General features: G+C 44.1%; 1 protein-coding gene across 9 annotated transcripts; it reads left to right on the top strand.

Annotated features, from left to right (window-relative positions):
- The first annotated feature begins 9,216 nt into the window (after window positions 1–9,216).
- brip1 (BRCA1 interacting DNA helicase 1) lies at window positions 9,217–53,910 on the top strand. Of its 9 annotated transcripts, none has more exons than XR_016492558.1 (22): window positions 9,217–9,291; window positions 9,809–9,931; window positions 10,197–10,308; window positions 10,526–10,723; window positions 12,366–12,514; window positions 12,783–12,932; window positions 16,002–16,304; window positions 21,490–21,711; window positions 21,993–22,192; window positions 23,056–23,188; window positions 23,381–23,535; window positions 23,723–23,891; window positions 24,030–24,170; window positions 24,472–24,633; window positions 33,131–33,302; window positions 33,492–33,613; window positions 44,335–44,447; window positions 44,632–44,714; window positions 46,407–46,790; window positions 48,262–49,143; window positions 52,440–53,354; window positions 53,482–53,621. XR_016492558.1 is itself a non-coding variant. In XM_090224116.1 (22 exons), the coding sequence occupies exons 2-22, from the start codon at window positions 9,839–9,841 to the stop codon at window positions 53,581–53,583; spliced, it is 4,086 nt and encodes a 1,361-aa protein (XP_090080242.1). In that variant the 5' UTR covers window positions 9,233–9,344; window positions 9,809–9,838; the 3' UTR covers window positions 53,584–53,910. The 9 variants fall into 9 exon arrangements, 5 of the variants coding, with proteins under 5 accessions (XP_090080245.1, XP_090080242.1, XP_090080244.1 ...); XR_016492560.1 differs by having other exon boundaries at window positions 12,375–12,514; XR_016492559.1 differs by having other exon boundaries at window positions 9,233–9,344; window positions 12,375–12,514.
- The last annotated feature ends 18,179 nt before the right edge of the window (window positions 53,911–72,089 follow it).

Below are 72,089 nucleotides of genomic sequence, written 5' to 3' on the forward strand. Positions count from 1 at the left end.
GGGAGTTGGGGTTGGTTGAGGCCTGTGTGATGGAGGGAGTTGGGGTTGGATTGGGCCTGTGTGATGGAGGGAGTTGGGGTTGGTTGGATCCTGTGTGATGGAGGGAGTTGGGGTTGGTTGGATCCTGTGTGATGGAGGGCATTGGGGTTGGTTGGATCCTGTGTGATGGCGGGAGTTGGGGATGGTTGGATCCTGTGTGATGGCGGGCGTTGGTTGGGGCCTGTGTGATGGAGGGCGTTGGGGTTGGTTGGATCCTGTGTGATGGAGGGAGTTGGGGTTGGTTGGATCCTGTGTGATGGAGGGTGTTGGGGTTTGTTGGATCCTGTGTGATGGAGGGAGTTGGGATTGGTTGGATCCTGTGTGATGGAGGGCGTTGGGGTTGGTTGGATCCTGTGTGATGGAGGGTGTTGGGGTTGGTTGGATCCTGTGTGATGGAGGGCGATGGGGTTGGTTGGATCCTGTGTGATGGAGGGCATTGGGTTTGGTTGGATCCTGTGTGATGGAGGGCGTTGGGGTTGGTTGGATCCTGTGTGATGGAGGGAGATGGGGTTGGTTGGATCCTGTGTGATGGAGGGCATTGGGGTTGGTTGGATCCTGTGTGATGGAGGGCGTTGGTTGGGGTCTGTGTGATGGAAGGAGTTGGGGTTAGTTGGATCCTGTGTGATGGAGGGCGTTGGGGTTGGTTGGATCCTGTGTGATGGAGGGCGTTGAGGTTGGATGGGACCTGTGTGATGGAGGGCGTTGAGGTTGGATGGGACCTGTGTGATGGAGGGAGTTGGTTGGCTGGGGCCTGTGTGATGGATAGAGTTGGGGCTGGTTGAGGCCTGTGTGATGGAGGGAGTTGGGGTTGGTTGAGGCCTGTGTGATGGAGGGAGTTGGGGTTGGTTGGATCCTGCGTGATGGAGGGAGTTGGGGTTGGTTGGATCCTGTGTGATGGAGAGAGTTGGGGTTGGTTGGATCCTGCGTGATGGAGGGAGTTGGGGTTGGTTGGATCCTGTGTGATGGAGGGTGTTGGGGTTGGTTGGATCCTGTGTGATGGCGGGAGTTGGGGATGGTTGGATCCTGTGTGATGGCGGGCGTTGGGGTTGGTTGGGGCCTGTGTCATGGAGGGCGTTGGTTGGGGCCTGTGTGATGGAGGGAGTTGGGGTTGGTTGGATCCTGTGTGATGGAGGGAGTTGGGATTGGTTGGATCCTGTGTGATGGAGGGAGTTGGGGTTGGTTGGATCCTGTGTGATGGAGGGCATTGGGGTTGGTTGGATCCTGTGTGATGGAAGGAGTTGGGGTTAGTTGGATCCTGTGTGATGGAGGGCGTTGGGGTTGGTTGGATCCTGTGTGATGGAGGGAGATGGGGTTGGTTGGATCCTGTGTGATGGAGGGCATTGGGGTTGGTTGGATCCTGTGTGATGGAGGGCGTTGGTTGGGGTCTGTGTGATGGAAGGAGTTGGGGTTAGTTGGATCCTGTGTGATGGAGGGCGTTGGGGTTGGTTGGATCCTGTGTGATGGAGGGAGATGGGGTTGGTTGGATCCTGTGTGATGGAGGGCATTGGGGTTGGTTGGATCCTGTGTGATGGAGGGCGTTGGTTGGGGTCTGTGTGATGGAATAAGGAGTTGGGGTGTGTTTGTGGCTGTAGTGTGCTGTGTTTTTACAACTTGTGTTTTACAGCTGCTGTTAAACAGCATTGGGTCCACGGTTCCTGCAGTTGGAGTTATTAGATAAGAAACCTAATATAAATCAGAGCCGAGGGGTCTGGCAGGCTGGGGAAAGCAGGGGAAAGGAGAGCCGTGACGCTGGGCGACAGGACTAATTCTTTCAGTGTGTCAGGGTTGCCGAGAGGTTGCTGAGGGGTTGCCGGGAGGATAAGGTGATATCAGGTGTCCAGCCTCTGGTTCTGTCGCCTAAACTCAAGTTTCCTATGTTTCCCCCTCTCTCCTCTTCTTCCACATTCACTCAGTTTCCCTCTCTCCTATCCTCCTCCACATTCACTCCGTTTCCCTCTCTCCTATCCTCCTCCACATTCACTCCGTTTCCCTCTCTCCTATCCTCCTCCACATTCCCCGTTCAACTTTTCTCCTTCTCTGTTTTCTCCTCTCCTTTTCTGCTCCATGTTCAGTCTGTTTCTCCCTCTGATCTCTTCTACTCCTCTAACTTCAGTCCATTTCTCCCTTCTCCTCTTTCACTCACACTTAACCCTCACAGACAGGCTAGAAAGAGGAACAGCACTTGCTGGACAAACCATACAGCAACACTATGCAAGTGCACTCACAATATAACGCAACCACCAAGCTGAGGTTATGCTGTCCTGTCAATTGTGTTTATTATAGACAACACTGACCTCTGCTGGACATTCAATTGGATTTTAACTGATAGGGTTTATAAGTGGAGTGTATCCACAAAACAGCTGACTTAATGAGCATATGCATTTTCTGTTTTTCAAATCAACACACTTCAGAATGCAAAAGGAATACTCTGTAAAACATCCAAATCATTCGGCCAACCAGAGAAATGGTAGGTTGAATGTCCATTTTGTTTTCGGCTGAAGTTCAACTTTGCCCTAATTTGGCAAAAATGTTGTCTGAAGTAGTAGGAACTTGGTTGAAGGAATAAGTGAGCCAAACCAACTGGTCTTAGACTTCTGTTTTTTAGACTGCTGCTTTAAATATAATGTCAAACCACAGATATTTTCCATTGACCTCAGCAACGAGACATGCTGATTCCAAAGACAAGGGATGTGTCCCAAATGGCACCCTATATATTGCACTACTTTTGGGTGCTATTGTAGTGCACTATATAGGGAATAGGGTGCCATTTGCCATGCACGAAGAGCTTCTAAAATGTCTTGTGTGGTTTTGTGGCTTTGCATCCTGTCGCTAGGAATAAGGACTTCTGGTACTAATCTGCATTTTAGTCACTACGGGAAAAATATGGGCAACGGTTAGGAACAAATATGGTTCTGTGGTGAGACAGCTATCTATCTCAGAAAAGCAATAATGTGTGCTATATGCAATGCAGGCAGTAAAGACAGAGCTAAGGAGCATGTCTGTTGAAACAGCTAGCTCAAATCAAATCGTACTGATCGGGTACACATATTTTGCAGAAGTTATCGCAGGTGCCGCGAAAGGCGCATGTTTCAAGCTCCAACAGTGCAGTATACCTAACAATACAAAAAATACCACCACTCAAAAAATAAATAAATAAATAAATAATAATAATATCAAGACTAGCAATGTCAGAGTCCAGAACACACACATACCGTACCAGTCAAAAGTTTGGACCCACCTACTCATTCAAGGGTTTTTCTTTATTTTTACTATTTTCTACATTGTTTAATAATAGTGAAGACATCAACACTTTGAAATAGCAAATATGGAATCATGTAGTAACCAAAAAAGTGTTAAGCAAATTTGAGAATCTAAGTAGCCACCCTTTGCCTTGATGACAGCTTTGCACACTCTTGGCATTCTCTCAACCAGCTTCACCTGGAATGCTTTCCAAAAGTCTTGAAGGAGTTCCCACATATGCTGAGCACTTGTTGGCTGATTTTCCTTCTCTCTGTGGTCCAACTCATCCAAAACCATCTCAATTGGGTTGAGGTCGGGTGATTGTGGAGGCCAGGTCATCTGATGCAGCGCTCCATCACTTCCTGGTCACTTCCTGGTCAAATAGCTCTTACACAGCCTGGAGGTGTGTTGGGTCATTGTCCTGTTGAAAAACAAATGATAGTCCCACTAAGCGCAAACCAGATGGGATGGCGTATCGCTGCAGAATGTTGTGGTAGCCATGCTGGTTAAGTGTGCCTTGAATTCTAAATAAATCACAGACAGTGTCACCATCAAAGCATCCCCACACAATCACAACTCCTCCTCCAAGCTCACGGTGGGAACCGCACATGCAGAGATCATCCGTTCACTTACTCTGCGTCTCACAAAGCCACAGCGGTTGGAACCAAAAATCTCAAATTTGGACTCATCAGACCAAAGGACACATTCCCCGGTCTAATGTCCATTGCTCGTGTTTCTTATCCAAAGCAAGTCTCTTCTTCTTATTGGTGTCCTTTAGTAGTGGTTTATTTGCAGCAATTCGACCATAAAAATACATATTTTTAAATTAAAACATTTAAACAGTTGACGTTAAGATGTGTCTGTTACTTAAGCATTTATTTGGGCTGCAATTTCTGAGGCTGGTAACTCTAATGAACTTATCCTCTGCAGCAGAGGTAACTCTGGGTATTCCTTTCCTGTGGTAGTCCTCATGAGAGACAGTTTTATTATAGCACTTGATGGTTTTTGCAACTGCATTTGAAGAAACTTTCAAAGTTCTTGAAATTTTCCGCATTGACTGAGCTTCATGTTTTAAAGAAATGATGGTAATTTCTCTTTGCTTATTTGAGCTGTTCTTGCCATAATATGGACTTGGTCTTACCAAATAGGGCTATCTTCTGTATCCACAACTGATTGGCTGAAACACAATAAGGAAAGAAATTCCACAAATTAACTTTTAACAAGGCACACCAGTTAATTTAAATACTTCCAGGTGACTACCTCATTAAGCTGGTTGAAAGAATGCCAAGAGTGTGCAAAGCTGTCATCAAGACAAAGGGTGGCTACTTTGAAGAATCTCAAATATAAAATATATTTTGATTTGTTTAACACATTTTTTGCTTACTACATGATTCCATATGTGTTATTTCATAGTTTTGAAGTCTTCACTATTATTCTATAATGTAGAGAATAGTAAAAATAAATCCTTGAATGAGTAGGTGGGTCCAAACTGTTGACTGGTACTGTGTATACACACATACAGTATATTATATATTTATTATACACACATACACAGCTAAAACATATGTGGACACCCCTTTAAATTAGTGCATTCAGCTTTTTCAGCACACAGCCATGCAATCTCCATAGACAAGCATTGGCAGTAGTATGGCCCGTACTGAAGAGCTCAGTGACTTTCAGTCATAGGATGCCACCTTTCCAACAAGTCAGTTCGTCAAATTTCTGCCCTGCTAGAGCCACCCCGGTCAACTGTAAGTTCTGTTATTGTGAAGTGGAAACGTCTAGGAGCAACAACGGCTCAGCCGCGAAGTGGTAGGCCACATAAGCTCACAGAACGGGACCGCCCAGTGCTGAAGCGCGTAAAACTTGTCTGTCCTCGGTTGCAACATTCACTACCGAGTTCTAAACTGCCTCTGGAAGCAACATCAGCACAATAACTGTTCGTCGGGAGCTTCATGAAATGGGTTTCCATGGCCGAGCAGCCGCACACAAGCCTAAGATCCCCATGCACAATGCCAAGCGTCGGCTGGAGTGATGTAAATCTTGCCTCCATTGGACTTTGGAGCAGCGGAAACACATTCTCTGGAGTGATGAATCATGCTTCGTCATCTGGCAGTCCGAGGTTTAGGAACGTTACCTGCCCCAATGCATAGTGCCAACTGTAAAGTTTGGTGGTGGAGGAGGAAAAATGGTCTGGGGCTGTTTTTCACGGTTTGGGCTTAGTTCCAGTGAAGAGAAATCTTAATGCTACAGCATACAATGACATTCTAGATGATTCTGTGCTTCCAACATTGTGGCGAAAGTTTGGGGGAGGCCTTCCTGTTTCAGCATGACAATGGCCCAGTGCACAAAGCAAGGTCCATACAGAAATGGTTTGTCGAGATCGGTGTGTAAGAACTTGACAGGCCTGCACAGAGCCTTGACCTCAACTCCATTGAACACCTTTGGGATTAATTGGAACGCAGTCTGTGAGCCAGGCCTAATCGCCCAACATCAGTGCCCGACCTCACTAATGCTCATGGCTGAACGGAAGCAAATCACCGCAGCAATGTTCCAACATCTAGTGGAACTTCCTTCCCAGAAGAGTGGAGGCTGTTATAGCAGCAAAGGGGGGACCAACTCCATATTAATGTCCATGATTTGGCCACACCCGTTGGGGCCCATGTGTTGAGAATCAGCGTGGTAGAGATGTTGTTGCCTAACTTCACCACCAAGGGTCAGCCCGCCAGGAAGTACAGGACCCAGTTGCACAGGCCGGGGTTCAGGCCCAGGGCCCCGAGCTTAGTGATGAACAGCATTCTTACATTGGTATTGCTCTTTTCCAGATGGGATAGGCCAGTGTGATGACATCATCCGTGGATCTGTTGGGGCGGTATGCAAATTGCAGTGCATCAAGGGTGTTGGATAAGGTGGAGGTGATACTGTATGAACCTTAACAACCCTCTCAAAGCACTTCATGATGACAGAAGTGAGTGCTATGGGTCGATAGTCATTTAGTTCAGTTATCTTCGCTTTCTTGAGTACAGGAACAAGGGTGGACATCTTAAAGCAAGTGGGGACAACAGACTGGGATAGGGAGAGATTTCCCATGTTCATAAACACTCTAGTCAGCTGGTCTGCACATGCTCTGATTATGCGGCTTGGGGTGCAGTCTGGGCCGGCAGCCGTGTGAGGGTACAGTCCTCATGAGCAGCGGTGGCCCGCATAGACGGCTCTGTTTTCCTCGAAGCGGGCAAAGAAGTTGTAGCTTGTCTGGGAGCGAGGCGTCGGTGTCCGCGACGTGACTGCCTTTCCCTTTATAGTCTGTGATTGTCTGGAGTCCCTGCCACAAACACTGAGTGTACAAAACATTAGGAACACCTTCCTAATATTGAGTTGCTCCCCCCCTTTTCCCTCAGAACCATCTCAATTCGTCGGGCATGGACTACAAGGTGTCGAAAGTTTTCCACAGGGATGCTGGCCCACGTTGAAGCCAGTGTTTCCCACAGTTGTGTCAAGTTGGCTGGAAACTGATGAGAGTGAAAACCCCAGCAGCGTTGCAGTTCTTGAGGCACTAAAACCGGTGCACCTGGTCAAAGGCACTTCAATATTTTGTATTGCCCATTCACCCTCTGAATGGCACACATACACAATCTGTGTCTCAAGGCTTCAAAATACTTCTTTAACCTGACTCCTCCCCTTCATCTACACTGATTGAAGTGGATTTAACAGGTGACATCAATAAGAGATTATAGCCTGGATTCACGTGGATTCACCTGGTCAGTCTGTCACATAAAGAGCAGGCTTTCCTAATGTTTTGTACACTCTGTGTACAGCTCGTGTCTAAACCGTACGTGGGACTGTGGCTGGGAATTTGGGGGTGTTGTGGTCTCAAAATAATTTTACTCAGAACACTGAGTGATTAAAGGGGCTGTCTTGAATGTTTTGCAACTCAAAATAAAGTATCTGTTTTAAAGAACTGTGATCCAACGATATCATAATTGCAGTCTATATCAATCAGCGACTTATCATAAATTATGGTAGGTCTATTTACATAAAGTGTGCTGAGGATTTTTGTATGTGTTCAGGCCAAGCAGCTGTTCACTGGCATTCTTTTTTGCAGTGCCCCCTTATCTGAATCAACGTCTTAAAAAACAAAAAAACATTAGCCTATTTTGTAGGCTAATGAAAACTTTCCGAAACAGAAATGCCAAATATTTAGTTCATTTCATCCAAATTCATCCAAAAGCAGTTGGATTCTTACCATGAAAGAAAAGAGGCAAGGCCCCCCTGGAGAGGTGAAAACCAATGACTGTATGAAAACGGAATTATCTGCCATTTTGGACCAGGGCCAGGTTTAATTGATTGATTACCAATCTTTTTCTGTTACTGTACCACCACCAGAATTTCACTCACAATACCCAGACATTGTAAAACAAAAATGGAGTACCAAATCTGCCATAATAAGAAATAAATAAATGCACACAAAAATACATGAATAAATAAATCCGTACATAAATCAATCAGCAGGAAAACACCAAAATACTAACCCAAATGCATTCATTTATCTATTATCTATTTATTGATTTATTTATTTATTTCTGTATTTCTTTGTCCAATATAATAATGAGTGTGTATCAATCAAACATCTGTGGATGGTATCTAACACTGGGCAAAAACTGGTTGAATCAATTTTGTTTCCACGTTAAATCAATGTGGAAAACTGATTGGATTTGCAAAAAGTCATCAACGTAAGGGAATTATGTTTTTTTTTTTACTCTTAACCTAATTCCAATGACATGGTGACATTTTTTGAAGGATTTTATTTTGAATTCACTTTAGTTGACAACTCAACCAAATGTAAATCAAAACTAGATGTTGAAATGACACAGTGGGATTGATTGATACATTTCACGGTGTTGCTTGATTGCTTTTTCCTGGCTCTGATGGTCCGAAAGTAAAGAATCAAACTACACACACTTGAGATATTTAAAACTGGTAAAAAGCTACAGTAGCCCAATTCTTCTGGCAAGTAGATCAGGCGAGCAGTAGCTAGAGACTTGGTAGTGCTGGCTAATGCTGCTGAAAACGACACCTCTACAGATTACCTGCTTTTCCGTGTGGAGGTGTAACGGAGTTAAGAACATAACGTCACTCCACAGCTAGCTTGAAATGTCGCTAAAGGGGCTATCCAATTAGTATCTTTTGCATAGCGCAATCGGTTAGCACATTGTCAAGCAGGCCCTGGTTCAAGTCCAGTCAGTGGCAAGTTCAGGGAGCTAGCACACTGACCCGGTTTATAGAGGCATGCATCAAAAACTTGAGTCAGCTAGCTGGTACAACAGAAACAGAAGTGAACCCGTTAGTTCTTAACAATTTGGATGAAGTTGCCTGATGACTTCGCCAGAGTTGAAGTGATAACAGAGAGTCCTGGTGCAGTACACTATAGACGATTGCCGTCTGGGCCACTATAATCACGCCGTTGTTCAACTGGTCGTTCAGTACATTACCGTTTCTGTTTAATTAAATGTTAAACACCGTTCTGACGTACTGAACCAACCCCAGGCAAATGCAACAGAGCACTGTGCCGTGACATTAATTAACTTATGGTGTGTTAGATACCACCAATATATTTTTGCCTTCCAATTTGGAGGAAGAAATACATAAATAAATGAAGAAATAATATAAATGAATGAAAGTGGGATTCATTATTTAAATAATGATGTATCTATGTGTGCATTCATTCATCCATTTATATGTGCATTTATTATTTATGCATTTATAATGATGGCATGTTTGGTCCTCCATAAAAAACACATTTAGCATGATAATGTATAATGTTATTTACAAAACTGTTGTAATGTAGACAATTATACATTGGTTGTTCATATTTTGCTAGCACATGGGAGACCCCAGCAAATGCTCTGTGGTAATTGGCTACTGTCACCTCTTTCGTGACGACTATGTTTTTATCCAATCTGATTGGTTTGTGGGACTTGCTTACACGGCGGGAACTTCTAGCTAGCTAGTCAGGTATGTTTACAGTTAGCTAACAAGCGGTGTATATCAAATTTGTAGCTACAAAGGTAAATTAACACCATTCAAACATGAATTTCATTGATATTGTAAATAGCTAGATCGTTTATGCTTGCTGAAAGTTGTGGTAGATGGAGGCTATACAAGCTAGCAAGGACAGCTAGCTAGTTACCTGGTACTTCAAATCACACATAAAAGTGAAAGCGGTTAACGTTAGTTAGCTTAAGCTTACTTTAAGAAGCAAGCAGTCTGTTTCCAGTAGCAAACGTTACATTTTAGCGCTTGATGTTAGTTTTGCTGTGTGCGTTATGACACATTGCTTGCTAGCTCGATAAGCTACCGTAACTAGATGCAGAGACGTATATTTCGCAAAAAGCAAATAACTAGATCTAGCTAGTTAACTAGTCAGAGCCATATTGTGAGGGGGATGTGACCAATTGATGTGAATGATATTGTCAGTTGCAGCAACATGTAACGTTACTGGCTTCAAGCTTGTTTTGATTTTTTTTTTCAGATAGTATATCAGTTGGACAAGGCAGTCACCATGGCTGCTCCCCCAGTGGAGTACACCATAGGAGGGGTGAAGATACAGTTCCCTTGCAAAGCCTACCCCTCGCAGCTGGCCATGATGAACTCTGTAAGTGTGTAAGCATCACACACTTTTAACCATGGGTGATTTTCAAAAGTATTTTCTTGATTCCTCCTCCTCTCTCCTTGCCTTCTCCTTAAAAGTTCAGAGGCAAGCAAGGAGACTGGAGGATAAGATCTGAGGAGCAGACAACTTTTGAGATTCACCCCATATCCCATAGATACTGTATGCAGTTAGCCTACTCTGTGTTATCAGTCTGTTATTGAGTGTGTGACTGACTAACCCCTGTTGTTGTGTGTGATTGTCTCCCCAGATAGTGCGAGGGCTGAATCATGGACAGCACTGTCTATTGGAGAGCCCTACAGGGAGTGGCAAGAGCCTAGCCCTGCTCTGCTCTGCCCTGGCCTGGCAGCAGGCACAATATGGTAAGGGTGCTGTTTAGACAACTTCTGATGAGTTTTGATTCTTGGCTTATTTGCATTCACAAGCAATACTTTATTTTAAATTTCTGGTCCACATAAAGCATTACTGCATGTAGTGTATATTCAAGTGTAGCATATTCTGCAGCTGCATACTAGAATTCATCGTCTCTGAGGTTAACTGTGATGATGATTCCAGTATGTATGTCCTGTGTGTGTCCAGGTAAGCTTGAACAGGACGGTAGCAGTCCTACAGAGGGTAAGAAGCCAGCTGTCACCACCCCCTGTCAGTGTGCCTGTCATAGCAAACCCGCCAGTGTCCCAGACAACAGGCCCAAAGCACTAGCCACTGTGGTGGTGGACCTCACAGGCTCACCGGAGGTAGTGATGGCACAGAGATCATCTTCTCCCACAGACCCAGGTAATCTTAGTTGAGAAATAGTAATAGTGAGATTCCTAACCACTTAGCCATCCACTATGTTGGTCAGTGTTAGAGGTCGACCGATTAATCGGAATGGCCGATTTCAAGTTTTCATAACAATCGGTAATTGGCATTTTTGGACACCGATTATGGCCGATTACATTGCACTCCATGAGGAGATGCGTGGCAGGCTGACTACCTGTTATGCAAGTGCAGCAAGGAGCCAAGGTAAGGTGCTAGCTAGCATTCAACTTATCTTATGAAAAACAATCAATCTTAACGTAATCACCAGTTAACTACACATGGTTGATGATATTACTAGTTTATGTAGCTTGTCCTGCGTTGCATATAATCAATGCGGTGCCTGTTAATTTATCATTGAATCATAGCCTACTTCACCAAAAAAGCACTGTTGTTGCACCAATGTGTACTTGACCATAAATATCAATGACTTTCTTAAAATATATACACAAGTATATATTTTTAAACCTGCATATTTAGTTAATATTGCCTGCTAACATGAATTTCATTTTAACTAGGGAAATTGTCACTTCTCGTTCTGTGCAAGCAGAGTCAAGGTATATGCAGCAGTTTGGGCCACCTGGCTCGTTGCGAACTGTGTGAAGACCATTTCTTCCTAACAAAGACCGTAATTAATTTGCCAGAATTGTACATAATTATGACATAACATTGAAGGTTGTGCAATGTAACAGCAATATTTAGACTTAGGGATGCCACCCGTTAGATAAATTACCGAACGGTTCCGTATTTCACTGAAAGAATAAACGTTTTGTTTTCGAAATGATAGTTTCCGGATTTGACCATATTAATGACCTAAGGCTCGTATTTCTGTGTGTTATTATATTATAATTAAGTCTATGATTTGATAGAGCAGCCTGACTGAGTGGTGGTAGGCAGCAGCAGGCTCGTAAGCATTCATTCAAACAGCACTTTCCTGCATTTGCCAGCAGCTCTTCGCTGTGCTTCAAGCATTGCGCTGTTTATGACTTCAAGCCTATCAGCTCCCAAGATTAGACTGGCAATACTAAAGTACCAATAAGAACATCCAATAGTCAAAAGGTATATGAAATACAAATGGTATAGAGAGAAATAGTCCTATAATTCCTATAATAACTACAACCTAAAACTTCTTAACTGGGAATATTGAAGACTCATGTTAAAAGGAACCACCAGCTTTCATATGTTCTGAGCAAGGAACTTAAACGTTAGCTTTTTTAATGGCACATATTGCACTTTTACTTTCTTCTCCAATACTTTGTTTTTGCATTATTTAAGCCAAATTGAACAGGTTCATTATTTATTTGAGACTAAATAGATTTTATTGATGTATTATATTAAGTTATTCAGTATTGGGATGCCCAGGGGGTGAATATTTCCATTCTAACCCAGCACTAATAAAACTTATGATTCAACAAATGAAGGGCTTGGTGATTATTTTATTAGTTGAATATAGTGTATTCATGCTGAGTTCGAACAGAAATGTGCACCCCGTTGGGATCCCCTCAGGAATGGATTGAGAAAACAAATCTGTACTGCAGTGTAAGTCATACTCCCAATCCCCTAGCTCAGCTCAGTTTGTACATTTTTAAATTCAATACAAATGTTGATACCTTTGTCTCAGTCTGTTCAGTGCCCCCTCCACCAGAGGAGTACAAGCCCAAGTCTCTAGCCTCTCATCTGTCTGACAAGCTCCAGACCTCCCTCACCTCCGAGGATGATGACTTCCAGCCTGATAGGAAACGCATCCGCACCCCTGCCATGGAGCAGAAGGTAGGACACCTTTATAGAATTTAATGTATTTTTATGGGTAGCCATATTAACAATAAGTTTAACCTTTCTGATTTGTCCCTGTTTCAAGTTCCAGGGTATACAAAATCTGCATGTCTGCTGATTTTCAGTTCTTTGCTGCCTTGAATGGCTAAAGAAGTATTTGACATCTCAGGAACTACTTAAACAAGATATAAAGATCTTATCTATGCAGGCCTGTGCTGATAATGACACAATAATAACATAAACCCTTACTCTCTGTTTCCCTCAGGGTCGTAAGAGGAGGTGCTTGGAGCCGGGAGTGGTGTTTATAGATGATGAGCCAGAAGGAGAGCGGCCAGTGCCTGGAGCACAGACCTGGACTGTGGAGCTGAGTACCCAGGCACAGACTATAGACCTGCCACTTGATAGAAACTGCTGTGTGAGTACATCTACTGTACCTTAACTAAGGATATGTTGCCAGTTGCCTGTGAGTGCTGATCTAAATTGATGGACCTTCCCCCTGAGGCGCACTATGTGAGTACTTATATTCTAAACTAAGGATATGTTGCTTTTTAATGCTGACCTAGGATCAGCTCAACTGATGGTAGGGCTGTGAAATATTTTGTGTATACCGGTACAGATCCACATACCAATATGGATTTTTACCGTCTACAAATATATTTTGATACAGTGCTAAATTTAATGAACGTTTTACAAATTGGACTACTTTCCCAGGCAGTTGTGACCTAGTTCTGACCTTTCTTGATTTCCTATTTTTTTGTTATTTTGTATTGTTTAATATTTTACTGCGTTGTTAGGAGTAAGTAAGATAAGTATTTCGCTGCACCTGCTATGACATCTGGTAAACTGTGTATGTGACCAATAAACTTTGATTTGATTTAGTTTGGTTGAGTATAAAACCATCAGAATGTAGAAAGTCCATTCAAATCACTTAGAATTAATTTGTTTCCATCATAGGCTCATGCACTACTCATAAAACATATTTAGAACTGTTTTATTATTCAAAAACATAAAATACAGTCACATACCGCCATACTGTTAAACAAATAGGAAAATATTGTGATATGATAATTATTTGGCCATATCGCCCAGCCCTAACTGATGGACCTGCCCCCTGAGGCACACTATTGTGTGAGTACATCTATTTTTAACTAAGGATATGTTGCTTTTTAATGCTGATCTAGGATCAGCTCAACTGACTACCACTTTAATGCCAACCATTAGAATCCGTGAAGATAAATATTTTACTGTTGCTACCAATTTTGTACCGCTAAGTACTACATTGTGTCCACTGGGTGGCAGCATATCCTATTTAATTTGTGGCTGTGCTCCATTTGGCATTGTTCTCACATTTCTTGTGTGCCAAGTGAATGTGTCATGTAATATAGCTTGTGTTTAGGCTGCAGGAGGAGAAGGGGGTAAAAAAGAAATGAAGAGAGGTGGAAGGTGGAGAAAGGCTGGGTAGCCATTCAGGGGGCCCCACAACCTCACACCTGTGCCAGTTGCAGACCAGGGTGCATCCCAAATGGGGCCCTATTGCATACACAGTCCACTACTTTTGACTAGAGCCCAATGGGCCCTGTTAAAAAGTAATGCACTATATAGGGAATAGCGTGCCATTTGGGTTCACTTCAGAGCAGAGGGGTGATGGCTAGTTTGTGTCATGTCTCCTAAGGTATTTGATCAGGATGGCACTGCAGTCATCTTTTTGAGACTTAGTCAGCCCACCCCTGTGTGTGTTTATGTGCACCCCAACTCCCACTGGAATGCATTCCGAACCTTGAAGGCTGAGGACTGAGGAGCAAATTGGCGTCCAGCGAGCGGCGCCAGAGAGCCAGCCTGTCCCCGCCAACCCTCCACCACCATCACCTGACCCCCCGGAGTGTGAGATTCCTGTCTCTCAAGTGTCAGCTGTGCAATGCTAAAACTCAAAGGCACACAGGGCTGGAATCGGCTAGGTCTACGTGGCCAAAAGTATACTGAGTGACTGAGAACCACACCAACACCTACATCCAGGGCATGGTTTTGACTGTCTGACTGTTTTGACTCCCTGACAATAAGGATGACTCTAGTACTGTTTGAAACATACCAAGTGATATCTTTGAGGGGTTTTCTTATGAACACTGTAGGGAGATGCCACAAGCAAGGTAATAGGGTGACATTTGGGAGGCAGCTTCTGTGAGTTAAGGGGATAAAGAACCCTGAGCTGACATGATGAATAAACAGAGGGGCCTCTAGGGTCCCCTAGTAGGATCAGGTTACAGCAGGGCCAGATCATTGGAACAGACTAGTCGGCTTTGCGGCTCCGCTTCTCGCCTGGGCAACAGAGCCTGATCACCTTACCTCCTGCTGCTGCCACGTTAAATAGGCCCCTCTGCATGTCCCTCCTCCTACGGCGAGATCATGGCAAATAATGACTTATTCATTGACAGGTGGGAGGATGGGGTCACTGCTGAAAAGAGACCCTTGTCAAGAGGCAGCAGCAGGAAACTGCTGACAAGGGTATCCCTTTACATGCCTGTCCCGATCCAAGGCGCAGACTGACACGGTTTGGGGCTTCGCTGGGCTCATAGGAGCGAGCAGACACCCCCCTGGAATGGAATGTAGATAACTAACTAACGGGGCCTGATGGTGTTGGCTACCCTCTGCAACAGACACACATCGGCTCATTCATTCAACACTGGACAATTCCACCCATCGCCGCTGCCTGTTGCCCCATGTGTGATGCTGAGAGTGAGAGTGAATACCTGTTTAATCAAGGGAAAAGTGGCTGAGCTCAGTTAGGGTCCCCTAACACACATTGTAATATTGAATGGTTTGAGAAGGAGCATTAAGGAGGGTTACCTGAACCGCCTGGCCCCTCTAGTCTCAACTGAAGCACCATAGGCTCAGCTAGCTTGATCTGCTGGCAGAGAGGTGTAACACACACCCTGAGCTTTCCTTTATACGGTGAGGGATATAAACCGGTTGGTGCCAGATTGTAAAAGATGGAAGAGAGTGAGGGATTTCTTATTATTTTAAAAGCAAGACTTATGCAGTTACTAAGCTTAAGGTTTATGTTAGTGTCATTGAAAGGGTTGGAGTGTCCCACTTAAAAGAGCTCACCACCTGACTGGTATTGGTTTCAGCAGCGCTGTCGGCTACGTTCACCTGTGTGTCAAGAGAAAGTGACACCACACATCCACTGTGGTTACTGACAGCCAATTAAAAAGCAGCTACACTTTCACATCCCCAACAATGGCCACCTATCAGCCTTCAGTAGTCAGAGAATGTCATCTAACCATGGCTGACAGGCAGTATTATGTGGATACACATTCTTGCTATACTTTCCTATATGTTAACTACTAGAACATATAGAGTTCACCAGTTGTCTGGTATTGGTCATTCACTTTTTTTATAGTGAGCAAAGTAAAATTGAAGAGAACTCTCTTTATCTTGTTCTTTTATCTTCTTTCTCCCCCCATCTCTTCCTTCATGTGTCCACCAGTCCCCCATGGTGTCCTGCTCTCTCTGCCCCTGTGCCTCATCCAAAGGTGGCCAGAATGGAGCCGTGGGGGAGTCTTCAAAGGAGAAGGACAAAGAGGGCAAGAAGAAACAAGTCCCCAAGATCTTCTTTGGCACGCGCACCCACAAACAGATCACTCAGGTCGCCCACGAGATGAAGCGTACGCTCTACTCTTCCGCCCCCATGACCATTCTGTCCAGTAGGGACCACACCTGTGTTCACCCAGAGGTGGTGCCTCATTCCAACCGCAACGAACGCTGCAAGGAACTCCTGGAAGCCAAGAATGTGAGTAGAGTAGAGACACACAGCACATGCAGACCTACACATACATAGACCTAATACACACATAGGGTTGCAACGGGAGGGTATATTTCTAGTAAACTTCTAGAAAATTGGTATCTTTCAAGGATTTTATGTAATCTATCACAAGACACCTGGTGGTCCTTTTTGGTGCTTCAGATCTGTAGAGGAGTCTAATTATATGTGTCCTTATCACATATTAAACATTAGAAATAATTACATCTGATTTTCAAATACAAAATAGAATGACAAATCTGTAAAACATTTTCCTAAATCTAAACCATCAACGTAGTGAATATCATTGGTGTTTAATATGAGGGTTTCAGCATGATTACCTTTATATATTTTTTTACACACTTATGTTTTTGACTATGTCAGTATGTATTTGACTATGTCAGTATGTATTTGACTATGTCAGTATGTATTTGACTATGTCAGTATGTATTTGACTATGTCAGTGTTATGCACGTGAGTGAGGACCCAAAAGCGGTTTAACAAAAACAGAGTCCTTTAATGTCAAAACACAGGTAAGACATAGATCCTCTTCAAATCCACTACGATGGCAAAATAAACAACCCGCAGAGAGGGCGACAAATGAAACATAAAGTCCTTCTGAATATCACAGACGAGTTCCCCTTCTAGCAGCAGAGGAGAATAGCTGGGTTAGAGTCCCCTTCTAGCAGCAGAGGATAATAGCTGGGTTGTAGAGGACAGAGGTACCTGATCACACGTAGCCTCAGATGAACAGGCAGATTCCGACAGGACAGGACAAGGTTGAAGCAAACAAGACGATAGTTTGGTTCTGGCATGAGAAACTCAAACGAGAATCTGACAAAGACAGAAGCAGGAACAGAGAGAGAAATAGAGACCTAATCAGAGGGAAAAAAGGGAACAGGTAGGAAAAGGGTGAACGAGGTAGTTAGAGAAGATGAGGAGCAGCTGGGGGAAGGAGAGGGAGAGAAGGTAACCTAATACGACCAGCAGAGGGAGACGGAGTGAAGAGAAAGAACAGGAACAAGACATAATATGACAATACATGACAGTCAGTATGTATTTGACTATGTCAGTATGTATTTGACTATGTCAGTATGTATTTGACTACGTCAGTATGTATTTGACTACGTCAGTATGTATTTGACTATGTCAGTGTGTATTTGACTATGTCAGTATGTATTTGACTACGTCAGTATGTATTTGACTACGTCAGTATGTATTTGACTACGTCAGTATGTATTTGACTATGTCAGTGTGTATTTGACTACGTCAGTATGTATTTGACTACGTCAGTATGTATTTGACTATGTCAGTATGTATTTGACTATGTCAGTATGTATTTGACTATGTCAGTATGTATTTGACTATGTCAGTATGTATTTGACTATGTCAGTATGTATTTGACTATGTCAGTATGTATTTGACTATGTCAGTATGTATTTGACTATGTCAGTATGTATTTGACTATGTCAGTATGTATTTGACTACGTCAGTATGTATTTGACTACGTCAGTATGTATTTGACTACGTCAGTGTGTATTTGACTACGTCAGTGTGTATTTGACTACGTCAGACGTCAGTGTGTATTTGACTATTTCAGTATGTATTTGACTATGTCAGTATGTATTTGACTATGTCAGTGTGTATTTGACTATGTCAGTGTGTATTTGACTATGTCAGTGTGTATTTGACTATTTCAGTATGTATTTGACTATTTCAGTATGTATTTGACTATGTCAGTATGTATTTGACTATGTCAGTATGTATTTGACTATGTCAGTGTGTATTTGACTATGTCAGTGTGTATTTGACTATGTCAGTATGTATTTGACTATTTCAGTATGTATTTGACTATGTCAGTATGTATTTGACTATGTCAGTATGTATTTGACTATGTCAGTATGTATTTGACTATGTCAGTATGTATTTGACTATGTCAGTGTGTATTTGACTATGTCAGTGTGTATTTGACTATTTCAGTATGTATTTGACTATGTCAGTGTGTATTTGACTATGTCAGTGTGTATTTGACTACGTCAGTATGTATTTGACTATGTCAGTATGTATTTGACTATGTCAGTATGTATTTGACTATGTCAGTGTGTATTTGACTATGTCAGTGTGTATTTGACTATGTCAGTATGTATTTGACTATTTCAGTATGTATTTGACTATGTCAGTATGTATTTGACTATGTCAGTATGTATTTGACTATGTCAGTGTGTATTTGACTATGTCAGTGTGTATTTGACTATGTCAGTGTGTATTTGACTATTTCAGTATGTATTTGACTATGTCAGTGTGTATTTGACTATGTCAGTGTGTATTTGACTACGTCAGTATGTATTTGACTATGTCAGTATGTATTTGACTATGTCAGTATGTATTTGACTATTTCAGTGTGTATTTGACTATGTCAGTGTGTATTTGACTATGTCAGTGTGTATTTGACTATGTCAGTGTGTATTTGACTATGTCAGTATGTATTTGACTACGTCAGTATGTATTTGACTATGTCAGTATGTATTTGACTATGTCAGTATGTATTTGACTATGTCAGTATGTATTTGACTATGTCAGTGTGTATTTGACTATGTCAGTATGTATTTGACTATGTCAGTGTGTATTTGACTATTTCAGTATGTATTTGACTATGTCAGTATGTATTTGACTATGTCAGTATGTATTTGACTACGTCAGTATGTATTTGACTACGTCAGTATGTATTTGACTACGTCAGTATGTATTTGACTACGTCAGTATGTATTTGACTATGTCAGTGTGTATTTGACTATTTCAGTATGTATTTGACTATGTCAGTGTGTATTTGACTATGTCAGTGTGTATTTGACTATTTCAGTATGTATTTGACTATGTCAGTGTGTATTTGACTATGTCAGTATGTATTTGACTATGTCAGTATGTATTTGACTATGTCAGTGTGTATTTGACTATTTCAGTATGTATTTGACTATTTCAGTATGTATTTGACTATGTCAGTATGTATTTGACTATGTCAGTATGTATTTGACTATGTCAGTATGTATTTGACTATGTCAGTATGTATTTGACTATGTCAGTATGTATTTGACTATGTCAGTATGTATTTGACTATGTCAGTATGTATTTGACTATGTCAGTATGTATTTGACTATGTCAGTGTGTATTTGACTATGTCAGTGTGTATTTGACTATGTCAGTATGTATTTGACTATGTCAGTATGTATTTGACTATGTCAGTATGTATTTGACTATGTCAGTATGTATTTGACTATGTCAGTATGTATTTGTTAATATTTCGGCATCAAACTGGTGGCAGTGGGAAAATAGACAATAGTTGGAAAAGTTGCAGAGTTAATTGAAAATAATGCCATTGTTGATGCTTTTTAAATTAATAAGGCTATTTTCTCTTGAACCAAATGGTCTGGTCTATCTGCTAGAAACTCATGGCCAATATCGACACAGATATAAAAAATGAATACATTTTTTAAGTGATTCAAGTGATTTAAGATTTCCTCTCAATTACTGAAGATACCGGTAATTTTGGTAAACTACAGTTAGCTTTGCAACCCTATACACACTTGTTTTTCGATAAAACCTGGAATTTTAACTGACGACTGTCCAATTGCTGGCCCGCTTCCCCAACCTCTGACTCACCTACCGCCATTCTTTGTAGTAACATGGTGTCCTCCTTAGTGTCACCAATAGGGTCTTGTTGTGTAGAGCCGAGGTCAAGGCCTCTTGCCCTGCTCCACCCTAGGGCTTAGACCCGCTCAGCTCCTAGATAGGCTACATTAGTGTTGCCCTGTTACCTCTCAATGGAGGTGGTTGGGCCTGAATTTGATTATTTTGGATGGAGATTTACCCCAAAAAAACAACTCCTCCTCAGAAATGGAAACACACACACCTCCAATCCTGAGTTTGAGTGGTGTTTCTAATCCCATTGACAGACACTTAAAGTGTGAATTTGAGCCGCCTCTGAGCTCTAGAAAGAAAGGCTTCGTAACCCAACCCCACAGTTAAAGGACAGGCAGACAACCCCCATCACCGTCGCCCCGGGTGGCAATTACATAATATCTCCAATCGGTCAGACAGACTCTCTAGCAGGACGATGAGGCTTCAGACAGGTTTTGTGTCTGATGGGAGACTCTTTATAGTCAGTGTTACGGTCCTAACTCCTGTTCTCCTCAAGGTTAGGTGTCTAGTATAATGAGCACCTATTACTCACACATACACACACAAATGTGAGACTGATCGTATAATAAGCCCCTATTGCGCTGTCACCGGAGGTGTCTACCTGTCCTGTCTTCCTCTGTCTAAAGTCGACATGGTGACAGTGTCACATCCTGATCTGTTACAGAGAGTGGGTGTCCCCGCGACAACCCCAGAGGATAGAATGACCACAGCTCCATTGCACTCATCCTACTTCTACCAGCCCTGTTTATCCCTCCAGTCACCTAGGCCCTGTCTAAAGCCAGTCTCTTGTTACTGCACTATACCACCCACCTTCTGGCTTTGACTGAGCTCAATTGGGTTAAGACTCCTCTGTTGTGCTTTCTCTTTTTGTGGAGTCATGAAGTCAAATCGCACCCCTAAGCTGCCATTGCCCCAAGATAACAATTACTTGAGTGGACGCTAATCCTTTCACCTTCGCCACACACACGCACAAACACACACACACACACACACTGAACCGTTTGAAACAAAACTGTTTTAAGCTCCGAAGTTTATCCTTGATGTCTGGCAGAAAGTGAGGGCTCACCCACCCCTTTGATAGCTGCTTTTCCATGCCTTTGGCGGTAACGGAGTATAGTCATCACGTGTGTGTCACCGGGGAGCTGCCTGGTTGTGGCATGGTGGTATTTGAGGCGCCTCTGATGACCAGGTAATGGGCCTTCTGACATATACACACTCAATATTGGCTGATACCAACATCAACTCTTCTGGCATTACCAATATCTCAGGGAATTTGTTACAATATTGTTTGGGGCGAGGGTAAATTCCAGCCAACAGACTCATGTACTATGTGTGTAAACCACGATGAAGGTCTTTTGACCAAAGTGTCAGTTCTGAGAGGTCCTCAAGGTCACCAGTGTGCTGAACTAAATCACTTTTCATGTGTGTATTGTCAAGGATGAAAACAACTCCTCCTCTCTCTTTTTCCTACCACACGCAGGGCGTGTCGTGCCGCTTCAAAAACGGCGTGCACAAGATGCAGGACCAGAACACTTTGCAGTGGGTCCATGGTCTCCACCAGGCCTGGGACATAGAGGACCTGGTTCGACTGGGGGGCCGGCTGAGGGCCTGCTCCTACTACGCTGCCAGGGACCTCATGCAGGAAGCCTGTATCGTCTTCTGTCCCTACAACTACCTACTGGACCCCCTCATCAGGGAGAGCGTGAGTCTGGGGCTGGGGTGAGGAGGATGCAAGGTGGGGCGTGGGATGGAGGGAATTGTTGTTGGAGTAAGAGGAGTGAGGGATGAGGATGTAGGCCAGAAGAAAGGTGGTTTCACACAATTGAAGTATAGATGTGTTCTCCTTTACTTTTAGCTGAACATATTCCTTGACCACCACCTGGTCAAACCCACTGCATGTCTACTGGGGGAGAAAAGGAGTGAGGGGAGGCTGTCTCTGTATGTCATATTTTCCCCTCCTCCCCTTCCCCTCCTCCCCTGCAGATGCAGATCAACCTGAAGGGTCAGATTCTGGTTCTGGATGAGGCCCACAACATAGAGGACTGTGCCAGGGAGAGTGCCAGCTACACCCTGAACAAACCCCAGCTGCTCTCTGCCAGGGAGGAGCTGGACGGCATGGTGACCCATAACATCAGACGCTCCAACCACGAACCCCTACGTGCCTTCTGCTGCTCCCTGCTCAAGTAAATAGACCCTAACCTCCTGGAGTTAGGTAGACCCTAACCCCTCTCGGTAGACCCTAACCCCTCTCGGTAGACCTTAACCCCTCTAGGTAGACCCTAACCCCTCTGGGTAGACCCTAACCTCCTGGAGTTAGATAGACCCTATCCCCTCTCGGTAGACCCTAACCCCTCTGGGTAGACCCTAACCCCTCTGGGTAGACCCTAACCCCTCTGGGTAGACCCTAACCCCTCTGGGTAGACCCTAACCTCCTGGAGTTAGATAGACCCTATCCCCTCTCGGTAGACCCTAACCCCTCTGGGTAGACCCTAACCCCTCTGGGTAGACCCTAACCCCTCTGGGTAGACCCTAACCCCTCTGGGTAGACCCTAACCCCTCTGGGTAGACCCTAACCCCTCTCGTTAGACCCTAACCCCTCTCGTTAGACCCTAACCCCTCTCGTTAGACCCTAACCCCTCTGGGTAGACCCCAACCCCTCTGGGTAGACCCCAACCCCTCTGGGTAGACCCTAACCCCTCTGGGTAGAGCCTAACCCCTCTGGGTAGACCCTAATTCCTCTAGGTAGACCCTAACCCCTCATGGTAGACCCTAACCCCTATGGGTCTTCTGCTGCAGCCTGCTCAAGTAAGACCTCCCCCCTACTGAAACTACAGCAGTGTTTCTCTACCTGTCTATTTCTGGTGCATGTTTTTCTTTCTAGGCCAACACAATCACAACTGGTCTACTAATCAACACGTCTTGGTTAAACATTTATTTAAATGTAATCAATACTTCTAAAGAATATATTCACTAGACTTTCCTCAATATCAAACACTAGTTCTAAGATGGCTGCCTCTCATGGCTGTCTCTTCCTCCTGTGGTGTAGCTGGATGCAGGAGAGCTGCAGTGTTCTGGCTGAAAGGGAGTATGAGATGTCTTGTAAGGTGTGGAACGGCAAGGAGGTTCTGGGACTCTTCCACACCATGGGCATCACTGCTGACACTTTTGCCATGCTGCAGGTCAGATAATGTTGTTGACCACCTAGGTCTCCTCTCACCTGTCTCTCTGTCTCAGTCCCTGTCTTTTGATCTCTCTCACCTTCACCCCCTTTTTCTTTTTTGTTGCAATGTTTGTGTGTTTATAAAGGAGGTCTACAGCATCTCTCTTTTCTCCCCCATCTCTCTCCCTCCCTCATCTCTCCCCCGGTATAGAAACACCTGGCAGCGGTGTTGGAGAAGGAGGAGCGGGTTGGGCTGGTGAACGGGAGAGAGGACACCGTGGAGGTCCCCACCATCAGCTCAGCCAGCTCCTCTGTCCTCAAGAGTCTCTTCATGGTGCTGGACTTCCTCTACAGAGACAAGAGCAGGTCAGAGGCAGTCTGTGAACAAGTCTTTAACAATCAGTCAATATTTGTATTGTCCTAATTGGAAAATGTGTATTCTAGTCAGGGTGGAAAAACAAGAGCAACACAACAACATACTACAAAATACATTATACAAACACTTTTCGATCACTGACGAAGACTTCTGTGCTGGTCATGTTCCCATGGTCAGGTTTGCAGAGGACTACCGCGTGGCGCTGCAGCAGTCCTACACCTGGACCACTGCTCCAGATGTGCCAGATGCTCAGGGCTTCTTCGCCAGGCCCAACCGCCGACGCCACAGTGCCAAGACCAAGACCCTCGTACACACACTCAGCTTCTGGTGCCTCAACCCTGCTGTGGTGAGTAGCAGGGAGGATGTACTGTATACTGTTTATTTGGGGGGGAAAGTACCTGTTACTGATAAGTAGCGTATTATTATATTACTTTGTCCTAAGGGGTGTGGTCTTTGTGTGTGTATGTGTGCGTGCGCGTGGCAGGCGTTCTCAGACCTTTCGGACAGTGTTCACAGCATCGTGTTGACCTCAGGCACATTGTCTCCTATGGGATCCTTCTCCTCAGAACTGGGGGTCAAGTTCTCTATCCAGCTAGAGGCCAGCCACGTCATCAGCAAGTCACAGGTCAGTAGAAATCTCTGCCTTCATTTCAGGTGTTATGGGTGGTGATTTTATCATAGTATCCAGAAACAGTCTGATTGATGGTTAACTATGCTCAGAAAGGAACTGGACTATGTAGCCAAGCAAAAAAAAAAACAAATGAATAAGATTTGACTGGGTCTTGTCCTTCATGAATTTTATCCTGACAGAAGGGCAGCTTTACCCCCTCAATGTATAAACAGTCACATCCTGCATACTTGTCAGTTGGTATACCCCTGCTCAGTGTGTTCGGTCAGTGTCTGACATGTCCCTGTCCTTCCGCCAGGTGTGGGTGGGTACGCTGGGCTCTGGCCCCCAGGGGAGGAAGCTGTGTGCCACCTTCCAGCATGCTGAGACCTATGCCTTCCAGGATGAGGTGGGAGCCCTGCTGCTCAGGGTCTGCCAGGCTGTTGGAAGGGGAGTGCTCTGCTTTTTGCCCTCCTACAAGGTAAGACAGTCTCTTTGCTAAAGTTAGTTCGGGGAGGTTTGAAATATTTCCAATTGATTTTTGTTTTCCGTATGCAAAAATTTTGCTTAAGAACCACTGAGCTGATGTGATCCTTCACTCACCACTCCTTCTCTTGTTTAAAAACGTCTTCAGCTCCTACCGTTTACCACCAGGAGGGGCTAGAGACCACATATTGAGTTTGAATGTTTTAATGTACTCTCATGCTATCCTTGCTGTGTATAAGCAAATTTGGCACAACTGGTATGAGAAGGAAGTTGAGATAAGTAGAGTAGAGACATTTTGTTTAATTTCAACAGAAAGATACATAAGATGTCGCCGACAGACATGGCAGCTCTGCTTCTGATATCACATTTACATAAGTATTCAGACCCTTTACTCAGTACTTTGTTGAAGCAACTTTGGCAGCGATTACAGCCTTGAGTCTTCTTGGGAATGACGCTACAAACTTGGCACACCTGTATTTGGAGAGTTTCTCCTATTCTGCAGGTTCTCTCAAGCTCTGTCAGGTTGGATGGGGAGCGTCGCTGCACAGCTATTTTCAGGTCTCTCCAGTGATGTGAGATCGGGTTCAATTCGGGTTCTGGCTGGGCCACTCAAGGGCATTCAGAGACTTGTCCTGAAGCTTCTTCTGTGTTGCCTTGGCTGTGTGCTTAGGGTTGTTGTCCTGTTGGAATGTGAACCTTCGCGCCAGTCTGAGGTTCTGAGAGCTCTGGAACAGGTTTTCATCTCTTCAGCAGGTTTCCTTCTCTAGACTCCCAAGGGCTCCCGAGTGGGGCAGCGGTCTAAGGCACTGCATCTCAGTGCAAGAGGCGTCACTACAGTCCCTGGTTCGTAACCAGGCTGTATCACATCCGGCCGTAATTGGGAGTCCCATAGGCCTGCGCACAATTTGCCCAGCGTTGTCCGGGTTTGGCCGAGGTAGGCTGTCATTGTAAATAAGAATTTGTTCTTAACTGACTTGCCTAGTTAAATAAATGTTAAATAAAAATAGACAGGTGTGTGCCTTTCCAAGTCTTGTCCAATAAATTGAATTTACCAAAGGTGGACTCTAATGAAGTTGTAGAAACATCTCAAGGATGATCAATGGAAACAGGATGCGCCTGAGCTTAATTTCGAGTCTCCTAGCAAAGGGTCTGAATACTTATGTAAACAAGGTATTTCTGTTTTTGAATTTTTATACTTTTGCAAAAATGTCTAAACCAGTTTTCGCTTTGTCGTTATGTGGTGTTGTGTGTAGATTGAGGATTTTTTTTCTATTAAATCCATTTTAGAATAAGGCTGTAACGTAACAAAATGTGGAAAAAGTCCAGGGTTCTGAATACTTTCTGAAGGGACTGTACACTTTAATAATGTTTACATACTGTTTTACTCATGTTTTATGTATATACTGTATTCTGCTGTGTTCTAGTTAATGCCACTCCGACATTGCTCGTCCTAATATTTATACATTTCTTAATTCCATTGAGATTTGTGTGTGTTGTTGTGAATTGTTAAATACGACTGCACTGTTGGAGCTAGGAACACAAGCATTTTGCGACACCCACAGTAACATCTGCTAGATATGTGTATGTGACCAATGAAATTAGATTTTGATTTGAGTGACAAAGGAAGAGGTCCTAAGAGTCCATATATGGTGAGCAGCTGTAATGTAGAGTTAATGGGTATCTCTTAAATAGCGGTAAGCTAACAAATACCTTACATGAAACCCTGTATCCCCTTTCAGTTAACCAGACACTTCTAAGGGCCCATTGATAAATACTTGGTCCTCCTTTGATTGTTATGCTTTCCTCCATCAATAATAGATTTCCATTCAGTCTCTGTCACCAGTCCACTTATGGACCAGCTGGCTCACTCATGTCACTGTTGGCGTGTTGGAGCTCACACGTGCACACATACGAGTGTGTTACATGTGAAGGTTTGTTAGCGTTTTTGCACAGCGCTGCATACCTTTGTGTGGCCACTTGTGTGCCTGTTTAGTGTCTTACATTGCACTCATTCTTTATGCTTATATACAATAGGTCTATGGTTTGTATTTGACCCTTTGGTGTTGTCAAAGCGCCAGCTTTTCCTCTAGCTGACTATCCAGTTGAGACTATATCAATGATATCAGAATATGAAAGGAAAGCTGACAGTCTCTTCTTAGGATCCAGTTTTGTCTCTTTCCCCTCTCATTTCCCCCCCAGCCATGACGCCAGGCGGGCAGAGACAGCCGCAGAACAACTCTGGGTGGATATTGTGTATTATTGATGGCTAGTGTAGGAGCTCTATGCCCTCTGCATTAATATTTAATGTGCAGACATTTGGAGCTTAAAGATGAAGAGATGAGGGGCTACTTGGGGTATTAATTGGAGAGTCTGAGGCCCTCTGGAGCCGGTGAGTCGTGTGTGTGTGTGTGAGACAGAGGATGGGTCATCTCCAGGCTTACCTCTTGTCAGTGTGTCTGGGTGATGCCTATCGGAGAGGCTGCAGTACTGAGAGACAGAGGCCACATTCACACAAAGGCCGTAGAGGCGTCCTCCTTCCCTCTCGGCTCTGTCTGTCGCCCTCTAACAGATACGCAGACACACTCTGAATGTGCATACGCCCACAGGACATACATTACAACTCAAGAACACACAGTTAAAGGTTCTCTCTCTCACGCTTGCTCGCACACGTGTGTGTGTGTGTGTGTGGGCATACACATACTCTCATGCAGACATTACACACTCAGACATCTCCCAGAGCCCTCCTGGAGCTGTGGTTTGTAGCACTTGAGTCTCAACAGCCCCCCAGTTAATGCCCATTAAAACCACGGTACCCCTCTGCCCGCGCCTCGCCGTCTGGACGCACCGCTAGAGGAAAGGGACAAAACACACCGTTGGGGGTTGGGAAGAGAGGGGTGGAGAGGTGGGTTTATTAAAAAGTGGGATTTGCAGAGGTGAAAAGATTGCAGGGAAACGCAAGATGCTTTTAAAGCAGATTGAGATAAGGGCCATTAGGGGTGATGTCGCCTAGTTGTCTGTGTGAAGACGCAGCCGCGCTGGCGCCTGAAGGGGGCTGAGGAGGAGGCTGGGGGCATGCTCACACACACACACCCTGCTGTCTCCCGGCCACACTTAAGAGATTATTACTCAGCTGAAGGTGTGCGGTCATCTCTACAGTGTGTGTCTGTGTTTGTGGGCCACCTTGCTCAGGCAGGCACATATCCGTCTTTAAAGTTCCAGCTGAGATGATGTTTTATATGGCCTTTTACAGTGGGAACTTGAGGTGCGCTGCTGTTGTGGTCTAAATGTTTCACTAAGCTACAGCTTTAAAGGGGAATTCCACTCAAACTATATTTTGATATTTGTTTCATTAGTCCACTGTTGATACAGTCCCAAAATGTATAATTCAAGGCTGCAACACGTCTCCCGTTAATGTTTAATTCATACTATCGTCGCCCAAGACCAACTCCATTATTTATCAGGCACTAGGAGACAAGTGACGTGTCGCAACACAGCCCACCAACACTGGGGGGGAGCGGAAAGAGGTGAAATATGGAGATTTTGGGGGCATGGGGGGAGCGAAGACGTGCGAAAGAGAGGAAGTGTACAATTCAATGCCTAAGAGTGGCACTCGACCCTCCAGACCAGACAACGCAGAGATCCGGCCCACTCTACCATGTTGTTTATGACCAGAAGCTGAGCGACTCTTCTCACACACATACACCATACCCAGAAATCACTGTGAATTATTCACTGTTAGTTGTGCCTGTTTGTTACTCTGAGACTGGCTAAACACTGTAGTCCTCCTCATTCCATGTTGTTGCGTGGACCAACAGCATCTCAGGACTGCTGTGGAACCCTGTGGCATGTTTTGAATGAGGGGCCATGCTAGCACTGCCCTGCTGGAGAGCCAGTGGTTGTGGACTACACATTGCCACTAGGGGCCGGGGGTTTGATTCCCATGTTTTGAATGAGGGGCCATGCTAGCACTGCCCTGCTGGAGAGCCAGTGGTTGTGGACTACACATTGCCACTAGGGGCCGGGGGATTGATTCCCATATTTTGAACGAGGGGCCATGCTAGCACTGCCCTGCTGGAGAGCCAGTGGTTGTGGACTACACATTGCCACTAGGGGCCGGGGGTTTGATTCCCATATTTTGAACGAGGGGCCATGCTAGCACTGCCCTGCTGGAGAGCCAGTGGTTGTGGACTACACATTACCACTAGGGGCCGGGGGATTGATTCCCATATTTTAAATGAGGGGCCATGCTAGCACTGCCCTGCTGGAGAGACAGTGGTTGTGGACTACACATTACCACTAGGGGCCGGGGGTTTGATTCCCATGTTTTAAATGAGGGGCCATGCTAGCACTGCCCTGCTGGAGAGACAGTGGTTGTGGACTACACATTACCACTAGGGTCCGGGGGTTTGATTCCCATGTTTGCAACCTTCAGTTTCTATTTCCTTCATATTTGTCTAAATTAAGTACAATACTGTTAAATTCAAAAGGAGCCATTTTACTTCGAAATGTGTGTGTGGTGGTTTGTCCTCTGTGGGGATGCGCTGGGTCGTTCCTGTTGTGTTTGTGCACCTGGGCGCCAGCCGAGTGTGCAGATTGACATTTGCCGTAGCGCTTCAGCAGACCGCCCCAGACCGATGTGGGCCCAGTAGATACACCACCTCCCCGTCAGATAATGCCCTTAAATGAGTCATGAAGGCGAAGTTACACACACACACACACCATGGCACACCATGGCATCCTTCCAGTCATACTCTCTGTACTACGTGTGAACTCAGACACAAACTCTACACAGGTCCTCTCTTTGGTGTTCATAGGTTGCTTGAACATAGTTCTTGCAACATTTCATTAGCTGTCATTAGTTTGGTTGGATCAGTTGGAGGTCAAGGTGAGCTGTCTGGGAGAGGAGTCTTGATGAATAGCTAGGTGATTTTCACTTGTCTGCCTGCCTTTCCATAGAGTAGTGTAGCACAGTCTCCTCTCCTAGACCTAGCCAACCCTCCTTGTCTCCTCGTCTCCCTGCCAGGTCCCCAGTGTCCGGTCTGAAGTCACGAGCTCTGATGGTCGGCTAATGAGTAGCAACCTAGCGGTGCCGAAAGCCGTGGTCTGCCCTAGAAAGCCTATGTAAATTATGATCGCCATTCTGGCCAAACAAAATGTTTTTAGATGGACGTTACCATGATCCTTTGCGTTTTTGGAGGGGGCATTCAGCCCACTGAGGTATAAGGTTCAGCGATATGGCGCGCTTCAAATTCAAATACTTCCGGCTTCATGCACCATTGGTTGCATAGGAATACGTGGATGATGTCAGCGCTATCACTAGCTACTGGTTTTACTGTCTATGCTCCCTGCCTATTCTCTGCCCTGCCTCGCCTCGTCGCCTTTCAACCCGGCTCTACTCAGTCAAGATTAAGGAAAATCTGCTCAATATTAAATGGCAGCATCAGTCAGGGCAACGAGACACCGAATTGTTTGTCCCAAATGGCACCCTGTTCCCTATCAAGTACACTACTTTTATGGCCCGACTCAAAAATAGTGCACTATATATGGAGTAGGGTTCTATTTGGTTCACAGCCAGAGTGATGTTTACTCTTAGTGTCTGAGAGATAAAAGCATTAGGGACCATTACCCTGGGCCCTGCTGCAAGCCAAGGGGCTCCTGCTGGAGTGGCCTGACTGGATTGTATTTCGCCCCCCGCTTTTATAAGGGCTTTACAAATTACAGCTCAGGGAATGTAAACAACAAGCTCTGTACGTTTGTGCTGTTCAAGTGCATGTGTTCCTTCTGTGTCTCAAATGGGACCCTACTCCCTATATAGTGCACTACTACCATGTCTCATAGGCCTCTGGTCAAATGTAGTGCACTATATAGGGAATAGGGTGCCATTTGTGAAGCATACCCTGTGTTTTAAGAGCCCTGGCTGGCCTTTTATTATTGGGTTACGCTTCCCTTGTTATCAGGTTACTCGCTGTTCCCTGGCAGAAGTTTACGTCGGCTACATAAAGAACAATCCAAGATGCTGACTACAGTGACCCAGACCATCAATTAGATCAGCAAGAGAGTGAACTTCGCATGTCTCCTCTCCCCTCCTTGCTGGGAGCTTTTTCACCCTCTTCCCCCCCCCCCCCCCCCCCTTTTCTTCCTTTAATCGGCCTCTCCTCTGGTCTTCCTCAAGCGCAGCATGGAAGATAATGACTGTTTTGTTTCACATCCTAAAGTATATAACATGTAATAATTCACCCATTGTCAGTCAGGATTGGATCGAAAGCATTTGTTGGGACAACCCGTTTTGTGGAGGAGTTGTGGTGGTGGTTGACGAATGAAAAGCTGCTAAAAGAGCAGCCTTGTCGATGTAACGCTGAGGCTTTTGTGAAAGTGTCATGTTTTATTGATGGAAACTTTTCTGTTTCCCGGCCCTCCCGTTTGTTTTGTGGCGCTAAGCGAGGCGACCTGATGAAATCTGCCTCTGCTTCATTTCACAATCACAGGCAGGCTGTAGCTAGTCAGTCACCTTAGAGTGCCAGGAACTATAGGAACCATCCATCCATCCACCCTCTTGTAATGTTTCATTTCCCTTTTCTCACTTTGTTAGAGTAACCTACTAACTGCTTATCTATTTTTTTCGTACATAATTATTTGATCTAAACCACGTACTGCCTGGATTCTTTTTGGGTATCGTCTCTGAGTACGCCGCTGCTCACTGACAGTAAACAGCACGTTTACACTTAACAAGGGACAGGGGGATAACGGGGCCCAAACAAACACCCCTTCCTCCCTTTCAGCTCTCTCCCCATCTCTCTCTTTGAATTTCTCTCTTTCGGTCAATCTCTCTGTCCTAGTCTCTCTCTGTATCTCACTTAACAGGGACAGCAAGGCCTGTATGAAAACCCCCTCTGTTTCGGCCTTCCCCATGTAGCCATATGCAAACCCAGCCCTGTTGTCCTGTTGTGAGAAGTTTTCCTGCTGACTGCAAGACACAAATAACTTCTACTTAACCCTTCGAACACATTTCCAAACCAATGAATAAGCTCTTTGATTGTGAAGCCATGTGAACAATCCGCTGTGGTGGAGACATGACTAGATCTCTGCTAGGAGCTGACGAGAGGGCTTTTAGATCAATGTTTCTCCCAAGAGAGACCGTGACTTTTGCACTAACCACAGCTACAGTGATTTTATTACGGATGGAGGAGGAGAGGAGTTTAAACGCTTCAACTTTGTGGAGGAAGGGGAGGGGGGAACTGAGCCATGGGAGGGCAAAAAGGGGAGAGTGGCTGGCTGGGGGGTTGGGGGGCGGAGGGGCTTCACGTGCCATCATGCTGTGAACTTTGTTTCAGACTTTAAGACACACACACACAAACCTGCAGTGTCTGGATGCCAAGCTGTCAGGACAGTGTACTGTACTGTGTATCCCTGAACAGATTCAAGGTGCACCCACTAACTCTAAAAACAGTTTAGAGTAGTAGAAAGGAAACCTGGAAACCTATTTCTCTGTATGTCATGTGAGAGGAGTATATTATGCTGCTATGTGAAAGGTTTTCTCAGGGTGGTCTAATGTGGACCACATGGTCTAATATGGCCCTAGTTTTTCCTCCTGTTTACTGTAGTCTCAACTCCTGCTCTGTTGCTTCATTAGGTCATTAACTTCATTGGGATAGGGGGCAGAATTTTCACTTTTGGATGAAAAGCGTGCCCAGAGTAAACTGCCTGCTACTCAGTCCCAGATGCTAATATATGCATATTATTAGTAGTATTGGATAGAAAACACTCTGAAGTTTCTAAAACTGCTTGAATGATGTCTATGAGTGTAACAGAACTCATATGACAGGCAAAACCGTGAGAAAAAATCCAACCAGGAAGTGGGAAATCTGAGGTTTGTAGTTTTTCAACTCAGCCCCTATTGACGATAGTGGGATATTGGTCATCTTGCACTTCCTAAGGCTTCCACTAGATGTCAACAGTCTTTAGAACGTTGTTTCAGGCGTCTACTGTGAAGGGGGGCTGAATGAAAGGGGAATGAGTCAGAGGTCTGCCAGCAGCCACGAGCTCGTGACGCGCGGTCATGTGAAAGTTACCTCGCGTTCCATTGCTTTTCTACAGACAAAGGAATTCTCCGGTTGGGACATTATTGAAGATTTATGTTAAAAACATCCTAAAGATTGATTCTATACTTCGTTTGATATGTTTCTACGACCAGTAATATAACTTTTTGGACTTTTCCCAGACCGGTTAATACCCATGTGAAGAATAGCTTCTATCCCATAATGGTGCCAAGCATGATTCATGTTAGCACCAATTGATAGTTATTTATTTATTTATTTATGTATTTATTTATTGGAAGGTTATGTAGTGTAGACTTCAGGAATTTGCTGTTGACTGAGTTTGGAAAATTAGTAACAAAAATATGAATTGAAAAAGATATGAACAAATCACATTGTTTAATATTGTTGATGCATGCATGAAGCCCTGATCAATTTGCTGGTGTTCTGTTTTCCTAGATGCTGGACAAGCTGCGTGACCGCTGGACCAACACAGGGCTGTGGGAGAAGCTGGAGGAGAGGAAGACTGTGATCACAGAGCCCAGAGGAGGAGGGAAGGGAGACTTTGATGAGCTGCTGCAGGTGTACTATGATGCCATCAGAATCAGTGGAGAGTTTGCAGGGGACAGAGGTGAGACTGGGCTGTGTCTCTTTATTTCATTCTATCTCTCGCTCTCTTCTTCTCTCTGTCTGTCTATCTCTTCTCTGCCAGGGATTACAGAGCACCGATTTGTTAATTCAGCATTGAGTAGCTGTGCACAAACAGTTATAAAATGTTTGGTGTTGGGTACCTTTGGTGTTGTTTCTGCCCCTCCCTCAGATGGAGCTCTGCTGATGGCAGTATGTAGAGGGAAGGTGAGTGAAGGACTGGACTTCACAGACGACAACGCCAGAGCAGTGGTCACCATCGGCATCCCCTTCCCCAATATCAAGGACCTGCAGGTAAGAACCAGAGACCGAGGTCAGAGGTGGCTCAACGTCTTGGTGGTGAGCCTCATCGGGTCTGTTTAACAGCAGAGGACCCAGAGGGACAGAGAGAGACCCATGTTTACAGTTGTCCAGACAGTCACATACAGGTGGAGAGACCACCTCCCTCCTGCAGGTTAGACTTTGCGCTTCCTACAGACTTCCAGTGCCAACCCTGAAAACGTTCTGTTCTGTACACAGGTGTACACACACAAACAAAAAGCATATCCTCCTCTTTTTTGGTGCTCTGTAAAATAATCTAAAAGTGATTGTTCTGTTAGATAGAGCTGACCTTTGTTTTTACCCTCCTCTAACTCTCCCTCCTCTCTCCATCCTTCCTTACCTTTTTGTCATGGCCCAGTGTTGCCTAATAAATCAGTCTGATGCCAGCTTTCTGGGTACACAGTCTGAATTAAAGCACTGCAAACACTTGTAAAGTTCTCTTACAAGCCAGATAATATATAGCATTTTAACTTACTCTAAGTTGTCTGTGTGATTGTTTCTTTGAGTCGAAAGAAATGTCCACAGGAAAGTACTATTATTATTTAACTTTTCAAAACGCTGGTAATGCTGTGGAGATTTCCATCACCTTGTACATGCACAAAACCATGTAAACCGCTTTGACTTTGGTTGGCATGCATGCATCACGTGTACTTTCATCATTGTGTGCATGCCTTAGGTGATGATGAGCAAATTATGATAGCCACACACAGAGACATGCGGGTTAGTAACACCTTTCTGAGGATATTTTGTCTCATATTTCCACCCAAAATAAGGATGAAATCAGCAGACAACAGATAAGTTCAAATGAAGTTTGTGATGAGCAGGTCAAGGTTGCGAGGCCCAACATCAGTATTTAGCCTTATGTAGCCCGCTCGCAGCTCCCTTTTGAGTAGCCCTTGAGGGATGGGAGATGGCTAGATGTGGCCGAAGACTGGAGAGAGCTATGGGCTCCCCTTGTCCTTCTCATGCTGAGAAACAGGTTCACCCAATAGCACAGCAGATCTTTTCTGTTAAATTCTCTCTCCTTTCCTCTTCTCTACTGAGTAAATAGGATAAATGGCAGGTCGCATGTCAGCTGCCCCAGAGGAGCCATGAGCGGGTGTAAAGGTCTGTCTCTTGCTTTTTATTTTCTTTATTCTTTCCTTTCTTCTCGTGGTGTGTCAGCTGCCTGCCCTGGCCCCAGAGGAGCCCTTAGGGGTGGTAAGGTCTGCTAGCTGACCCCCATTACCAGAAGAAGGGACTGGACATGACACTAATGACTGTCAGGGCCAGGTCACTGTATGTCCCCACGGCCCCTCTGACAGCTACGCTAAAACAACCCAGCGGGCGCCGGGCAGGCAGTAAGCCACAGGTATACAGCAACACAACGCTGTCCCGGCTGTGACAGGGATCTTATAGGGGGGTCAGATACATACTCGCATGCTCATATGACACATGTAGTGCACACTTTCTGTCTCGCACAACTACACTCAAATTGTCTCACTCACATGCCCAGAGCCACAAAAATACATACTGTATATTCTCACTCTCCCACCTGTTTAACATTTCTACCTTTACCCAAGCACATATAGACAGTCCCTTCTCAGAACACATTAACTTGGACTTACTCCCCCTGTCCCACATTTCTAACATGCTTATGTAGACCCCTCATGTAGTGTGGACGCCTACCTTCGTGCCTAGACTGCTTTTCCCAGACTCGACTCTCAGCAAAACTTTTTAAGGTTTTAACCGACTCACAGAGCAGCACTGCGTTTACTAGCCTTTTATCGTGCCTGAGATCAAAGGTGAACTGGAAACAGTCCTCCACACCGAAAGCTTTGCTAAGCTGCTATTACATCAAGTACGCATTCCAATTGGAACCCTATTCCCTATTTAGTGCACTACTTTTGACCTTAGCCGTGCACTACTGTATATAGGGTACAGGCTGCCTTTTGGGACGCACCCAATGTTACATTATACACATGTAGAGTAGTTTCCCCCCCCCCCAACAGGCATGTCTTAGAATATGCAGCCGTGAGTGTGTGTGTGTGAGGGAGGGAGGGAGGGAAAGAAACAATCCTCTGGCTTAACAGGCAATAAAAGGACACTTACAGCTGATATGGCATCTCTGTTTGCTTAATGAGGAGCACAGCAGACATTTAAAGACACTGAATACTGTTTTATAGAGACCTGGTGTCTCTGCTTTGATACTTTATGGAGGAGGAGGACCAGACAGTTTGATCCTATGTTGTTGAGTGGGAGACACTTTGGAATTTTGGTGTGTGTGTGTGAGTGCGTCCTGGTTAGGTGCTTGTGCGTGTGTGTTCACGTCACACAGGGACACACTGAGGACGAGGCACCCAGCTGTCAGCTCTGCCACATTAGGTAGATGGAGCGCTCCATAATCTCACTGACAGGCACAAGATGGTTAAGACTGCCAGGGGCACACACACACGAACGGGTCCGCTCAACTGCAAACCATGCTTGCTGGTCAAATGTATGTTTTTAAGCATGAACAGGTAGCGGTGGGAGGACCGGGCCAAAGCGAGCGAGCGACTAGCGATCTCCTGACATTTTAACTAATCCCTTCTAGCTGGAGGTTTCTTTCACTTTCAGGAGGAGATTCGCTAGAAGCTAGAATTGGCTTTTTCACATATGCATCCTGTCATGTCAGATCTGGTGTTGACATGGTGCAGGGATGTGAAGGGGGGGATGCTGAAATGGACTCCCATTGGATTTCGATGACATTGGCGGCTCGGGGCTACTGGCCATTTCCGTTAGTTTCGTGGTCTCAGAAGTAGATGCGTCAACCCCTCTAGTTGACAGGAGACGACATCTCATCTCACCATACAGCCGCTAGCCTGCGCCTCGTGAGCCCAAATAACATGAGGTAGTATACATCTGGCCAGCAAGAAAATAGCATGGCTACTGCAGGTCCATTTTGACATGGTAAAGTGTTTCTTAATAAATAAATAAAAGGTGATCTAGTTCCTGCTCCTTTTTATTTGGTTCAGATCAAATATGTGTACTGAGTATGGACGGACTCATTCAGATTCAGAACTCGAATGTCCTCAGAGGCAATTCATCTTGCAGCAGTCATAAAACATATAACATCTAAAAATGTTTTTTTTTTACAAATAGGCAGGGTAAGTGCAATTTCATAGTGCAATTACACCAACATTTGTTAAATTACAGAATTGCATTCTGAATAAAAGAGACCTTGGCCCTATTTTTTTTAACCTTAGGTAGTCTGTACTAGAGTTCGACCGATTAATCGCGATGGGCCGATTTTAATATTTTCATAACAATCGGAAATCGGTATTTTTGGACACCGATTTTGCCTATTTTTTTATACCTTTATTTAATCTTTATTTAACTAGGCAAGTCAGTTAATAACACATTCTTACTTTCAATGACGGCCTAGGAACAGTGGGTTAACTGCCTTGTTCGGGGGCAGAACGACAGATTTTCACCTTGTCAGCTCGGGGGATCCATTCTTACAGTTAGTTCTAGTTCAACGCAATAACGACCTGCCTCTCTCGTTGCACTCCACAAGGAGACTGACTGCCTGTTACGCGAATGCAGTAAGCCAAGCTAAGTTGCTAGCTAGCATTAAATGTATCTTCTAAAAAAACAATCAATCAATCAATCATAATCACTAGTTAACTACACATGGCTGATGATATTATCTAGCGTGTCCTGCGTTGCATATAATCTGACTAAGCATACAAGTATCTGACTGAGCGGAGAAGGCAGAAGCAGGCGCATAAACATTCATTCAAACAGCACTTCCGTGCGTTTTGCCAGCAGCTCTTCGTTGTGCGTCAAGCATTGCGCTGTTTATTACTTCAAGCCTATCAACTCCCGAGATGATGTTGGTGTAACCGAAGTGAAATGGCTAGCTAGTTAGCGCGCGTTAATAGCGTTTCAAACATCACTCGCTCTGAGCCTTGGAGTGGTTGTTACCCATCACTCCCACTTTTGTGGAGTGATGGGTAACGCTGCTTCGAGGTTGGCTGTTGTCGTTGTGTTCCTGGTTCGAGCCCAGGGAGGAGCGAGGAGAGGGACGGAAGCTATACTGGCAATACAAAAGTGCATATAAGAACAAAGGTTAATGAAATACAAATGGTATAGAGGGAAATAGTCCTATAATTCCTATAATAACTACAACCTAAAACTTCTTACCTGGGAATATTGAAGACTCATGTTAAAAGGAACCACCAGCTTTCATATGTTCTCATGTTCTGAGCAAGGGACTTAAACGTTAGCTTTCTTACATGGCACATATTGCACTTTCACTTTCTTCTCCAACACTGCATTATTTAAACCAAATTGAACATGTTTCATTATTTATTTGAGGCTAAATTGATTTTCTTGATACATTATATTAAGTTGAAATAAGTGTTAATTCAGTATTGTTGTAATTGTCATTATTACAAATAAATAAATAACAAATCCGATTAATCGGTATCGGCTTTCTTGGTCCTCCAATAATCGGTATCGGCGTTGAAAAATCATAGTCGGTCGATCTCTAGTCTGTACCTGCGTTCAGTGGGATGGAGCTGGAATTCAGGGTGGAGTGGATGGGAAGATTCAACCGCTATTTGATTGGCCCTCTGGAGGGTTCTGCCCAGGTAGAGAGATGACAGTTGATGCTGTTGTTGCCCCATTATTTTTCCACAAGTCCTGACTATCTTTCTCAACCCATTCTTCTGTGCAAACTTGATATTCCCAAACCAGCAGGTCAAACAGTGGGACAGAATGGTCTCAATGAATGATTTATAAAACAGACTCATGATGGTTAGATCAACATTAAAAAAGTGCCTTTTCTGTAGGCCATGTGGACGTCCAGTTATGACACATCATCTCTCCCAGGACAGAAAGCAGAGAGAGGGGAGCAGTGTGTACACGCCTGTGTCGTTAGGGGTCATGGTGCTCTGGGCTGTGAACACACGGCACCTACCTGTCAGTCCCTGTTAGAGCCCTGTTCACCGGCATGTCCCATATGTCCCGCCCGTCAGACGCCATATGAACTTTTCACTTGTCAATCCCGAAAGGTTAGCGCTGAAAGTCCAGGACTGATGGATGGATGCAAATTGATGGCGATAGATGCCTTTGTGGCCTTTTTGTGGCATAGCTTGTTGCTTGTCTTGTGTAGACTGGACCACCTTTTCTGCCCCAACTACCTCCTGTCTCACCACCTCCTTGCCTGTTTGCTCAATCCCCCCATCTTTCACAACAGATCTGTCTACCACACCACCTTCTTCATCACTTGTATTGACTAGACCCCCTCCTACCTCTCGTCTCTTCTTCACCTCTGCTGTATCCTCCCTTTATTCCCCCTTTCACAACAGATCTGTCTGAGGGGGCATTCTAGGCAGGCAATAATAAACCTCTTCAGGCCCTATGTATTTTTTAACAGGGTTGGCGTCTCCCCCTGAGCTCCCTGTCTGCCCCTCACCTTCCCACTCCACAGCCCACATGAATCACATTAGTGGTCAGTGGATGAGCCCTGCCTGATGCCTGAATGGTGCTGGATGGCAGGTCAGAGCACAGGTGATAGCCCACAGCTATGGTTAGCCTTCCAGCCACTGGGGCACATTTGGTGGTTTTGGGGTGTCTGACGGGTAGCGATTGATTTGTCCTTCTCACTTCATGTCAAAGATAATGCTCCGGGCTACACAAGATATATTCAAATGTCATGATTTTGGAAAATCGAAGGCTGCTTCAGTTCAACATTAATTTATTGATCCCCAACCAAGACATTTGATTGCAAATATTTTCTCTTATATATATATATATGTGTGTGTGTGTGTGTGTGTGTGTGTGTGTATATATATATATATACACTGCTCAAAAAAATAAAGGGAACACTAAAATAACACATCCTAGATATGAATGAATGAAATATTCTTATTAAATACTTTTTTCTTTACATAGTTGAATGTGCTGACAACAAAATCACACAAAAATTATCAATGGAAATCAAATTTATCAACCCATGGAGGTCTGGATTTGGAGTCACACTCAAAATTAAAGTGGAAAACCACACTACAGGCTGATCCAACTTTGATGTAATGTCCTTAAAACAAGTCAAAATGAGGCTCAGTAGTGTGTGTGGCCTCCACGTGCCTGTATGACCTCCCTACAACGCCTGGGCATACTCCTGATGAGGTGGTGGATGGTCTCTTGAGGGATCTCCTCCCAGGCCTGGACTAAAGCATCCGCCAACTCCTGGACAGTCTGTGATGCAACGTGGCGTTGGTGGATGGAGCGAGACATGATGTCCCAGATGTGCTCAATTGGATTCAGGTCTGGGGAACGGGCGGGCCAGTCCATAGCATCAATGCCTTCCTCTTGCAGGAACTGCTGAAACACTCCAGCCACATGAGGTCTAGCATTGTCTTGCATTAGGAGGAACCCAGGGCCAACCGCACCAGCATATGGTCTCACAAGGGGTCTGAGGATCTCATCTCGGTACCTAATGGCAGTCAGGCTACCTTTGGCGAGCACATGGAGGGCTGTGCGGCCCCCCCCAAAGAAATGCCAGCCCACACCATGACTGACCCACCGTCAAACCGGTTATGCTGGAGGATGTTGCAGGCAGCAGAACGTTCTCCACGGCGTCTCCAGACTCTGTCACGTCTGTCACGTGCTCAGTGTGAACCTGCTTTCATCTGTGAAGAGCACAGGGCGCCAGTGGCGAATTTGCCAATCTTGGTGTTCTCTGGGAAATGCCAAACATCCTGCACGGTATTGGGCTGAAAGCACAACCCCCAACTGTGGACGTCGGGCCCTCATACCACCCTCATGGAGTCTGTTTCTGACCGTTTGAGCAGACACATGCACATTTGTGGCCTGCTGGAGGTCATTTTGCAGGGCTCTGGCAGTGCTCCTCCTTGCACAAAGGCGGAGGTAGTGGTCCTGCTGCTGGGTTGTTGCCCTCCTACGGCCTCCTCCACGTCTCCTGATGTACTGGCCTGTCTCCTGGTAGCGCCTCCATGCTCTGGACACTACGCTGACAGACACAGCAAACCTTCTTGCCACAGCTCGCATTGATGTGCCATCCTGGATGAGCTGCACTACCTGAGCCACTTGTGTGGGTTGTAGACTCCGTCTCATGCTACCACTAGAGTGAAAGCACCGCCAGCATTCAAAAGTGACCAAAACATCAGCCAGGAAGCATAGGAACTGAGAATTGGTCTGTGGTCACCACCTGCAGAACCACTCCTTTATTGGGGGTGTATTGCTAATTGCCTATCATTTCCACCTGTTGTCTATTCCATTTGCACAACGGCATGTGAAATGTATTGTCAATCAGTGTTGCTTCCTAAGTGGACTGTATATACAGTGCATTCAGAAAGTATTCAGACCCCTCAACTTTTTCCACATTTTGTTACCTTTTAGCCTTATTCTAAACTTGATTAAATTATTTGTTATCCTCATCAAGCTACATAACCCATAATGACAAAGCAAAGGTTTTTAGAAAGTTTAGCAAATGTATAAAACATGTATAAAAACTCACATCACATTTAAATAAGTATTCAGACCCTTTACTCAGTACTTTGTTGAAGCACTTTGGCAGCGATTATAGTTTCTAGTCTTCTTGGGCATGACGTTACAAGCTTGGCCCACCTGAATTTGGGGAGTTTGTCCCATTCTTCTCTCCTCAAGCTCTGTCAGGTTGGATGGGGAGCGTCACTGCACAGCTATTTTCAGGTCTCTCCAGAGATGTTCGATCAGGTTAAATTCCGGGCTCTGGCTGGGCCTCTCAAGTACATTCAGAGACTTGTCCCGAAGCCTCTCCTGTGTTGTCTTGGCTGTGTGCTTAGGGTCATTGTCCTGTTGGAAGGTGAACCTTCGCCCCCAGTCTAAGGTCATAAGCGTTTTGGAACAGGTTTTCATCAAGGATCTCTGTACTTTGCTCCGTTCATCTTCCCCTCAATCCTGACTTGTCTCCCAGTCCTTGCCGCTGAAAAACATCCCCATAGCATGATGCTGCCACCAACATGCTTCAGCGTAGAGATAGTGTTAGGTTTCTACCAGGCGTGGTGTTTGAAATTCAAGCCAAAGAGTGCAGTCTTTGTTTCATCAGGGAAACTTGTTTCTCATGGTCTGAGAGTCCTTTAGGTGCCTTTTGGCAAAACTCAAGCTGGCTGTCATGTGCCTTTTCCTGGGGAGAGGCTTCCGTCTGGCCACTCTACCATAAAGGTGGAGTGCTGCAGAGATGGTTGTCCTTCTGGAATGTTCTCCCATCTCCACAGAGGAACTCTGAAGCTCTGTCAAAGTGACCATCAGGTTCTTGGTCACCTTCCTGACCAAGGCCCATCTCCCCCGATTTCTCAGTTTGGCAGGGTGGCCAGCTCCAGGAAGAGTTGGTGGTTCCAAATTTCTTCCATTTATGTGTTCTTAGGGACCCTCAATAGTGCAGAAATGTTTTGATTCCCTTCCCCAGGTCTGTGCCTCGACACAATCCTGTCACTGAGCTCTACGGACAATTCCTTTGACCTCATTGCTTCATTTTTGCTCTGATATGCACAATTTGCAAAACTGTCTAAAAACCTGTTTTCACTTTTTTGTTATAGTGTATTGTGTGTAGATTGAAGAGGATTTTTTATTTGATTTAATCCATTTTAGAACAAGGCTGTAATGTAACTAAATGTGGAATAAGTAAAGGGGTCTGAAATTTTTTTGAATGAACTATATAAACTCAGCAAAAAATAAACGTCCTCTCACATCCTCTATTTTCAGCAAAGTTAACATGTGTAAATATTTGTATGAACATAACAAGATTCAACAACTGAGACATAAACAGACATGTGACTAACAGAAATGGAATAATGTGTCCCTGAACAAAGGGGGGGTCAAAATCTAAAGTAAGACAGTATCTGGTGTGGCCACCAGCTGCATTAAGAACTGCAGTGCATCTCCTCATGGACTGCACCAGATTTGCCAGTTCTTGCTGTGAGGTTCTTGCTGTGAGATGTTACCCCACTCTTCCACCAATGCACCTGCAAGCTCCCGGACATTTCTGGGGGGAATGGCCCTAGCCCTCACCCTCCGACCCAAGTGGTTCCAGACGTGCTCAATGGGATTGAGATCTGGGCTCTTCACTGGCCATGGCAAAACACTGACATTCCTCTCTTGCAGGAAATCACGCACAGAACGAGCAGTATGGCTGGTGGCATTGTCATGCTGGAGGGTCATGTCAGGATGAGCCTGCAGGAAGGGTACCACATGAGGGAGAAGGATGTCTTCCCAGTAACGCACAGTGTTGAGATTGCCTGCAATGACAACAAGCTCAATCCAATGATGATGTGACACACCGCCCCAGATCATGATGGACCCTCCACCTCCAAATCGATCCCGCTCCAGAATACAGGCCTCAGTGTAACGCTCATTCCTTCAACGATAAACGCGAATCCAACCATCACCCCTGGTGAGACAAAACCACGACTCGTGAGAGAAAAGCACTTTTTGCCATTCCTGTCTGGTCCAGCGGCGGTGGGTTTGTGCCCATATGTGACGTTGTTGCCGGTGATGTCTGGTGAGGACCTGCCTTACAACAGGCCTACAAGCCCTCAGTCCAGCCTCTCTCAGCCTATTACGGACAGTCTGAGCAGTGATGGAGGATTGTGCGTTCTTGGTGTAACTTGTGTGTACCGATGTGCTGTTCGGATGTACCGATCCTGTGCAGGTGTTGTTACACGTGGTCTGCCACTGTGAGGACGATCAGCTGTCCGTCCTGTCTCCCTGTAGAGCTGTCTTAGGCATCTCACAGTACGGATGTTGCAATTTATTGCCCTGGCCACATCTGCAGTCCTTTTTGCAGCATGCCTAAGGCACGTTCACGCAGATGAGCAGGGACCTTGGGCATCTTTCTTTTGGTGTTTTTCAGAGTCAGTAGAAAGGCCTCTTTAGTGTCCTAAGTTTTCATAACTGTGACCTTAATTGCCTACCGTCTGTAAACTGTTAGTGTCTTAACGACCGTTCCACAGGTGCATGTTCATTAATTGTTTATGGTTCATTGAACAAGCATGGGGAACGGTGTTTAAACCCTTTGCAAGTGAAGTTATTTGGATTTTTACGAATTATCTTTGAAAGACAGGGTCCTGAAAAGGGGATGTTTCTTGTCTTGCTGAGTTTATATAATACATTTTATTCATACATGTTCAGTTTTACAGACAGATAACAGCAAACAATAGCATAACACCCCCCCCCCCCCCCCCCCCCCCCCCCCCCCTTGAAAGAAACCCCAAAAAACAAAAAACAACAGCAATGCTCTTATACAAAAAAATGGATAGAGTAGAAAATAATCGTTACCATGCTTCATTGAAATTTGACACAAGCAGAATATGCTCCATTAAAAATGAAGTAGGCTACTATGGATCGGGGTGGATTGCCGACTGCGTGTCATGTTGCCCATCACGTGATAGATAAGACAGAAAGGGCTGCCATATCTTATCAAATGTGCTGGATCGTGACCAGTCCTTTCCATATCTAACAGACTAGTGACTTCATCTAACCAGGTTTTTAAAAATGGGACAAATATTTTCTATTATTAATCTTTCTGTGTTTTTGTTAAGCATACCAGTTTGTCTCCTGTTTTCTGCTCTGTTTTCAGCTTTGATTGGTCTGTGGTGGCAGCATAGCAGTGTTCTGATGACCCGTCCTGTGAGGTGTGTCTCTATCTAACATTCCAGCTGTGTTTTCAGGTGGAGCTGAAGATGAAGTATAATGACCAGCACTGTAAAGCCAGGGGTCTGCTGTCAGGCTCCCGCTGGTATGAGATCCAGGCCTACAGAGCCCTCAACCAGGCCCTGGGCAGGTACGGGTTTCTTTGTTTATGTTCCTGTTTGTTTCTCCATCCTTGACTCAGCCTATCACAGGAGGCTTCCTCCTAGCTCACAAATCAGGCTCATGATCAGAATTTTTATAAATACATTTTAATAGATACATTTTAAAAACCAGGCGGTTACTACCTGAACTTGACAATGTTTTTGCTACCACAGGTGTATCAGACACAAGAATGACTGGGGAGCCCTCATTCTGGTAGACGACAGGTTTGGGAACAACCCCAACAAATACATCTCAGGTACTGAAATTAATGATCACATGTTGCAGCCACTCGAGATTCATGTACTCACAAACAAGCTTTCTAATGTCCCTGTTGTCTTACACAATGTGTAGTTTCTTATCTTGGGCACATGGTGGTGATGGTAATCCACAAGATAGAGGGCTTGTGTTGAGCAGGGTGGCAGGTAGTCTAGCGTTTAGAGCATTGGGCCAGTAACCGAAAGGTCGCTGGTTCGAATACCCGAGCCGACAAAGTGCAAATATGCCGATGTGCCCTGGAGCAAGGCACTTAACCCTAATTTTATCCAGCAGTGCCGTACTACTATGGCTGACCCTGTAAAATCAACACATTTCACTGCACCTATCCAGTGTATGGCAATAAAACGTACTAGAGGTCGACCGATTATGATTTTTCGACGCCGATACCGATTATTAGGGGACCAAAAAAATCCGATACCGATTAATCAGACGATTTTTTATATAATTTTTAATTTGTAATAATGACAATTACAACAATACTGAATGAACACTTATTTTAACTTAATATAATACATCAATAAAATCTATTTAGCCTCAAATAAATAATGAAACATTTTCAATTTGGTTTAAATAATGCAAAAACAAAGTGTTGGAGAAGAAAGTAAAAGTGCAATATGTGCCATGTTAGAAAGCTAACGTTTAAGTTCCTTGCTCAGAACATGAGAACATATGAAAGCTGGTGTTTCCTTTTAACATGAGTCTTCAATATTCCCAGGTAAGAGGTTTTAGGTTGTAGTTATTATAGGAATTATAGGACTATTTCCCTCTATACCATTTGTATTTCATTAACCTTTGACTATTGGATGTTCTTATAGGCACTTTAATATTGCCTGTGTAACAGTATAGCTTCTGTCCCTCTCCTCGCTCCTCCCTGGGCACGAACCAGAAACACAACAACAACAGCCACCCTCGAAGCAGCGTTACCCATGCAGAGTAAGGGAAACAACCACAGGCTCAGAGCGAGTGACGTTTGAAATGCTTTTAGCGCGCGCTAACTAGCCAGCCATTTCACTTCGGTTACACCAGGCTCATCTCGGGAGTTGATAGGCTTGAAGTCATAAACAGCGCAATGCTTGACGCACAACGAAGAGCTGCTGGCAAAACGCACGAAAGTGCTGTTTGAATGAATGTTTAAGCACCTGCTTCTGCCTACCATTGCTCAGTCAGATACTTAGATACTTGTATGCTTGTATACTCAGTCAGATTATACGCAACGCAGGACACGCTAGATAATATCTAGTAATATCTTCATCCATGTGTAGTTAACTAGTTATTATGATTGATTGATTGGTTGTTTTTTATAAGATAAGTTTAATGCTAGCTAGCAACTTACCTTGGCTTACTGCATTTGCGTAACAGGCGAAGGGTTAAAAAAAAACACCCTGTTAAGAACTCTTTTTTTATATATATATTTGTTTTTATATGTTGACTTTCGATGTGGAGTGCAACAAGAGGCAGGTCGTTATTGCGTTGGACTAGTTAACTGTAAGATTGCAAGATTAGATCTCCCGAGCTAACAAGGTGAAATTGAGCAAAATAAAATTCTTAGAACAAGTGTTATTAGAAATGACTGTAAATAATTAGTTTTTATATTATAATAATGTATGTTTTTTAATGGGTGTAGGTGGTGGAATGCCCTTCCACTAACAAGATTAGTATCTGTTTACCCCAGGTCTGTCCAAGTGGGTGCGTAACCTGGTCAGGCACCACGACACCTTCAGAGGTGCCATGCAGTCGCTGGTGGCCTTCTCCCAGTGCCAACAGGGGGCAGGAGAGATCCATGGAGCAGGGACCCAGACCTTCAACAGCACCACCGTCCTTTCTCCAGCCAGTCAATCTTCAGTGACTGTGGAAGATCTGTCCCACTGTCGGCCCAGTCCTAGCCCCAGCTCAGACTGCCTTCTCTGGGCCACGGTGCACCACACTACCACGTCTCAGGTCCCAGAGCCCCACACCCAGCTACAGGGGTTCAGGTCCTGGGTTCCCCCTACGGTCTCTGTCCCACCTGCTCTGTGGCCTCTCCCCACCACCAGCACTGGAAAGAGTGGAAACAGAGGTGAGATGTATTACATTAGATACAGTGCGTTCGGAAAGTATTCAGACCCCTTTACTTTTTCCACATTTTATTAGTCTAAAATGGGTTCAATAGTTTTTTCCTTCATCCATCTGCACACAATATCCCATAATGACAAAGAAAATTAATTTTTTACAAATATATTAAAAATAAAAACTGATTTACATTTACATAAGTATTCAGACCCTTTACTCAGTACTGTGTTGAAGCACCTTTGTCAGCGATTACAGCCTTGAGTCTTTTTGGGTATGACGCTACAAGCTTGTCAGATTGGATGGGGAGCGTCGCTGCACAGCTATTTTCAGGTCTCCGCAGAGATTTTCGGTCGGGTTCAATTCCAGGCTCTAGCTGAGCCACTCAAGGACATTCAGAGACTTGTCCCGGAGCCATTCCTACATTGTCTTGGCTATGTGCTTAGGGTCGTTGTCCTATTGGAAGGTGAACCTGTTCCACCAGAGACTCTGGGTTCGCGCCCAGGCTCTGTCTCAGCTGGCCACGACCGGGAGGTCTGTGGGGCGACGCACAATTGGCCTAGCGTCGTCCGGGTTAGGGCGGGTTTGGCCGGTAGGGATATCCTTGTCTCATCGCGCACTAGCGACTCCTGTGGCGGGCCGGGCGCAGTGCAAGCTGACCAGGTCGCTAGGGGCACGGTGTTTCCTCCGACACATTGGTGCGGCTGGCTTCCGGGTTGGATGCGCGCTGTGTTAAGAAGCAGTGCGGCTTGATTGGGTTGTGTTTCTGAGGACGCATGGCTTTCGTAAAATTAATTTGAATAACATTTTTTTTTAAAGGATCTCTCTGTACTTTGCTCCTTTCATCTTTCCCTTGATCGTAACTAGTCTCCCAGTCCCTGCCGCTGAAAAACATCCCCAGAACATGATGCTGCCACGACCGTGGAGATGGTGCCTTTCCTTCAGACGTGACGCTTGGCATTCAAGCCAAAGAGTTCAGTCTTGGTATCACCACACCAAATAATCTTGTATCTCACGGTCACAGTCCTTTTAGGTGCCTTTTGGCAAACTCTAAGCGGGCTGTTGTGCCTTTTACTGAGGAATGGCTTCCGACTGGCCACTCTACCATAAAGGCCTGATTGGTGGAGTGCTGCAGAGATGGTTGCCCTTCTAGAAGGTTCTCCCATCTCCACAGATGAACTCTGTCAGAGTGCCCATCGGGTTCTTGGTCACCTCCCTGACCAAGGCCCTAATCCGTTATTGATACCTTGCTCTGGTTCATTTAACAGTGCTAGCGGGCCCAACTTATAGGATCCTTGAGGCCAATGTTGGCATCTTGAACGTACTTTCCCAGTTATTTTCTCATCTTTACTGTCAACACCTGATGACTGCTCCAATCAGCTCCTCAGCTGAATTTCTAAATGCATTGTAACAGTCTTCACACAAACGTGTTGTCTTTCTATTCCATGATTTCCCATAACGTGTGTATTCTCTGTGAGCAGGTGACCAGAAGCAGACACAGCAACACCCCTCCACTCCCCTCACCACCCCACGGTCCCTGCACCACCTCTTCACCTCCACCCTTGTGAGCTCCACCCACTTCAAGACTCCAATCTTCCAGGCCCAGGACCCAAGCAGGCATCAAGATCATCTGGATGACCCGCCACGGCCTGACTCTGTGGAGGAGGAGGAGAAGAAGATCCAGGAGAATGTGAGTCAGGATCCCTGGATCCCCTTCCCAGGAGGGATGGCCCGTGAGGGGCTGGATGGACCGGCATCTACCCCTCCCAGCCCGGACCAGGACCAGGGTCCGGTTCTAGTCCTCTCCCCAGTGGAGGTCCCTGCCAGTTGTGAGCCCAGACAGACCACTGTAGTTGTTGACGATCCCACCCTGCTAGAGGAAGAGGAAGACCAGAGCATCTTCTTCACACCTGAGATGTTTGATGACGAAGAGGAGGTGGTGGACACCAAGCCTCTTCCCAGGACAGTGCAGGGGATGATGACAGGGGAGGGAACTGTGCTTGCGTCCAGCCTTGCTCTCTCTACCGGAACAGCCCAGGCTCTGTCTGAGGACCTGTTTGGGCCAGAACAGGGTCCCAGGGAGGACACAGAGACAGTCACTACCACTGATACCAAGAGGGGAGGCGCTCTCGCTCCCTCAGCCAGTAGAGACTGTGTCAGTGTGGGATGGGAACAGGACAGGCAGCAGGGGAGTAGGATAGGGAGTGCTGATGAGGCCCAACAGACCCAGAGACAGGAGGACCAAGGTCAGGGAGAAGGACAGGAGCTGAACCAGGGGGCGACCCAAGGCCAGAGCAGGCAGACAGGCAGCAGGACACACAGACTGTCCAGGTCCAAACAGAAAGCTCCAGAGCCATCCTCAGGTAAATTAACCAGCTACTTCATTGTTGTCCCTAAGGTTATAACCATAGACAAGTAGACACCAGGTTATAACTAGATGATGAGGCACCAGGGCCCGTATTCACAAAGGGTCTCAGTAGGAGTGCTGATCTAGAATCAGTTATTCATTTTAGATAATAATTATTAAAATTAAATGGACAGGTGAGATCTGATCCTAGATCAGCACTCCAACTAAACTCTTTATGGACACGGGCCCAGGTTATACCCATAAACTATGGTTATAAATATAGATAACTAGACACACTAAAACGCTCAGTAAAGCCAGTTGGTTCTCAGATCGTCATGTCTCATTATCTGGCGTGACAGCATAACTGGGTTGCCTCGTCTGACCAACATTATCTGTTTAAACAGTCTGGAGCTAACGAACTTCTCACAAATTGCCATGTTAACGTGCAGTCTTATATTTTTGTACACATCATTAAAATGCATGAAAATGTGTTTATTTTCATGTAAACGCGATGGAAGCATTGTCCCGTTACGTGTTTTAATGAGGTGTTATTTGGAGTGAGGAGAGGAGTGGGGGATGCAGCATGCCTGACTTCACACAGATAGACATCTTGCATTTTTACACAGTTACTGTTCAATTTTTTCATAAATTAATTATCTGATGTAAACTAGAGGGGAGGTGGGGTGTGGGGATGTGTGTTCAATGACTTGGGGGAAACACACAAGGCCTTTCCAGCAACACAAGAAACCTCAGAAATAACATAATTCATCTTGAGAACATTTCATCTCCAGGGTGACTGTGTGTGTGTGTATATATATATATATATCAATACATAATGATTGTGGCCATCTGATATGGAAAATGGATGAATAAAATCATGTTAGCAGGTTTTTGTTTGTGTGGTGTCAAGTTGATGTAGAAGAGTGCAGATGTGTAGTTTGAACCATCAATAAAGCACCTTGTATTGGCTTCACTTTGCCAGTTACCATGTTATTGACCCAATAGTACCAAAAATACGTTTTATCTTTCAGAAGGTAAAGCCGATAAAGAATTATAAATGCTGTATTTTAACATTTTTAGTCTCAGTTGTTAAACTGTAGTTGTTTTTATGTTAGTATTTTGTTTGTTAGTAGTTGGACCTGTTTGTCTTTGCTATAGTGGTGGTCAGTTTCTCTATTTCTTCATTCCGGCTTGCAGAAGCGGGATACTATTGAATTTGATGTGATATTATGGCTTTCATTAAACCTTGGTAAATAAATATTTATTGACCTGTTTATGTCCATTGCTTCCCGTATATGCCTAATGTTCTGTATGTACGAACAGTTAAGCAAATGGCATATGTTCTCACGTACACCCTAACCATTCCCCTTAATGGGGAAAATGGTTTAATGATGTCGTGAAGAGTAAAAGCCATTTACAGTGTTTGAAGGATTAGTTGTGATCGTGGTTTGGGCTTACCCCGACAATGATCAATTATACAATTGGTTAAAGAAGCTGAATTGTAGATGGAGGGAGGCAGGAACAGTGAAGTCTGCCAAATTAAGCCCCATTAGTTTGACAGGACGTTGTCTCGTTAGAACACACATCTCCCTAACAATCCCTAACCTGTGATTGGTTGACGGAGGAGTCCAATGTGGACGCCCGAACCATTCCATTAAAGCTCATCCCTCTGCTCATCAGCCTCACTATATGACAGTGCCTTAGCTTCGTTAGTTAATGTAATTGCATGGTTGAACGTGGCAGGGCACCTCATTAATATCAGTATTAACAAGGGTACCATGGGAGAGGGTAAGCAGATGTCAGAATTAGAGGTCGACCGATTATGATTTTTCAACACCGATACCGATTATTGGAGGACCAAAAAAGCTGAAACCGATTAATCGGCCGATTTAAAAAGAAAAAAAATTGTATTTGTAATAATGACAATTACAACAAACTGAATTAACACTTATTTTAACTTAATATAATACATCAATAAAATCAATTTAGCCTCAAATAAATAATGAAACATCTTCGATTAGGTTTAAATAAGTGTTGGAGGAGAAAGTAAAAGTGCAATATGTGCCATGTAAGAAAGCTAACGTTTAAGTTCCTTGCTCAGAACATGAGAACATATGAAAGCTGGTGCTTCCTTTTAACATGAGTCTTCAATATTCCCAGGTAAGAAGTTTTAGGTTGTAGTTATTATAGGAATTATAGGACTATTTCCCTCTATACCATTTGTATTTCATTAACCTTTGACTATTGGATGTTCTTATAGGCACTTTAGTATTGCCAGTGTAACAGTATAGCTTCTGTCCCTCTCCTTGCTCCTCCCTGGTCTCGAACCAGGAACACAATGACAACAGCCACCCTCGAATCAGCGTTACCCATGCAGAGCAAGGGAAACAACCACCCCAAGGCTCAGAGCGAGTGACGTTTGAAACGCTATTAACGCGCGCTAACTAGCTAGCCATTTCACTTCGGTTACACCAGCCTCATCTCGGGAGTTGATAGGCTTGAAGTCATAAACAGCGCAATGCTTGACGCACAACGAATAGCTGCTGGCAAAATGCACGGAAGTGCTGTTTGAATGAATGTTTAAGCACCTGCTTCTGCCTACCATTGCTCAGTCAGATACTTAGATACTTGTATGCTCAGTCAGATTATACGCAACGCAGGACACGCTAGATAATATCTAGTAATATCATCAACCATATGTAGTTAACTAGTGATTGATTGATTGTTTTTTATAAGATAAGTATAATGCTAGCTAGCAACTTACCTTGGCTTACTGCATTCGCGTAACAGGCAGTCAGGCTCCTTGTGGAGTGCAACGGTCGTTATTGCGTTGGACTAGTTAACTGTAAGGTTGCAAGATTGGGTCAAGGTGACAAGGTGAAAATCTGTCGTTCTGCCCCTAAAAGAGGCAGTTAACTCACCGTTCCTAGGCCGTCATTGAAAATAAGAATGTGTTCTTAACTGACTTGCCCTAATTCCGATTAATCGGTCGACCTCTAGTCCGAAAAGGTGGTTAGTCTATTGGTCTGTAAGGCTGTTATGCAGCACTGTGAGGTTATTGGAGTATTTACTGAGGCTTCCTTTAGTATCTGATTAGCCTTTATATATCCTTACGAGTTGGAACAAATACATTATAAATACAAATACATTATCCACACAGTAAGCTAATTGTAGTATTTTTTTTTATGTCCCATGTTACTGATAATTGGAAAGTAAGTTTGTTTCAGCTGGTTTGAGATTTTGCCATTTAAAAGACAACACCACGCAGTAGGAGGCAGCTGGCATATTGACATAATTTGCTTTAATTGGCAGGTCACTGCGCTGAGGTCCTTGTTGCAAGACCGACCCAGCCATGGAAAGGGAGAGTTGTTCTGTCCAAGACTCAGGCTAAGAACCAGGCCCAGACCCATGTCAGGTGCAGTCAGAGGGGCAGAGGCAGGACCAAGGCAGGGGTGCCCTTTGCACCCACCTCCAGTCTCCCAGTCCAGCCACAGACCAAAGACCAGAGCCTAGAGGTCCAGGGCAGGACAGCCAGAGTCAGATCTGCTAATGTCGCTGGTCCTGAAGAGACTGAGGGAAAGCAGGCTGTCACAGGATGGAAGGACCAGGCCTCTACCAAGCCTGGGACTAGTATTAGGGCCAAGACCAGGGGGCCAGAGGACTCTTTCAAGTCAGGAACCAGCAGGACGGTCAGGGGTCAGGAGGATGTTCCCAAGCCAGAGACCAACAGCAGTAAGGCCAAGGGGCAGGAGGTTACTAGTGTTTTCTGCCAACAGTACAGCAGCAGGGGGAGATTGAAGACAACATGCAGAACAGAGGTGAAGAGATTCAGGGGGAAAGAGGCACGGTTGCCCCCCTCTTGGGAGGGCCTGGAAGAAGTCACGAGCAGCACCCCCGCCACCACAACAGTGCACTTGGACATTGTCAACCCTAAATGCGAGTGTAGAGTGTGTGTCCCAGGAAGTCCTGGAGGTGAACCTGAGACTGAGAGTAGCTCCACTGGTCTAGCAAAGGAAGGGCCTGGTAGTCAGAACTCTTTACAGAAAGGTTAGACAGCCTGTACGCATCAGAGTAATTTGGTCAGTGTATTCATTTTTTTTGTTGTCAGTGAATTCATCAGTACTCATTTGGAAATTAAATCAAAACCATCCATCTGTTGCTTGTTCTCCCCCTCTAGGCATCAAGGTGCAGGATAGAGGGGGCAACAGGGCCTCTCGGAGGAGGAAGGTGCGTTAGGGGCCACTGCATAGACCAGGTTTGGAGCCTAGGTATCTGAACAGTAGTGATGCACAGTGTTTGTATGTGACAAGGCTAATATGATGCACATCATGCCAACTCAAGTCTTGTCTTTCAGAGGACTAACAACCACAGACCCTGTTCCAGAGGACTAGACTGTGCTGTGTGTGGGCAGCAGCTACTGCCTGTGGCAGAGGGTACATTTAATTCCCACAAATAAACACATATCCTTATGTCTGATCCTCAATCAAATCAAAAGTGGATGTTGTAACTTGTGACCGTGTTCCTTAAGTGAGCTGCAGAGCACTGTGTGTTATCTGGAGCAGATAGCTAGGCTTAAAGGCACCAGAGGGTGGGGTGGGGTGGGGGGGGGGGTGCACAGCTGCAGGTCCAGCACACTGTCCATGCCTCCCACCCAGACCCCAATGTCCCCCCTACCCCACTGGTGGTATGGGGGCATAGCAGCCCTACAGGCCCTCAGAAGCTGTCTTCAGCCTTACAGGGACAACAACACTACAGGTAGACATTAAATAAATCATACATCTGACTTTATCTTTAATCTTTACGTTGTTGCCTAACCTACAGGAATTAGTTAATTTGTGATTTCACTGTGGAATAATACAGCCACATACGAAGAACCTGCTATTACAGACTTTCCTTGTTCAGGCTTGTTTTAGTACCTCTGGGGATGACCATAAAGAGAGGGAAGCACTGTTATAGGAGCTAAACATTGCAGTCAGCAAGATGTTTCCATAGTTACAAAACCCCTGCTTCATTGATGCCATAAGTCTATGCTGGGGAGCTCCCCTCTCTTTGAAGTGAGAGTGAGAGAAACCAACCTGTCTGAACGATGTCCCAACTCTGAAAGGCTCTAACCTGGATCCACCCAAATCACTGACTCAATAGATTATTCAGGACAAAAGAAGCCATGGTGCCTGCTAGAATCCCCTAGTCACTTTTCCCTTTGACAGTGTTGCTATCCAAGCCAAAGAATAAGAATGAATCATTCTATTTCTCTGATCCAAGCACCTTTCATCCATACATACAGTACACACTTCCCCAACAGCATTCTATAGTTCCGTTGGTATATGTATTTACAGTCCCTTCAAAGTAATGATCCATTTAAACTATCTGTCGTTATAAAACAGCAATCAGTGTCACTAGCCAAAGAGCGTTTATATGTATTCACTTTCCCCCAGGATTAAGGTGTATGACTTTCTGTGCTGACGAGGGGGTTAATGTGTGGCTGGCGGCTGAGGCCTTTGATGCTGTCTCCCTACAGGCTTTTCTGTGGGTTACTTTGCATTTAGTTGTTTTGTCCTTTATTTTCATTTTCTCTTTCTCTCTCTGAAGCACGCACACACACACACACACACACACACACACACACACGTACAGCCTACAATTCTATCTGGGACCCAGTGGAGTGCTCTGTGACAGGGCTGCTACAGTGTAGAGGTTGTGCCTTCCACAGCTGGTAGCAGCTGAGATCCAGCACCCACGGGACCCCACCCTGGACCAGGTGAGCCTCAAAGCCTCAACCTTACACAGCACCTTGTACTAGGTGTGCTTGGTCTGGTTGTCCTCTAGCTGGTGCTCCACAGACACAAACCATTGTTTATTCCTTGAAAGCAGCCTATGAATAAGGAGAGACTAATATCCACGCTTTGGGTTTGTTTAGAGCAATTCCATAGTAACAGAATGATTCTGAGACTCAGAATTGTCACTTTAAAATGTATGTCAAACAAAAACCAATGACCGCAAAGTTAATCAAACCATACAGTTCTGAGCACAATTTACACAGAAAATTCTACAAAAAATACATTTGCTTGAAGAACAGTGATGCTAAGAGGATGCTAAGTGGATGCTAAGTTTTCTAACAGAATGACGGTTTGTGACATCATTCTGTTACCAAACTTTGCACCAACCAAAAATGTTAGCATTTTCTAACCAAAAACCAATGGAAGTCAATGTACCCCAAATGTCTGCCTCATAATCAAGTTATGAATCAAGACAGTAATGTTAACCTGACCATAACAGGTTGAATCAGTTGTTGAACTCACAGGTATAATTTATGTAATGACATACATCTTTTGTTCTGTGCTTAGTACAAGATGTTCTTTTCTATCTTCATATGTTGCTGTGGGTTTGAAGTGTGGGTTCAGTAACCAATGTGACAGATGAACGTTGCATTGTAACCAATATCTGTCCCTCTTCTGTGTTCAGAAATATACTGTAATTATTGAACTGTATGATGATGCAAAATTAAGACTGAAACATCATGCCAATATCAATCTATGGTTGACAGTGTGTGTGATGGCATTGTACTGTACAACCTCTTAGATGTAAAGTCCCCTGTTTTGGGGACCTGCTTGGTTCTAGTACCAGTTCCGACTGACATTTTCACTTATAAATCAGTATGTGGATACCATAGATCGAAATGGATTGCATTGAGTGGTAGTCCTGATTCTCATGGACACAGCAGGAGTATGTCTCTTCTGCCTGTGTAAAGCAGGATGTGAAATCTGACACCACTTGAACCTGGCATGTCCCTCCATTTAATTCACTCTTCCGACTGTCCATCAACTCCTGACTAAACCCTACGTCACGAACAGCCACTAACAATGCATATGCCTGGAATCCTTACATCCCAATTCAGCAGGAGAGAGTGGTTTCGTTGCTGTAGCACATTCAGAGACCGATTTATGGTCAGTAATCTAAAATAATTTGATCATTTAAAAAAAAAAAAAACTTTGTCATAGATGGACAAGATTAATAGGAGATGAAAGGTGAGTTCCTCACGAGTAATGGAAGCCAAGCTCTGTGAGAAGTTCACAGTGATGGGGGCAGACATTTGATCAAGAGAGAACTTTAGAAAATATGCACATTTTCTCTAACACTAAATATACATCTGTATTTCACAGTTACAAGCAGTGATGGAAAAAGTCCACAATTTTCATACTTGAGTAAAAGTAAAGATACCTTTTTAATAGAAAATTATTCAAGTAAAATGGGAAGTCACCCAGTAAAATACTACTTGAGTAAAAAAGTATTTGGTTTTAAATATATTAAGTATAAGTATCAAAAGTAAATGTAAAAATAATTTCAAATTCCTTATAAAGCAAACCAGACGGCTTCATTTTCTTGTTTGTTTTTAAAAATTGACTGATAGCCAGGGGCATGCTCCAACACTCAGACATAATTTACAAATGAAGCATGTGTTTATTAAGTCCGCCAGATCAGAGGCAGTAGGAAAAACCAGGGATGTTCTCTTGATAAGTGTGTGAATTACTTTTGGGTGTCAGGGGAAATGTATGGAGTAAAAAGTACATCATTTTCTTTAGGAATGTAGTGAAGTTGCTGCTACCGTTTCTTATGGCTGAAAATAAATTCTGGACCATCAGAACAGCGATTACTCACCTCGAACTGGAAGAATATTTTTACTTTAACGAGTTCCACGCGAACGATATACTGCTTTCTCGGGAACGGGCTCAAATCCCGTCATTTGCGTGAAGAAAAGACAGAGCGGGGGCGGAGGTCGGGCTGCCTGTTAAGAATTTTTAGGCGAGTGAGTAAACCCCCACTGCCATACATTCTGTTGGCTAATGTGCAATCATTGGCAAATTTAAAATGGATGACCTACAATCAAGATTATACTACCAACGGGACATTGAAAACTGTAATATCTAGGGCCTCCCGGGTGGCGCAGTGGTTAAGGGCACTGTACTGCAGCGCCAGCTGTGCCATCAGAGTCCTGGGTTCGTGCCCAGGCTCTGTCGTAACCGGCCGCGAAGTACCTTTAAGTACCAGTGACTCGCTCAATACGGAAGTGGTCAGATGATGCGGATGCTACGCTACAGGACTATTTTGCTAGCACAGCCTGGAATATGTTCCTGGATTCATCCATTGGCATTAAGCAGTATACCACCTCAGTCATTGGCTTCATCAATAAGTGCATCCACAACATCGTCCCCACAGTGACCGTATGTACATATCCCAACCAGAAGCCATGGATTACAGGTAACATCTGCATTGAGCTAAAGGCTAGAGCTGCTGCTTTCAAGGAGAGGGACACTAATCCAGACACTTATAAGAAATCCCGCTATGCCCTCAGACAAACCATCAAACAAGCAAAGTGTCAATACATGAGTAAGATTGAATACTACTACACTGGCTCTGACGCTTGTTGGATGTGGCAGGGCTTAAACCATTACAGACTACAAAGGGAAACCCAGCCGCGAGCTGCCCAGTGACGCGAGCCTACCAGACGAGCTAAATGCCTCGCATCGAGGCAAGCAACACTGAAGCATGCATGAGAGCACCAGCTGTTCTGGACGACTGTGTGATAACGCTCTTGGTAGTCGATGTGAGCAAGACCTTTAAACAGGTCATCATTCACAAAGCCATGGGGCCAGACGGATGACCAGGATGTGTTCTCAAAGCATCCGAACCAACTGGCAAGTGTCTTCACTAGAGGTCGACCGATTAATCGGAATGGATAATTAATTAGGGCCGATTTCAAGTAACAATCGGAAATCGGTAATTTTAGAAGCCGATTTTGCCCGTTTTTTATTAAAACATTAATATTGATTTTTTTACACCTTTATTTAACTAGGCAAGTCAGTTAAGAACACATTCTTATTTTCAATGACGGCCTAGGAATGGTGGGTTAGCTGCCTTGTTCAGGGGCAGAACGACAGAGTTTTACCTTGTCAGCTCAGGGATTCAATCTTGCAACCTTACGGTTAACTAGTCCAACGCTCTAACCACCTGCCTCACAAGGAGCCTGCCTGTTACGCGAATGCAGTAAGAAGCCAAGGTAAGTTGCTAGCTAGCATTAAACTTAATCAATCATAATCACTAGTTATAACTACACATAGTTGATGATATTACTAGTTTATCTAGCGTATCCTGTGTTGCATATAATCGATGCAGTGCGCATTCACGAAAAAGGACTGTCGTTGCTCCACTGTGTACCTAACCACAAACACCAATGCCATTCTTAAAATCAATACACAGAAGTATATATTTTTAAACCTGCATATTTAGCTAAAAGAAATTCAGGTTAACAGGCAATATTAACCAGATTAAATTGTGTCACTTCTCTTGCGTTCATTGCACGCAGTCAGGGTATATGCAACAGTTTGGGCAGCCTGGCTCATTGCGAACTAATTTGCCAGAATTGTACGTAATTATGACATAACATTGAAGGTTGTGCAATGTAACAGGAATATTTAGACTTATGGATGCCACCCGTTAGATAAAATAGGGAACGGTTCCGTATTCCGCTGAAAGAATAAATGTCTTGTTTTCGAGATGATAGTGTCACGTTCTGACCTTAGTTCTTTTGTTATGTCTTTGTTTTTGGTATGGTCAGGGCGTGAGTTGGGTGGGTTGTCTATGTTCGTTTTTAAATTATTTGCTATTTCTGTGTTTGGCCTGGTATGGTTCTCAATCAGAGGCAGCTGTCAATTGTCCCTGATATGTACACATACCACGCTGCACCTTGGTCCTCACCTTCCACCGACGACAACCGTTACAGATAGTTTCTGGATTTGACCATATTAATGACCTAAGGCTCGTATTTCTGTGTGTTATTATATTATTATTAAGTCTATGATTTGATAGAGCAGTCTGACTGAGCAATGGTAGGCACCAGCAGGCTCATAAGCATTCATTCAAACAGCACTTTTGTGTGTTTTGCCAGCAGCGCTGCTGTTTATGACTTCAAGCCTATCAACTCCCGAGATGAGGCTGGTGTAACGATGTGATGTGAAATGGCTAGCTAGTTAGCGGGGTGCACGCTAATAGCGTTTCAAACATCACTCGCTCTGAGACTTAGAATAGTTGTTCCCCTTGCTCTGCATGGGTAACGCTACTTCGAGGGTGGCTGTTGTCATTGTGTTCCTGGTTCGAGTCCAGGGAGGAGCGAGGAGAGGGACAGAAGCTATACTGTTACACTGGCAATACTAAAGTGCCTATAAGACCATCCAAAGGTATATGAAATAAAAATGGTATAGAGAGAAATAGTCCTATAATTCCTATAATAACTACAACCTTAAACTTCTTACCTGGGAATATTGAAGACTCATATTAAAAGGAACCACCAGCTTTCATATGTTCTCATGTTCTGAGCAAGGAACTTAAACATTAGCTTTCTTACATGGCACTTACATATTGCACTTTTACTTTCTCCTCCAACACTTTGTTTTTGCATTATTTAAACCAAATTGAAAATTGATTTTATTGATGTATTATATTAAGTTAAAATAAGTGTTCATTTAGTATTGTTGTAATTGTCATTATTACAAATACATTTTAAAAATCGGAGGATTAATCGGTATCGACTTTTTTGTCCTCCAATAATCGGTATCGGCGTTGGAAATTCATAAGCGGTCGACCTCTAGTCTTCACTGACATTTTCAACCTTTCCCTGACCGAGTCTGTAATAACTATATGTTTCAAGCAGACCACCATAGTCCCTGTGCACAAGGAAGCGAAGTTAACCTGCCTAAATGATTACCGCCCCGTAGCACTCACGTTGGTAGCCATGAAGTGCTTTGAAAGGCTGGTCATGGCTCACATCAACTGCATCCTCCTGGATACCCTAGACCCACTCCAATTCGCATATTGCCCCATCGGATCCACAGATGGCGCAATCTCAATCGCACTCCACGCTGCCCTTTCCCACCTGGACAAAAGGAACACCTATGTGAGAAGGCTGTTCATTGACTACAGCTCAGCGTTCAACACCATCGTGCTTTCAAAGCTCATCACTAAGCTAAGGACCCTGGGACTAAACACCTCCCTCTGCCACTGGATCCTGTACTTCCTGATGGGCCGCCCCCAGGTGGAAAGGGTAGGCAATAACACTTCTGCCACGCTGATCCCTCAGGGGTGTGTGCTTAGTCCCCTCCTGTACTCCCTGTTCACCCACGAATGCATGGCCAAACATGACTCCAACACCATCATTAAGTTTGCTGACGACATTACTGACAACACAACAGTGGTAGGCCTGATCAGCAACAACGATGAGACAGCCTTTAGGGAGGAGGTCAGAGACTTGGCAGTGTGGTGCCAGGACAACAACCTCTCCCTCAATGTGAGCAAGACAATGGAGCTGATCATGGACTACAGGAAAAGGTGGACCGAACAGGCCCCCATTAACATTGACGGGGCTGTAGTGGAGCGGGTCTAGAGTTTAAAGTTCCTTAGTGTCCACTCCACCAACAAACTATCATTGTCCAAACACACCAGGACAATCGTGAAGAGGGCATGACAACACGTTTTCCCCCTCAGGAGACTGAAAAGATTTGGCATGGGTCCCTAGATCCTCAAAGTTCTACAGCTGCACCATCGAGAGCATCCTGACCGGTTGCATCACCGCCTGGTATGGTAACTGCTTACGGCATATGACCATAAGGTGCTACAGAGGGTAGTGCGTACTGCCCAGTACATCACTGGGGCCAAGCTTCCTGCCATCCAGGACCTACGTACTAGGAGGTTTCAGAGGGAAGCCCAAACAATTGTCCAAGACCCCAGTCATCCCAGTCATAGACTGTTTTCTCTGCTACCGCACAGCAAGCGGTACCGGAGCGCCAAGTCTAGGACTAAAAGGCTGCTTAACAGCTTCTACCCTCAAGCCATAAAACTGCTGAACAATTAATCAAATGACCACCAAACTATTTCCCGCGCATTGGGAGATCACCGCGCATTGACTCGGTACCGGTACCACCTGCATATAGTCTCGTTATTGTGTTACTTTTTATAAATGTTTTCTTTATTTGGTAAATATTTCATGTGTACTGTGTACTCAAAAGTGACTCTACCTTAGCAATGTATAACTATTTTTACCAGAAAGGTGAGATTTGAACATATCTTGGAGTATTTATTTATAATTTAACTAGGCAAGTCAGTTAAGAACAAATCCTTCGTTACAATGACAGCCTACCGGGGAACTGCCTTGTTCAGGAGCAGAACAACAGATTTTTTAAACCTCGTCAGCTCGGGGATTCGATCCAGTAACCTTTCTGTTACTGGCCCAACACTATAACCACTAGGCTACCTGCCGCCCCACTAATATGTATGCAGCATTACTAGTTATTGTTTATGGCCCTCATGATAAATATTTATGTATTGGGGGATTATGTAGATTACATTTTCGATTACATGCAGTTACATTTAAGAGGTTTAATAACAGGCCATATGTTTGATGTCCTCACACTGCAGTACATGTGTTCGACAAAGGGCTACTGTACTGTTTTTTTGCACATCATGTTCTTAGTGCAGACCGTTTCAGTTGGTGTTTGTCACTTGTGCCTTTGTGTTTACATCCTGAATGGCACCCTATTCTCTACATAGTGCACTACTTTTGACCAGGACCTATTGGGTATATAGGGTGCAATTTGGGACTTAGACTCTGTCTCCTGCCAAGCGTCCATATGCTATGCTACACTACGCCTGGGGTGGAGTGGCGAGACATTTGGGTGAATAAATCAATACCAACAACACAACAGTGGCAGGATACTTGTTTAATTAGAGCTTCCATAATCTGTCTGATATTGGTGACGGACTGAAGACCGATTCCAAGTTGTCACGCTTCTCCCTGTGAATGAGTTAACGAGCCTTTATTGACCCGTTGGTAGATGCGGCTGCTGCCAAGTCTTAATCGATTACGATGTCTTAATCACTCCTGAGCTGCTTTTTTAATAGTTCAATTGAGTGATGAGAGATTACAGAGTTGCCCCTCTGCAAAAGCTTGGGGGTAATGGCTAGCACACTGGGGAAGCTTGGGTGTGACAGCTAGCACATTTGTGTCATAAACAATACTGTTTTTAGAACATGATTTTAATGACTTGTTTTGACATAAACTGAGAGATTGTATCTTAAATTATTTCTAGTTTATTATCTTTTATTCTAATTAGGCTAGAGCACTTGTCAAGCTCAAGGCCCGCTAGCCGATTCCTCTTTTCTCCATTGAAAGGCTTGGCCTTGATTGACTGGTAAACTCAGGTCAGAACAAATTCACTGCAGTGTCTAGGAAAGTTCTGTCCTGAGTTGACCAGACAATGACAGATTAAAGTAGGGATGGTAGGCTAGTTGTAGAAAATTAGAATGTGTGAACTCCATATGAAAACAATGTATAAACATTTCCCACAAGTCTTCTCAACCATGATTACAAGTTGATTTAAAGAAAATGTAGTTGTTCAATACATTACAGAAAGGTTTGTAAGAGAGTGCATAGATACACAAAATACTAATCACTATTGTGAAAACCAGCAAAACGCTACTACCAGCAACATTGTTTTCTGTTTATGTTGGATCAATATTTTGTCGATCGATACACCCCAGACTTTTGGCCATCTGTGTTGCGGCTCAGTTTGTTTTCCACTTACGTTGTGCACTGTGTCTACACACAAGAGACAATTCTTGATAACCTTATCCGGCAGGTAGCATAGTGGTTAGAGTGTTGGGCCAGTGACTGAAAGGTTGCTAGATCAAATCCCTGAGCTGACAAGGTAAAATTCTGTTGTTCTGCTCTTGAACAAGGCAGGTAACCCACTGTTCCTAGGCTGTCATTGTAAATAAAAATGTGTTCTTAACTGACTTGCCTAGTTAAATATTTAAAAAGTCCTAAATTTCAAGAATCTGCATTTGAACAGATTTCACCTGCGTTCTAATTAAACAAATGGCCAATAAATACAGGAGTCCACTCAGTGTTCTAGAATGCTGGAAAATATGGGTCAGTTCAAGAGGGTATGTGGGTACACAGTATGTGAAAACGTTTTCGTTACCCTATGTCGTTAGCCTCAATATGCTTGTACTCGACAGTGTTGATGAATTACAAACGTTCGGGGTGCATTGGGAAAATGACAAGATCGTGACACGCATCTGATTAATTAATTATGAATATGATTTATTTGATTTTAGTCTTTTACATTCATAATTTTAACCACAATGTAACAAATAATCAAACTGGTTTGAACTTCAGCAATCAAACTATTGTGAAAAGTGCCACATAAAACATTGTCAACATTTAATGTGCTCACTATCTTACTTCCTCATCTCCCTCCCCTCCCTCCGTTGCATTCTATTTTCTCCTTTTCTCCCTTGTAGAAAATGGTGCGTGCCCTAGCAAAGTCAACATTTCGGTACTCCGGTGCCCCCATTGAAATTCTCATTAGGTCAGGGATCATCAGCAGCATACCACCCTGCATACCACTGCTGGCTTGCTTCTGAAGCTAAGCAGCATTGGTCCTGGGCAGTTCCTGGATGGGAGACCAGATACTGCTGGAAGTGGTGTTGGAGGTACAGTAGGAGGCACTCTTTCCTCTGGTCCAAAAAAAATATCCCAATTCCCCAGGGCACTGCCCTGTGTAGGGTGCCGTCTTTCGGATGGAATGTTAAACGGGCGTCCTGACTCTCTGAGGTCATTAAAATATCCCATGGCACTTATCGTAAGAGTAGGGGTGTTAACCCTGGTGTCCTGGCTAAATTCCCAATCTGGCCCTCAAACCATCACGGTCACCTAATAATCCCCAGTTTACAATTGGCTCATTCATCCCCCTGTAACTGTTCCCCAGGTTGTTGCTGCAAATGAGAATGTGTTCTCAGTCAACTTACCTGGTAAAATAACGGATAAATAAATCAAATTTAACCGCAGGCCGATTTTATTTATTTATTTTTTATTTTATTTGTTCTTTCTTCTTGAGCGGAGGGTCAAGGGGCCGGAACATAATTCAAAATAATTTGTAGACTGCAAATTTCCCAAAACAAACACTAACAGATATGATATTTTACTTAAACATAATTTCAAACCTTGCTTACATTTTGGATATGATCACATATGCGTGGGAACGCTTTGGAACAGATGTCCAAAATTAAAATCACTTGGAGATGATTTAATGATGATTTTAATGTATTTTATGTCCCAACAAAAACATTTTTTAATGTGGGCCACCAGTTGGGGAACCCTGCTCTAGGTGATCAATGCCTATGCGTGAGCATTTCTTGATCAGAATTAGATTTTGTCAGCTGGAACCCCTTTCAGCTGGAACACTGGACAAAGGGAGGACCACAGCAATGGCCGCCAGCTGAGTGTGCGCTAGGAACACATTGCAAATGCTACTGACAGAGACTCGTACCACATACACTCTCCCCGCAGACGGGCAAAGAGAGAGAGCGAGTGATTTGCAGGATGGATGAGAAGTTTCAGATAATTGCAGCAAGACTATTTAAATATAAAAAGTTGAAACTTGTAAATTGAATGTCTCATTGTCAATACACGTGTGTTTTTAGAATTAAATTTTAAAAAATGAATTTTTTTCTGCCTTCCATACCTGACCTCTGTTCTGTGAGGCAGTGTTTAAAGGGTTAAAAAGGCTTGCATGGTGGCTGGAACCCTGCTGGTTAGCTGCCTGGCCATGGATATAACACAGTGCACTTGAAGCTTAGGAGAAACATGCTGACTACACCTGCCACGTGCGTGTGTATGTTGATTTTGTCCATCCACATCAGACCATGACACGCAGGTTAACATTTTTAAACCAACTGTCAACCAACTATATTAATTTGGGGGCATGTCAAACACACATGAAACATTCATGGACATTTAGCTAGCTTGCTGTTGCTAGCTAATTTGTCCTGGGAGGTGAACATTGGGTTGTTATTTTACCTGAAATGCATATATGTCCTTTTATTAGCGGCATCTTTGTATAATTTTGAACCCGGGGTCATACAAAATGTCGTGTTTCTCTACTCCGACTATTAAGAAAAGCTGGGGATCTAGATACTTTTTTTGCAATAGCTTATATGAATCTATCATCTGGTTGTGTTTATGAAGGTTTTAGGTAAGCCTACCATTAGAATTTGAGGGGGGGGGGGGACTAATTAAAATGTTTTATGTTGCTGTAGGCTATATGTAATGAGAAAATAAACACAACACCACATTTCAAGTGTTATAGCCTACACCATCACAAAGAAATCCATTATTATTTCATTTAGGCAGGTCTTCAGAAACAAAAAAACTAAGGAATTGTATTTCAAAAGAATGTAATATCTTATTTCAAGTTGTGTTCTGTTACTAGTGTTTAGTAGTCTATATGGCTATGCTGCTACAAGTCTTCACATGTAGAACTCATGGAAAAGTGGCTGTAATATTCTATGAAATAGAGCTCATGCCTTAATTAAAGGGATACTTATGTATTTTGGAAAATCTACTTCCCCAGAGTCAGATGAAATCGTCGATTCCATTTGTATGTCTCTGTGTCCAGTATGAAGGAAGTTAGAGCTCATTTCGTGAGCAAATACTAACTAGCATTAACGCCATGTCTGGAAGACTTCCATTCATTCAGCTAAACTGCACGTAGAGACATGTCTGTACAGCGTTGGTCCTACCAATCACAATTCTCGCTCCAACTGAACTGGAATATGTTCCCGGTCGCCTCTGGAGATAACTTCAATGAATACGCAGACTGAGTCACCAGATTCATAAAAAAAAATGCATAGATGACATTCCTGAATCAAAAACCATGGATTGGTAGCAGCCTTGTAAGAAAACTGAAAGAGAGTGATGCTGCTTATGAACAGGGCAAGGTGACCAGGACAATAGTTTGGTTAAATAGTACAAACACGACCTATGCAGATCGATCAAGATAGCGAGGCAAAGTGGAGGAGCAATTCAGCGGGTCGGACACGAGACGTATGTGGATGAGCTCCTAACAATCGCGGATTGCAAAAAGAAAGCCACATCGTGATCACCAACGCCACATTACCGGAGGCTCTAAACACCTTTTTCTCAAGATTTGAGCACAATGACCCTGAGCTGCCGAGGAGAGCCCCCGATGACAATGTGAACTTCACACACAGTCTCCACTGAGGACGTATGTAAATCAAAGCATTGACCCTTGCAAGGCTGCCGGCCCAGATGTCATCTCTAGCAGTGCCCTCAGAGCATGTGCAGACCAGCTGGCTGTTGTATTCTTGGACATTTTCAATCTCTCCCTAGCTCAGGCCGCTATACCCACCTGCTTCAAGATGTCCACTATCATCCCATGCCCAAGAAAGGGAAAGTGACTGAACTGAATGATTATCGACCAGTAGCACTCACTTCCATCATCATGAAGCGCTTAGAAAGGCTAGTCAAAGACCATGTCACCTCCTCCCTCCCCAACACACTCAACCCTCTCCAATTTTCGGATGACGCAATCGCCATTGCACTGCACACTGCCCTTACCCACCTGGACAAAAGCAATGCATCTCCTGAGTGGCGCAGTGGTCAAAGTCTAGCTCTGCCATTAGAGATCCTAGTTCGAGTCCAGGCTCTGTCGCAGCTGGCCGTGACCGGGAGACCCATGGGGCGGCGTACAATTGGCCCAGCGTCGTCTGGGTTAGGGGAGGGTTTGGCCGGCAGGGATGTTCTTGTCGCACTAGCAACTCCTGTGGAGGGCCGGGCGTAATGCGCGCTGACACGGTCGCCACGTGCACAGTGTTTCCTCCGACACATTGGTGCTGCTGGCTTTCGGGTTAAGCGGGCATTGTGTCAAGAAGCAGTGCGGCTTGGCTGAGTTGTGTTTCGGAGGACGCCTTTGCCTCGCCCGAGTCCGTACGGGAATTGCAGTGATGGGACAAGACTGTAACTACCAATTGGATACCATGAAACAATGAATTTTGCTTTTTACAAAAGTAACATAAAAAAATATATGTGAGGATGCCGTTCATCGACTACAGCTCAGCCTTCAATACCATAGTGCCCTATAAGCTCATTACAAAGCTCATGGCCCTGGGTCTGAACTCCTCCCTTTGCAAATGGGTCCTGGACTTCCTGACGGGTTGCCCCCAGGTGGTGAAGGTAGGCAACATTACCTCCTTGACCCTGATTCTTAGCATGGGGGCCCCACAAGGGTGCGTCCTCAGTCCCCGCCAGTATTCCCTGTATACCCACGACTGTGTGCCCTCACACTGTTCCAACACCATCATCAAGTTTGCTGACGACACAACAGTAGTAGGTCTGATTACCAACAACAACAAGACAGCCTACAGGGAGGAAGTAGGTTGTCTGAAGGTGTGGTGCCAGGTAAACAACCTCTCCCTTAACGTTAGCAAAACAAAGGAGCTGATTGTGGACTTCAGGAGGAACCAGGCTGGACACGCCCCATCCTCATCAACGGAGCTGCCGTGGAGACTGTCAATAACTTCGAAATACTAGCCTACAGACCACAGAGAAGCTGAAATGGTCTAACCACACAGACACCGTGGTGAAGAAGGCACGACAGCGGGTGACACGTGCACCCGAACGCACCATTGGCTGCACACTGCCTGCCCTGGTAGACACCAGGTGTTGCAGGAAATCCAAGAAGATCATCAGGGCTCCCAGCCACCCAAGCCATGACCTGTTCTCCCTGCTTCAATCACTCAGACGCGGGCAGTACAAGAGCATCATGGCAATAGTTTCTACCCTCAGACCATCAGGCTGCTGAATAGCCACAACTAGTCAGATACCTGCTCCCCCCTCCCCTGCTACTCCCCTTATGGACATTCCCCTCTGCTACTCCCTCTTAGGACATTTTCCCCCACCTCCTCATCTGGATTTTACTCTGCCCCCAACCCAACAACATTCATCACTGTTGCAGTTGTTTAATATTATTGTATATTATAATTTTTTAAATTGTAATTCGTATTGTTTTTATTTAACGTGGTCCCCAGACACCCTCAATGGTCATGCTGCTCCCTCTATGGTCAATCAGCCCCACCTCCTCAACAGTCTTTACTCTGCCTCCACCACAATGGACATTTATTAATCACTGCTACAGTTGTTATGATGTGTATATAGTGCTATTTTTATATTTATATTGTTGTTTTTATTACAATTGTCATTATTTTATTTCACTAAGTCCTGCATGTTGGAGCTCGGAGCCTATGATTTTCACTGTACCCAGCAACCACACCTGCAACCCTGTACATGTGACTATTAAACACATAAAGATATCCACCAGTCAGTTGTCAATTTAATCTTTCGGCAATCTATTATTATAGGCCTTTGTGTGCGATTAGTTTTGATATAGTTTAGGTGTAGTTTCAATGGGCCATTCTCATATGGCAGCCAAAGGGTGAAGGAAGGGGGGATTACTTGTCCTAAACTTCTTATAACACAAACTCTGTTTTTAAAATCAAACTTTTAAGAACGACAGTGTGTTGAATAGACTTATTTAGGGAAAGTCAAGGAATGGGGACATGACTTTGAAAATGGCAGAGTAATTCAAATGTTAAATGCATATGACCTCAAAATGATGTTCTCTGAGTTTTTAGTTAGTTATCTAAGATAAATATTTCCTCGTTCATCTTTGAAATACCCACGTGGGGTTGTATGCTCCTGAAAACCAATGAGTAGATGGGAGAGGCAGGACTTGCAGCTCGTCAAGTTCTGTTTTAGTGCTTGGCTATGCAGACGCTCGTTCACGCGTGGGAGCGGTGTGGGTGAAATGATTGACTAACATGTATTGTGCATTCTTAAATGATTCAGACTCCTTGACGTTTTCCACATTTTGTTACGTTGCAGCCTTATTCTAAAACAAATTAAATAGTTTATTTCCCTCATCAATCTACACACAATACCCCATAATGCAAAGCAAAAATAGGTTGTTAGAAATTGCAAATGTATTAAAAAAAAATTAAAAACATCACTTCCAGTGACACCTGCGATGCAGTGCCTTAGACTGCTCACCACTCAGGGGGCCTGGCTGGCATCTTTTTGTCCAGTCTTGCTTTGTTTTCGTCCTCACACCAATGACACCTCCCTGTGGCTGCCCCACCCCAAATCATAGCTGGCCATCACCACACACACACATTAAATCATTACGTCCACATAATGAACAGGGCTCAAAAACAACAACTGTGTTTTCCTAATGTGCTTTGTTACAGCAGAGATGAGAGACTGGCAGCTTGCTGCTGGCGATGATTCAGTTACAACTACCACGCAGGATCATGTCTCTGTCATAATAAAAAAAAAACATCTCTCTGTGTCCCAAATGGCACTCTATTCCCTGTATCAGGGAACCCCAATAGGCTTTATTATTTATCATGTTTGCTCTTGGAAATAAAAGACTAAAATAACCAGGAAAATAGCTCAGTGATTTTAATTTAGGAAATCTGTTCCCAAGTATTCCCACTCATAATTAGTGACATATGTGATCGTATCCCAATGTAATAAAGGTTTGAAATTATATTTTTTTTGTTGTCAAATACTATATCTGTTTGGGATTCTTGTGGTCAATTTGCAGTGTACAAATTATTCATAAATATGTTCTGGACCCCCGACTATCCGCTCAAGGAAAAAATAAACCCACAGTTACATTTTATTTGGGTCCCCTGCCCTATATAGTACACTATATGGACCCTATGGGCCCTGGTCAAAAGTAGTGCACTATATAGGGGATAGGGTGCCATTTGGGACACACACTATCTTCATGCTCCACTTGGTATTACATCTAATCATTTTCGTCTGAACGCTCACGTTGGATTAAACAATAGAAAACGTCCAGTAGGCTAGCTGCCCCCCGGGCTCTCACCACCATGCCATGGGGTGACCAAGCTTGTGTCTAGGTATTGTTTGGTTTTGAAAAGTGTCAAAAGTAGTGCTGAGTTTAAATTTAGGCCTATATATTTAGCTGCTGTAGGGAGAGACTGTTGGCTGGAACTGTGGAGGCAGGTAGTGCTCCCTTTTTCTGTATTTATTTAACTGTTTATGGTATTTATGTATGTATGTATATCATTTTACTGCTTTAGGGATGTAATTTACTATTATGTATTGATTTTTACTCTTTTTTATGAGGTGCACAATGCAGAGAACACCAGAAGAAGATTTATCATTTAATTACCATAGTGAATTATCATGTTTGTGTCAATTTATCCCATAAGGGTTGGATTGCCAATTGGCGATTTGACACGAAAATACAATTTCATTCATTCATTCATACGATGCATTCGAAAAGTATTCAGACCTCTTGACCTTTTCCACATTTTGTTATGTTACAGCCTTATTTTAAAATGTATTAAATAGTTTTTTCCCTCATCAATCTAAACACAATACCCCATAATGACTAAGCAAAAACAGGTTTTGGGAATTTTTTTGCAATTTTTATCAAATAAACTGAAATAGCTTATTTACATACAGTACCAGTCAAAAGTTTGGACACGCCTACTCATACAAGGGTTTTTATTGTAGTTTTACTATTTTCTCCATTGTAGAATAATAGTGATGACATCAAAGCTTTGAAATGACACATGGAATCATGTAGTAACCCAAAAAGTTTTAAACAAATCTCAATATTTTATATTTGAGATTCTTGTAACGGTTTTGGTCCTCCTCTTCTGAGGAGGAGTAGGAAGGATCGGACCAATGCGCAGTGTGATAAGTGTCCAGAATATAATTGTAATGAAATATAACTGAACACAGAAAACAAAAGAATAAGAGAATAAATGGAAACCGACACAGTCCCGTATGGAGAAAACACGGAAAATAATCACCCACAACCAACATGGGGAAAACAGGCTACCTAAGTATGATTCTCAATCGGAGACAACGATTGACAGCTGCCTCTGATTGAGAACCACACCAGGCCAAACACAGAAATACAACATAGAAAAAAGAACATAGACTACCCACCCCAACTCACACCCTGACCAAACTAACACAAAGACATAATTAAGGAACTAAGGTCAGAACGTGACAATTCTTCCAAGTAGCCACCCTTTGCACACTTGGCATTCTTTCAAACAGCTTCATGAGGTAGTCACCTGGAATTTGACATAGATAGTTTGTGTGTATGCACTGATATGTAGGCTACGTGTGCCTTTAATTTTTTTAAATTTAGTTATGTCCTTGAGCTGTTCTTGTCTATTGATGTTCTGTATTATGTCATTCTGTATTGTGTTCTGTGTGGACCCAGGAAGAGCAGCTGCTGCTTTTGCTAAAAATACATTTCAATGAACAGGTGTGCCCTGTTAAAAGTGAATTTGTTACATTTCTATCCTTAATGCGTTTCAGCCAATCAGTTGTGTTGTGACAAGGTAGGGTTGGGTATACAGAAGATAGCCCTATTTGGTAAAACACCAAGCCCATATTATGGCAAGAACAGCTCAAATAAGCAAAGAGAAATGACAGCCCATCGTTACTTTAAGACATGAAGGTCAGTCAATCTGGAAAATTTGAATGTTTCTTCAAGTGCAGTAGCAAATATCATCAAGCTCTATGATGAAACTGGCTCTCTTGCAAATCAAGATATATCGTCTTTGTCAAATATCACAATATTCGATTTAATCATAAACTCAGCAACAACAAAAAACGTCCCTTTTTCAGGACCCTGTCTTTCAAAGATAATTCGTAAAAATCCAAATAACTTCACAGATCTTCATTGTAAAGGGTTTAAACACTGTTTACCATGCTTGTTCAATGAAACATAAACAATTAATGAACATGCACCTGTGGAACAGTCGTTAAGACACTAAGAGCTTACATACGGTAGGCAATTAAGGTCACAGTTATGAAACCTTTCTACTGACTGAAAAACACCAAAAGAAAGATACCCAAGGTGTCACGCCCTGACCATAGAGAGCCCTCTATGGTGTTTTAGGTCAGGGCTTGACTAGGAGGTGTTCTAGTCTTTCATTTCTATGTTGGTGTGAGTATGGTTCCCAATTGGAGGCAGCTGATGATCGTTGCCTCTAATT

This window comes from Oncorhynchus mykiss, chromosome 27 (genome assembly GCF_057628025.1).
Source record: "Oncorhynchus mykiss isolate SJ-2025 chromosome 27, ASM5762802v1, whole genome shotgun sequence".
In the NCBI taxonomy this organism is placed as follows: domain Eukaryota; kingdom Metazoa; phylum Chordata; class Actinopteri; order Salmoniformes; family Salmonidae; genus Oncorhynchus; species Oncorhynchus mykiss.

Excerpts from the sequence above, each read along its gene's own strand:
- brip1 (XM_036965144.2), top strand. The coding sequence starts at position 9,839 with ATGGCTGCTCCCCCAGTGGAGTACACCATAGGAGGGGTGAAGATACAG. Across the intron at positions 23,892-24,029 it reads GGTGCCTCAACCCTGCTGTG|GCGTTCTCAGACCTTTCGGA; the intron begins GTGAGTAGCAGG and ends TGCGCGTGGCAG. Across the intron at positions 33,303-33,491 it reads AGAGTTTGCAGGGGACAGAG|ATGGAGCTCTGCTGATGGCA; the intron begins GTGAGACTGGGC and ends CCCCTCCCTCAG.